Source organism: Ailuropoda melanoleuca, chromosome 13 (genome assembly GCF_002007445.2).
Source record: "Ailuropoda melanoleuca isolate Jingjing chromosome 13, ASM200744v2, whole genome shotgun sequence".
In the NCBI taxonomy this organism is placed as follows: Eukaryota; Metazoa; Chordata; class Mammalia; order Carnivora; family Ursidae; genus Ailuropoda; species Ailuropoda melanoleuca.
In genome coordinates, this window is record NC_048230.1 from 91,879,765 (window position 1) to 91,951,702 (window position 71,938).

General features: G+C 44.9%; 2 protein-coding genes and 1 long non-coding RNA gene across 5 annotated transcripts in view; all 3 read right to left on the reverse strand.

Annotated features, from left to right (window-relative positions):
* Positions 1-4,417: 4,417 nt before the first annotated feature.
* On the reverse strand, positions 4,418-8,420 carry THBD (thrombomodulin). Its single transcript, XM_011232627.3, has one exon. The coding sequence runs from the start codon at positions 8,275-8,277 to the stop codon at positions 6,262-6,264; it is 2,016 nt and encodes a 671-aa protein (XP_011230929.3). The 5' UTR covers positions 8,278-8,420; the 3' UTR covers positions 4,418-6,261.
* Positions 8,421-40,402: 31,982 nt separating this feature from the next.
* On the reverse strand, positions 40,403-46,924 carry CD93 (CD93 molecule). 3 transcript variants are annotated; one of them, XM_011232628.3, is made up of 3 exons: positions 46,732-46,924; positions 44,603-46,111; positions 40,403-44,356 (listed from the first exon to the last, which is right to left on the reverse strand). In XM_011232628.3, the coding sequence occupies exons 1-3, from the start codon at positions 46,800-46,802 to the stop codon at positions 44,332-44,334; spliced, it is 1,605 nt and encodes a 534-aa protein (XP_011230930.1). In that variant the 5' UTR covers positions 46,803-46,924; the 3' UTR covers positions 40,403-44,331. The 3 variants fall into 3 exon arrangements, with proteins under 3 accessions (XP_011230930.1, XP_034496589.1, XP_002925506.2); XM_034640698.1 differs by lacking the exon at positions 46,732-46,924 and having other exon boundaries at positions 40,403-42,168; positions 44,603-46,724; XM_002925460.4 differs by lacking the exon at positions 46,732-46,924 and having other exon boundaries at positions 44,603-46,724.
* Positions 46,925-69,472: 22,548 nt separating this feature from the next.
* LOC117795498 overlaps positions 69,473-71,938 on the reverse strand; it is a 60,516-nt gene continuing 58,050 nt past the window's right edge. The window contains exon 3 of the long non-coding RNA XR_004619548.1: positions 69,473-69,674. This is a non-coding gene — a long non-coding RNA (uncharacterized LOC117795498). The remainder of the gene's footprint in view (positions 69,675-71,938) is intronic.

The window sequence follows — 71,938 nt, forward strand, 5'->3', positions numbered from 1 at the left end:
TTTGTAACCTCAGTTTTCCTTATAGACACCAAATAATAATTAACCCCCATTTAACACGAGACCAACAGAAGCTCCCTGGGTTAGAACTTGGGGATGTTCTGTCGCCTGGCCCTGTTCACAACGGGAATGGCACCCAAGGCACCTTAGGAAGGAGTGTGACAGAGCAGGAGTTTGGTCCAAGGAGTGTGAGGAAGCAGCACCATCATTTCCCTTTGCAGTCACCTTCCCTCCTTCCTTCCTTCCTTAATGCGCCCTCAAGCTCCACCCCCAAAATTGTGGCATGGGATTCCTCATCTTGCTTTTTGTTTCTTTGTACACTCCTGGTGGGCTGCCAGGAATTTTGGCAGCATGAGTCCAGAACACAGGGCCATTGAGCAAGGTGCTGGGAGATCCAAGAGCCAGGTTTCACTGAAACCTGTTTGCCGAAGGTTAAGAGAGTTGGGCAGTCTGGTCAAATCTTAGAAAAGTTCTTCTTTGTGATTCAAACATGAAAACATAGGGTCCTTGGTGTGGAGAGACCCTGAAGGGGTGGGGGGAGGGTTAGCAGGCATCCTAGAGGAAAGAAGCCTCATCTGGTGTGTGCCCACAACTCCAGTGGCAGTGAAGGGGAGTGGCCTGAGCGACCTTCCTTGTGTGACAAAATGTCCTGTATGTTGATGATGGCGCTGGTTCCAGGAATGTGTGTATTCTTCAGGACTTACAGATTTGGTTATCAAAAAGGGAGAATTTTAATGTATGTCAATTATATTGTGATTTTTTTCCTTAAAAAAGAGTTCAAGTAAAATGTACTACCCACCATCTGGGCCTACCTGCTCTTCGTGGCGCTCGTGGTCCTAACGGCCAGAACTTTCCAGGCTGACAGATTTTAATTATTTCAGCCCCTAATCAGTGGTCAGACACCACTTAGATCCTGAGGAGCTTAGGTTCTCTTTCTCACCGCAGAGAAAGAGAAAGATAAGCAAACCTATGTGCATTTTTCTGATGGAGAGTTCCCCGAGTCCCCGCACTTCAGGGGACGATGCCACCTTTCCTCAGATGCAGGTGGCAGCTGGCCCTGTTTCTGAGTGGGGGGTCTCCCATGTGTGGCAGGGCCAGGAAACTCAGACACAGCAGAGTCTGTGATTCCCTGGGGACCCACCAGCCCCCTCACACTGCCCCGGTGAGACAGATGGTTGACGAAGTTTAGAGATTTGCCCAAAGTCGCCCTTGAAGTGTCTGGACAGCTGGGGCTGCTAATCATTTCAACTGATGATTCCTTTCTCTCTTGCAGGTTCCTCTTTGGTGTTGCTACACTTGAGGGCTCCATGGGGCAGTTGAGGGTAAGGGTGCGGGTAGTGCTACCTTTCCCACAGCCCCAGGGGCTGCCTGGGCTGGAACAAATTTTCTCTTTCTCTTTTGGGCCCTGAGAAAGCAAGCAGGGCACTTTGGGTTATATTCTCTCCCTCTCTGTGGCCTCCCCAGGAGCATAATGGAGGGGATCTCTGCATCCTTACACTTTGATGGGCTTTGTGAGCAGGGAGAAGAGAACTTGGAAGCAGAATCTTACAGCTCCCAAGGGGCTGCTTCTCACCCTATGCAAACATCTCTCTCCTTAAGGATCCCCTAGATCCCACCATGACACTTCCTCAAGGGTGGATAGCATCTCTTCCAAGTGACTGCACTTTGCCTGGAAAGAATACTTTCTACTTTCCGCACACCTCGAGTTTGTTTTTGAGACAATTGAGATCTCAACATAATCATTTGTTTTTATCCATCTATGCATCCACTTATTTATTGGCACACATGCTAACATTTATTGGGCACCTACTGTGTGCCCGAACCTATGCTAACTCACCTCATCTAATGCTCATGGAAACCCTGTGGTGTGGCACTTGCTAGCACCCCACTTTACATCCTTACAGGGGCTGCATGGTACCCATGATCATGTGACCACCTGGTGTCAGGCTGGGATTCAAATCCAGGCGTATATGACATCCATGCCCCTTCTTAGCCCTGTTGGATGTTCACAAGGGGAACTGTCCAGGTGTCTGCCTATGGGGAGATGTATATAAGCTTAGAAGTGGCTGTTATCTTCCCAAACAATTTTAGTATAGAAATTGAATACCAGTGTGCTCTTGTTAAAACTCTTTGAGTGGCATGCTTGCTTCTGGGATAGAATTCACCCTTGTTAACCTGACCTGGAGTCTCCTCTCCCTTCCACTCTTACCTCTCCATTCTACCTCTCCAGCTCCATCTTGGCCACCCTCCCCTTTGTTCATCATGCTTCATGCCCTCTGCCAAGACTCTTCCCTGCACAGGGCCTTTGCACATACTGTTCCTTCTCCCAGACTACTTTCTTCTCCACTCTGCATTTGACTAACACTTGTTCCTCCTTCATGTCTAGTGTTAAGGGTCAGCTCATCAAAGACACTTTTACTCCAGCAACCTAAATCCCACCGCCCTGTTGTGCTGAGCTTCTCCTCCCCAGCTCCTACTTCTGTTTCTAAGTTAAATATGGTTTGAAGGCAATTATTTGTTTTATATTTGTCTCCCACACATAAGCTTCTCAAGGTAGGGGATTATTACCATGCCTGTCACCAAACCAGGCACAGAATATGCGCTCAATAAATATTTGCCGAACTAGTCCAACGAAAGGGGTTAGATCTGAGGTGGGGACAGATGCCATTTAACTCATAAAATCAAATTCTGACTTATCCACAAGTATGACCTTGACCTTCTTCCCCAGCTATGCAAGCTGTGGAATGTCATCAGCAAACACGTACCACTTGCCAAGATTTGGAATTCTCCCTCAGACCTGGATATCCAATAATGTGAATAGAAAGTGAGACTGTACAAATTGATCCACAGCCCCTGTTTCATAAGGTTTACTCTGATTCTAAATGCTGGGTGATGGTTCTTATAGCTGACTGATTTGTTTATGTGATCCTGACATCTTTCTCAGAGTAGGGCTGTGGTTTCCCAGTTGTTTTGAGAGTTTCAAGTTCAGAGGAGGCCTATAAGCAGGGATGCTACTCTCTTACAGGACACGGAATGAGGAGGATGGGGGGAGGGGCTGGGCCCTCACCCCACCAGGGCCCTGGGGTCCAAGATGATGCAGTAAGGGTTTTGACTCTGAGTCTTAAAAGTGTGTTTTGGTCTTCTTATATTTCTTAAGAAAATCCCCTCCTTTGGATGAAGATACCCTAAAGCAATGAGCCCTAGTCAATTTGCTAGCTACCTGGAAGCAGACCCTTTTGAAAAATGAAGTCCTCTAGACCCCCAGCACAATCATGCGTACCTGCTTTGCCTACACAGAACAAGTTTTTCCTTCACATGGACCTACTACTGACTTTGGTTTTCTGCTAGTCTGCCGAACTCCTAAAGGCAACATTGCTCAACTTGTGATCCTGGGAGGGAACTCTGCATAGTAGCCACGCCCCCACATACCCCAAAGCTGTCAGCTTCATCCAGAGTGGATGTGGAAATCTCCAACTGCATCTTCGCAACAGTAACTATGCAGATTCAAGCTGAGAAATTCAGCATTATCCAGATGTAAAAAAAGGTTTGAATATTTGATCAAACTCAGTTGTCTTCCAACTTTTGCTTTATGAAAATATTCAGAGCACTGTATATAAAATTTAGCCAGTGCCATCCTCCAAGGAAAAGGGACCCAGGGAATGTGTGTCTTGCAGACAGTATTTCTAATCTCCAACAGAAATAAGCATGATTTAATACTGCATGAGACCTTGGTATGTGGAAATGATTGTTTGAATTTGAGCCACAGACTGAGACCCCTCTTGACTGTTGTGTTTGGATATCTCGGAGGGCAGATAATGCCAAACCACTCACAGGAAGGACACACAGCTGGGATTCTAGGAATGCCCCCAAGAAGAATTCTTTCTTTAACTCATCCCAACAAATAATCCTATAATGTGTTTCAAAACACATAGACACAAGTCCTATGTATGAAGTTGTTATGGTTACAGAAGTAAACAGAAATATTTGTGCACACAGACATAACATGAAGTCCTTCTACAGAGAAAACAATCTCCTCTGGAAGGATCTTTGAAAATCAGAGATGGTATCATGAGCGGATGGAGCTAGCAATGGGATGTGGAGCAGCCTTTCAAGGTGTCTCCCGGCATTTCATTGTTTGTGAGGCCTGTTTAATGACATAAAATGAGGGGCTTGGGTGGGGCACCTGGGTGGCACAGCAGTTAAGCATCTGCCTTCGGCTCAGGGTGTGATCCCGGCGTTATGGGATCGAGCCCCACATCAGGCTCCTCTGCTATGAGCCTGCTTCTTCCTCTCCCACTCCCCCTGCTTGTGTTCCCTCTCTCACTGGCTGTCTCTATCTCTGTCGAATAAATAAATAAAATCTTTAAAAAAAAATGAGGGGCTTGGGGAAGGGTAGGTGAACACACACAAAACCCAAGAGCACTCTGTTATTTGTTTATTTTGTACATGTGATGTCATAAGCAAGAGTTTTGCCTGTGTTCTAGTTTATCTCCAATAAATAAATAACTATGTACAAATGTGCTGAGTTTACAAAATAGAGGAAAACCTTTGTTTTACAAAAGATACACTTGTATGATACATTTTCCCATACAGTGAAACATGATTTATTCCTAGCTTAGTTGAACAAACAACCCTGTGTAGCGATGTCTAAAGGTGTGTACCTAGTCTTTTCTATCAGAAGGCAAAACTATAAATTGGAAATTCCTCAGTTTCTTCAGAATATAGGCCCGGACTTGGCCTGCTGCTTATTACTGATGCATATTTAATGTATTCCAGAAACTTGGAAGCTGTCTGAAACAGTTCTTCTCAAGCTACACTGGGCAGACCCCTGCAGATCTTATTAAAATATAGGTTCTTGTGCAGCTGGAGTTTCTGCATTTCTAACCAGCTGCCATGGGCAGCTCCCACTTCTTGTCCAGGGACCATGTTCTAAGTGACCAGGTTTAGAAGGCCCCTCTGAAGTGGGAGAAATTCCCAAGGGCCTGATCAAGGTGAGGCCCTAATTGGGCATCCTCCAGGCTTCATCACCAAGTTCCCAAGTCCCCCCAAACCCAGCAGAACTGGTTTTATTTTGGAGCACATATTACAAGAAGAGTAAGATTCGAAATGGTAACTGGCATGAATTGTGCAGCTTAGAACTTTCTTAAACTGTCTCCTGGGAGGAACTTCATTCCTGTCTCAATCTAGAGCAATCATGAGAACATTTTCAACATTGTCAAAAATAACCAGTAATAACAACAACAATAATTATAATAATGGGAAAAAGAAACTGGCATAAAGAAGCTTAACAACAATAAAGATCTTTCAGTTCAAATGAAAATGACAACAATAAAACCCAGGCTCATTGTTTAAAAAATAAAAATGAAAAAACTCCTTGGGTTGAATTTCTATGACCATCCAGCAACATTAGTTCAGTGAATGCCTCTCACATCTTAACTTTTGTTAAAATGATATTATTCTGGAAGCCTGAAATTTCAGTATAAACTAGCAAGCCTGCTTCAAGAGCAAATAAATTCCCAACCAACCTTGACTGTAGTGTTTTTGATTCTGTTTCACATAGGAGTTTTACCTAGGCAGACATGGAAGAACAGAAGGAGGGGGGCCAGGTAGGGAGACTCCAGGTAGGTTGGCTGAGTTCCAGAGAGGGAAAAATTGGGAGGAATAAAGAAGGAAACTGGAGCTTGGCTTCAGCAATGTGGGAGTGCTGGGAAAACCACCAAGATGGTTTAACTGTCACCTGAAGAGTGGAAATATATAAATATATCAGATAAGCGGGAGTGAGGAAGAGAGGGAGGGGGGATACAAAGTGGGTACTAGAGACATACAGGTAGGGGGAAAAAAGGAAAAGCAAAGGAGAAAAAAGCCATCCTAAATACTTAAAAAATAAATATCTTGATCATTATCCACACTTTGATTACACTCACTAGTCCACGGGATCTCTGACTCAAAGGCTGCCAGCCAAGGAGGCTCACCCCTCTTGTGCCCCTTGGTGAGGGCACGGGACACTGTGTGTCTTCGCTATAAATTGCCATCTCTGCCTAGTTGTCTGATGATGTCATGGAAGTGGCTGGGGCGCATAATCCTTCCAACCCCAACTCCCCAGCCAAGTGTGGAGTCAGCAAAAGAAGGGGGCCGGGATCTTCTCCAGTTCTGATGCCAGCTAAAGTGCTTTGGAATAGGTGGACAGGGAGTAAGGCTGGGGGAGGGGGGAGGCACAGGAGGGGGTAAGACCCAGCCAACTGCAGGGCCCAGGGAGGAGGCCTCTCAGAGTTTCTGAGGCATCTGCTCGGTTCGCATGTGCTGCAGCACCACCTCCTTGGTTGGAGCACCACACTTGTACTCCAGCTCCGCCCTCGAGGCGCCTTGCTTCTTGCGCAGGTGGCACAGGAGCGCCAAAAGCGCCACCACCAGAGACAGGCTGGCGATGGAGATGCCGATGAGCACTCCCGAATGCAACGGCCCTACAGGTGAGGGGCTGGAGGTGGCGCCCGGAGTCGGGCTGACTGGGGGCTCCCCAGAGCCAAGGTCGCCATCACCATCAACGTCACTGTTCACCTTGATGGGGTCACAGTCAGTGGCAAACTGGCCAGCAAAAGGCGAGTCAGGCCCGCAGATGCACTCGTAGGTGCCTGGGAGGTTGCGGCAGGCCTCGGGGGGGCAGTCTCCATTTTCGCACTCGTCGATGTCCGTGCACATGAAGCCATCGTCCAGGATGTAGCCTTCGGGGCACTGGCAGGAAGTCGGGCTGTTGGGGTCGCAGTCAGCTGGGCATGCAGTCTGGTTGCAGAACATCTGGCACCTGTGTGGGTCGTGAGGGCTGGGCGCGAAGCCCTCGGCGCAGATGCAGTGGTAGTCAGTTTGGCCCACGGGCTGGCACTGGTACTCGCACTTATTCCCAAAGCACGGGTCCACTGGCTCCACGCATTCGTTGTCCACCAGCTCGAAGCCGGGGTTGCAGTGGCATTCAAAAGCGCCCCGCGTATTAACACATTTCTGCGGGCATGGATTGGGCACCTGGATACAGTCGTCCACGTCCTCGCACCGGTGCTGGTCGGCAGCCAGCCGGTAGCCCGTCTCGCACATGCACGAGTAGGAGCCGGGCACATAACTGCTGGGAATGCAATAATGCTCGCAGAGTTTGTGGCACAAGTGATCCGCTAGTGCGGCGCAAGAGCGCCCGTCAGCCTGCAGGTAGGCGTCAGGTGGGCAGAGGCAATGCGAAGTCTCGGCGCTCCCGTTGCAAGTGTGCTGGCAGCCACCGTTCTCCACGCTGCAGTCCCAGGCGCCAGGCGCATCCCGGCCCCAGCGCGCCTCGGCCTCTCCTGGCGGCGCCGCGCACTCCAGCTCCACTCCGAAGGGCGCTACAGTGGCGGAGCTACCCACCGGCAGCGCCTGGAAGTCCGCGCCGCGGGCCCCGAACGGGGTGCTATAGGTGATCGTCACACCACCGGCCGCCACGGCGCCAGAGTCCACAAGCAGGGGCCTGCAAGAGGCTGCGAAGTGGAACTCGCAGAGGAAACCGTCGGCCTCTGCAGTGCACTGCTGCTCCTCCCAGGCCGGCTCACCGGGTGCTAGGGCCCCAGCTTCCGAGACTGCGACGCACAGGGGACCGCAGAGAGGCGCCTGGTCGACGTGGAACCGCGCCCACCTGCTGTAGCTGGTGCGGTTGTCGCCAGTAACCCACTGGAAGCCGCGCAAGGGCCCGAGTTGCCCCGGGTCGCTGCAGCCGGGCTGGAGCTGCAGGCCGATCCAGAGGCGCGGGCTGTCGCCGCTGTCACCGCTCAGTAGCAGGGAGATGACATCAGCCGCCACTGAGGAGCGCACGGTCATCAGGTGGCCCCCCAACCCCTCGCAGGCCTGGCTGGCTGCGAGGAAGGTCGCGGGGCCCCGGAAGAGCTCGAAGCAGTCGTGCTCGACGCACTGGCTGCCGCGTGGCTGAGGCTCTGGGGGCGCGGGGAGCCCCAGACCGGCGGGGGCCAGCACGCCAAGAAGCAGGACCCGCAGCATGGTGTCCCGGCACACCGCGTGCAGGCACTGGGGAGAGCGCAAGCGCCGCGATGGGGCCCAAGCCCGGCGGTGGCTGAGAGGCGCAGGGCGCCTCTGGAGACAGCCGTTTGCGTTTGTCCCAGCCCAGACGTGTCCAGCCGCGGCGCGCAGCCCTGGCGAAGCAGCCTCTGACATGCCGGCGGGCCCGGGCCCGGGTTTATAAGTGCACGGCCCTCCCTCCTGGACGTTCGGGAAAAGGAAGGAAGTGCCTGGTGGGAAGGGCTGATGCTGCATTCTCGGATTACTGGGTTCTCCGGACGCCTTGTGCCCGCCCTCGCGCCTGGGATCACCTCGCGGGTATGAGTAAACTCGGCCAGGGCGCTGGGAGGTCCCCAGGCGGGACCGCCAGGCGCAGGCGCCGCGGGAAGACAGCACCTCTGTCAGAAAGACACAGTGTCCGCCCCCGCCACTAGGGCCCTCAGGCTCGCAGTCGTAAAAGGGGCTTAATCCGCAGACCCTCCTAATCTCTCGGTCCTCTTTCTTTTTCTTATAAATGTATTGTTACCACCGATTTCAAGGGAATTCTGGCTTGCCGAACTCTGGGAAGTGGAGACGAGAGAGGAGGGCTTTGAATGAGGGGTGAGGAGGTAGTGCCCAGGATCTGCTGGGCTCTAGGGGGAGGTGCCCACCAAGAAGAAGATTTAGGGAGGGGCTGCCAAGGGCGTGGACTTCCTCAAAGAAGCAGTAGAGAGGAGAGAACTGGACCCCGGGCGCCTAGAGCAAGAGACTCGGGTGCTCTCGGCCCCAGAGGACAGAGGGTGTGGCTGGCGCAAGGATGGGGGAAGGGGGAAGGGGGAAGAACTGTCCTAACACTGGCGCCCTCCGCGCACAAGGACCCACGGGTCCCTGAGCGTGAGCTGCCTGGCCAGACGTCATCTTGTAGCGTGGGAAAGTCGCGAGAACACTGTCAGGGCTCCAAGGTATTGTCACCCTTCAGAAGCAGTGGCAGGCGAATTCCTGCCGAGCCCTGTTGGGGCGGGCGTATTGGGGAGCGCGCTAGCCTGTTTGGTCTGTTTTTGTCCAGTTTCACAGAGGAACAGTCCATCTTACACGGGGCGCACGGGAGCCCTCGTGGGCCCCAAAAGAATCTGGCTTGGGACTGTTAAGGATTTTTGCATTTGGCTGAGACATCAGAGAGATATTAAAGGTGCATATAAATGCCCCTCGCGTTGCAGAAGGGCGGTCCTGCGGACGGACAGGGTGGGGAGAGCTGCGAGGAGGATATGGGAATCTGTCACTTTCGCGACCTTTTCCGCTTATTCACTTACCAAGAATGTGGCGGGGGGGGTGGTCCAAAACATAAGGGAGGGACAAACTTCGTTTTTTAAAAAATCCTGTGCCACCTCTCCGCTACGGTCACTCACAACCAAACACCAGAGGGCGGCGCTGTTGAACTCTAACAAAGCCCCAGAAATTGGAGATCTCTAAATCTGAGCTGAAAAGTGTAAGGGGTGTGAGGAACGCAGGGGCCTCGCCCTGCGGCAAGAAACTTCGTTCCAGGGAAGCCCCAGGCGGATTCCACCGCTTAGCTGGATGTCTTGCCTCTTTAGCCAGCAGAGCCCACACCTTGTAAGACAGCAGGGCGGTGTGGCGTCTTCACAAGTGAAAGATAAGCACCTGCCCACCCACCCCTCTACCAGATTGTACTGACCGATAGTGACCGAGGGGGTGGGGTGTGGGCGCTCCGTGAGTGAAAGGGATAAGGTACAGTGGTCCTTTCCTGCACTCCCAGATGTTCCATCCCAGCGTGGAGCGCGAGAGCTCAGACAAGCAGCCTCCTGAAAGCTAGGTGGGGGAGCGCAGAGTGGAGACTGAGGTCTGAAGCACCCTGGAACGGGTGCCTCTGCACCTCTCGGAAGAGGAAGGAAAGACCAGCAGATTTGGAGAGGCGGTTGTCTGCTGGTGGAAGCAGGCCGATGCTGGTCTGCCATACTGCTGGCTGCCTGCACTAAGCCCAGAGGCTTGACTCACATGCACAGCCGGCCCATAGAGGCCAGAGCTGGAGTAGGGCGGCCTCGGGTGCAGCCGGCCCTGGGGGTGGGGCCTTCACATCTAGGCGGACCCCTTTGGCCTTTCCCAACCCACAGATTGCCCCTGAAAGATCTCAGAATGTGAGAGCAATTGCCCGTATGCATGAGGCAAGACACGGGACAGGACCTGTTATACCCTTTACTCAAATTTGACTAAAATTTTCAAGCCTACCAGCTCTCAAAGGAGTTGAGGAATATTCGGGAATCAAGTCTTGCCACACACCAGCCTGGTTCACTTCTTGAATGGGTTCTAGACGATTCACCATGGCCATCTTTAGCAGGGCATACTATTGGGGTTTCCTTAAGCCATGACTGTGAGGCTCTTTTCATGTTTTAAACTACCTTCCTCTCTGGACCTCCTGTTTAGGGGGATTGGTCACTGCCTCTGTCTCCATGGGGATGACACTAGCAGCTCCCTCTCCATGGCTGGCCCCTGGTCCTGCTACCCTCACTGAGGGCTCACCAGCCCAGGCCCATTTTGCTGTTTCATTGGAACATCTCCCTTGAAGAACACCCATCATGTCCTAAATACTGAAGCCAAAAACTTATTTTTGGTTTTTATTCTTCTCGATGTCTCTATGTTGTTTGCACTCTTGATCTCTGGCTATTTAAAGTCTCTTCCTCCCACAACTTCTGAGACACCTGCCCTCCTCCTCTCCTCTACCTGACACAGGGGTGGCCCCTTTGCCATTCTTACCCCATGAGGGTGGCCAGTCCTCACAGTTCTGCCCATGGTCTTCGCCTCTTTACAACCCACCCTTTATCAAATTCACTTGTTCCTACAGATGTTGAAGGTCACAGCAAGAGGAGCCCCTGCTGACTGTCAGAGAAATGCCTCACTGTGTCTCACCTCCATCCCATGGCTCCTGTCTTTTTGTCTACCAGGAAAGTTCTCATCTTTCCGTCTTCTCCATCTACTGAAGTCTGACCCTTCCTTTAGGGCACAGATGACACGCTGCCCCCTCACTAGTGTTTCTAAGTAACCAAACCAGAACTGATCTCTTTGTGAAGTTCATAGGACTTTCTATTAGCAATTTAGCACTTACCACACCTTCTCAGCTTTATGAATCATTGTGTACTTCTCTTTCCTAGACTTGCAATCTAGTTTCCTGGGGGTGGAGCATAACTCTTAGACATGTTTGCATCCCCATCCAGCCTACCGCGTGTTTTGTTTACAGGCAGTGCTCAGGAGTTGTTTGAGCACCTTTTGGAGGTGTTCCTTCATGCCCAGGCTCCAGAATGGCTTTCTCATGGTAACCTGCAAACACAAGGATGGGGGACCTCAGAGCCTTGGCGTTAGGAGTGGGGGATCTGCAGCCACCTTAGCTGGATTTGAGCCCCCAGCTCCATCATTTATAAGTTGTGTCACATTTGGCAAGTAGCTCATTCTTTCTGTGCCTCAGTTTCCTCAGCCGTGTAATGAGGAATCTTAGTAGTCACTGCTACAAAGTGTTATTATGAGGATTGTGTGAGTTATGCATATAAAGCATTTAGAATGGCTGCACCATGGTAAATTCTCAACAAATTTTAGCTAGAAAAGGATATATTCGGGTTTCTAAAATTTGAATTCAGCCACTGATTGTGTTCAACCCCCAGCATGGTTCCTGACCATAGCAGAGACTCACTAAATGACTGTTGGGTGAAATTCAGTTCAGCTGAGCATTTTTACCAATAACAACAATAAGCAATCATGAAAAAAAAAATCAAGGACAAAAAGTTCATGGGCCAGGAGGAATAGGGAAGGAATTGAAGATATCCCAGAAAGCAAGCCTGCCCCCCTGCGCACCTGGAGGGCTCTCATAAAGCCTCAGGCTAACTCCCTGTATGCTCTGGAGGCATCCATTGTTAATTCCTCTTTTTCCAGATGTGGAAACTGAAGGTTAGGGGGAATAAGTGACTTCCCAAGGCTACACAGCTAGTCAGCGGTGAAACTAGGATTCTGCAGCTCACTTTAGGATGAAAGAATTAGAATGTGCAGTACATCAGAGCCCTAATTTGGCCATTTACCAGTTGCTAGAGTTTGGTTAAGTTGCTTAAATCTCTGGTTTTCTCCCCGCAAATTGGAGATGTGATATTTGATTTATAGGGTTGTTGTGGAAATTAGAAAATTTACACACAGGGACTGTTAACCTTTCTTGTAACATAGCAGCTATTCAACAAATACAGTTGTTACTACTGGTGAATGTTGTGAAGACAGAAATGAAGAGGAGTCCAGATGCATAAGGGAACCCCAGGGAAATGTGCTACCCCTTCGTCAAAGATCTTTTTTCAAGTGTGGGAGGCAGCTTTTTTCTTAAAAGACTTGAAAAGAGCTTTCTAGTTCCAACATGAGCTCTTGCTGAAAAGCCATCTATCAGAACTCACGATTCTAGGTGCCAAGGACACGGGGAATGCAAAGAAAAACGATTGACTACTAAGTTTTGTTGGCATAGGAAGTTCCAGGCCCCTTGGATGGAAGCACATGGGAATGAGGGGCTGGAAGCTGCATACACTGTTCAATATGATAGGCACTAATCTGTGATTATTTAAACTTAAACTCATTAAAATTAAAGTTAAAAATTCATTTCCTCAGTCTCATTAGTCACGTGTTGAGCTATTAGTCACATGCCAAGTGCACAATAGTCTAATGTCTACCAGATTGGACAGTACGAAGAAAGAACATTTGACCATTAGCAAAATTTCTATTAGATGGTGCTGGTCTACACAGATAGTCCAATAATGTCACCTCAAGGAAGCCATTGGTGGAGGCACGTGAGTGTCCTCTTCTTAGATTCAAAGGATATTGTTTCACAACAATTATTTTTGAGGCAGGTTGTCAAAACCACAGTCAGAATCTATAAGGGAAACATTAAGAGGAGTGTTAAACTTATATGACCATTATTGTACTTGACTAATAAATACATCAATATTATTTTAACCTTGATTTTAATTATAATCATTTAGATATTAGGAAGAAAGAAATTACAATGGTAAAAACATTATAAGCCATAACAATACTAAAATGCAGACATGAACTTAAGTGTCTGTGGCTATGCAGCGATATACAAATCTAAGTGTGGAAACTAAATGCCTGATAAGCAAATGTTATTTTTTATGTCAGTATGGCAGAGCGAATATTCTACTAAATGTTGGCTCTCACCCAGGCTTTCTTCCAGAAGCAAGGTAAAAATCAACAATCCTTTATTGGTTCATCATTTTGTAAAAGGTAATGTGTTGCATCTACAAAAAACCCATAGCTAATATCATACTTACTGGTGAAAGACTGAAAGCCTTCACTCAAGATCAGAGGTAAAACAAGTATATCTCCTCTTGCTGCTGTTATCAAGTGTTCTGGAGATTCTCTCCAGAACGGTTAAGTATGGAAATGAAATGGAAGGCATCCAGATTAGAAAGAAAAAGAATAAAATTATCTCTATCCATTAATGAAATTATCTTGTCTGAACATGGAAAATCCTAAGGAAAATATTTTAAAACTATAAGAACTAATAAATGAGTTTAGCAATTGCAGGATACAACCTCAATATACAAAATCAATTATATTCCCAAGTAGTAACAATGGACAAACTGAAAATGAAGTCAAGAAAGCAATTCTATTTACAATAGTATCAAAAAGAATAAAATACTGAGGAGTAAATTTAACAAAAGAAGTGCAAAATGTATACAGTTGACCCTTGCACAATGAAAGGGTTGGGGTGCTACCCCCTGACCCATGCAGTCAAAAATTTGCATGTAGTTTTTAACTGCCCCCAAACCTTAACTGTTAATAGCTTAGTTTCAACTGTAAACTTTACCAATAACATAAATAGTCATTAACACATATTTTGTATGCTACTTGTATTATATACTGTATTCTTACAATAAAGTAAGCTGGAGAAAAAAGTTATTAAGAAAATCATAAGGAAGGGGGCGCCTGGGTAGCGCAGTCGTTAAGCGTCTAGACGCCTTCGGCTCAGGGCATGATCCCGGTGTTCCGGGATCGAGTCCCACATCGGGCTACTCCACTGGGAGCCTGCTTCTTCCTCTCCCACTACCCTGCTGTGTTCCCTCTCTCGCTGGCTGTCTCTCTGTCACATAAATAAATAAAATCTTTAAAAAAAAAAAAAAGAAAATCGTAAGGAAGATACATTTACAATCCTGTGCTACATTTATCCCACACACGCAATCCTCATATAGGTGAACCCGTGTAGTTCAAACCTGTATTCAAGGGTCAGCTGTACTCTGGAAACTACAAAGCAATGTTGAAAAAAAAAAATGTTAAGACCTAAATAAATGAAAAGCCATCCTATATTTATGGATCTGAAGAATTAACATGGTTAAGACAAATATCAACGTTCCCAAAATTGATCATAATTCACTGCAATCCCTATCAAAACCTCTGCCAATTTCTTTGCAGAGATTTTCATGCTGATCTTAAAATTCACATGGAAATTCAAGGGATTCTGAATAACTCAAACAATCTTGGAAAAGAGAAACGAAACAGGAGGACTCACACTTCTCGATTTCAAAATTTACTACAAATCTACAGCAATCAGAAAAGTATGGTACTGGGAAATGGATGGATAAAATGGAGAGTCCAAAAAGAACCCTCACGTTTATGGTCAGTTAATTCCCACAGGTACCAATGCAGTTAAATGGGGGAAAGAATATTCTCTTCAACAAATGCTGATGGGATAACCAGATGTCCACATGAGATAGGGTCAGACTCCTACTTCACCTCCTACACAAAAATTAACTCAAAGTCAAAACAAGATCTAAATGTAAGAGCTAAAACTAGAAAAGTCTTAGTAGAAAACATAGGTGTGAATCTTCATGGCCTTAGATTAGTCAATGATTTCTTAGTTATGACACCAAAGGCACAAGCAACAAAAGAAAACCGATAAATTGCATATTATCAATATTACAAATGTTTGTGCTTCAAAGTGAAAAGACACACACAGAATGGGAGAATGAGAAAAATATTTGCAAATTATGTATATGAAAAGGACTCATCTCTAGAATATATAAAGAACTACTATCAGTCAATAAAGAAAAACTAATCCAATAAAATATAGGCAAAGGATCTGAATAATTATTAATGGCCGATGAGCACATGAAAACATGTGCAATACCATTAGGCGTCAGGGAAATCCAAATCAGAACCAGAGTGAGATGCTATTTCACTGGCACTAGAACAGCTAGAATCAAAAAGGCAGGATATAATGAGTGCTGACAAGGATGTGGAACAATTGGGACTCTCCTACACTGTTGGTGGAGACAGATGGCAGTGCAGCCTCTTTGGAAAGCAGCTTGGTAGTTCCACAAAATGTTAAACATACAGTTACCATATGATCCCGTGATTCTACTCCGAGGTATATACCCAGGAAAAATTAGAACATGTCCACACAAAAACCTAGACACAAATGTCCATAAGAGCTTTATCCATAATAGCTAAACAGGAGAAAGAACTCAGATATCCATCAGCTGGTGAATGGATAAATGCCAGATAAAATGTGGTATATCCATACCATGGAAAGTTATTCAACAATAAAAAGATATGATGTATTGATTCATGCCACCACATGGGTAAATCTTGAAAACATTATGCTAAATGAAAGGAGCTAGTCACAAAAGGCCACATATTGTGTGATTCCATTTCCAGGAAAGGTGCAGAACAAATCTAAAGAGACCAAAAGTAGATGACTGGTTGCCTACAGACTGAGAGTGGGTGGGCGGGTGGGGAACTGGTGTATGCTAATGGGTATGGGCTTCTTTCTCTGGGTGATGAAAGTGTTCTAAATTTGATTTGGTGATGGTTGCACAACTCTGTAAATATACTAAAAGCCTTTGTTCACTTTAAATAAGTGAATGGTGTGGCATGTGGATTATACCTTCAATCAAGGTATTAAGGAAATGAGAAATTATGTCCACCCAATTCATCAAGCATGCGAGTCACCAAATGCACCTCTGAGCCTTTTCCCACCACTGAAGATTTTATAATTTGAGACGACAAATGGTACCAATAACTGCCTAGACCTTTAAACAGAGCTGTGCATCTGTCATCTTGATGCATCTTCCCGTAAGCCAAAGGCAGCTCACAGACTGGTGACCTGCTTAGGGTTTGGTTGTCCAGTGTGGCCCACACTGGGATTAGAGAGGACTTCATGTCTTGTGGGTCCATGGGCAGTCACATCAGTTTCTCACTCTGTGTCCTGATGTGCCCCCTCCTCTCAAGAAGTATTTTCTGAGAAGAGAGGAAAATAGCAAGACACACCAGAGGCTAACCCTGCTGGACAGTATCCCCTTCGGCAACATTGATCTGGCTGGCTGTGGTGATCTCTGCTTGGGCCACAGACAGTGAGGAAGAGGTGAGAAGGCATTTGTGCCATGGACTGTCCTGCAGTTGAGCAGAGAAGCCTGTGGACCCCTTCTCAAGATAACATTTTGGATAAACGCATGTGATAAAATACACAGAATTACAAAGGACATCAATCATATTGAAGAATATAAAATTATAAGAATATCAAAAAGAAGCAAATATGTGATATCAAATATAAATGCTTCCTTATGGGTATTTAAATCACAACACCTAGCGGTGCATCACTTAAATACCATAATCTCAAAGTAGGGATCGATGCAAACCAGCCATTGAGAGATCTGTAACAGCCACAGTGTGGTGTGAAGTATCTGTGATTTCAGGGCTGATATTCCTCTTTCAATAATGCTAGGATATGCTAAGTTCCAGGTAGATATCAGTGAAAATAAGGGTGTAATTTTTTTTTCCATTAAGTTCATGGAACCCCTGAATTACGAACTACTGAGTTAAAAGAATACAGAACTATCTCGGTTAGTCAGATAGAAGCCTCTAGAAGTATGCTTTGCCAAGGTGTATTTATGCTATTTTAGACTCTCCATTTTTTATGTAATATTTATTCATAGTATATTTTGTTCTTATTGAAAGCACAATACATATTTGAAAGGAATGCTCTGTCCTTGAAGACACTCCTCACGAGAGAGCCAAGAAATCCAAAAACGTTATTTGAAAAACGTCAAATATGCTTTGACGTCTGGCAAATATTTCCTGTGGGATAAATTCTTGGCTCAACTGCATGCAGCATGAGAGGCTTAAAAGTGAAGCGTGTGTAGAGAACATACCTTACTTAGCTAGGAAAATTAGAAAAGAAGACTTACACATTTTTGTTAATACTATGTAACAAAAGTGTATTTTAATATATACTTTAAATGTATCAGATATAAGAAATCCAGCAACAAAACACTAACTGCACATAAACTTTTTTGAGAATTAGAAACCTGAATATTTCATTAGCATATGAAGGAGAGTTAACGAATTTTAACTGATACATCCATTGGATGGAAAGCTGCGGAAATAGATGATTTATCTGATTTAGAAAAAAACCCTACATATCATATAATATATAGCTTATCTATGTATATGTTAATAAAATAATCTGTGTTGAAGCATAACAAGTGATTTTCACTTTCCTCCATATTTTCGACAGCAAACATGTTTTTCATAACTAACGGGTTCCAATTCTTTATAAAGAAGGTAAAATTATTTTTTGGCAATTGAGAGCTAGTGACTTTGAAAGTAATTTGGTTAATAATATACCACTTATTTTTTGAAGCTTCATGCAAAATAGAATGTATTTTGAGTCACTCTTATCTCACTGGTTTTGAAGCATTTAATGTGGGTGCCTTCATCAGCATCACAGGAGATCCACCCTTGTGGACTTAGGAAGAACTTGGGTTTCTGCACCCCAGAGCTCAGTGCACATGTTTCCCCAAACACACATTTCACAAGTGAACAGATTTTTTATCACAGGGATTCAATCAGACAATGTAATAGAGCCCTGTCCCAACTCAACGGCAATATAATTACTAATTTACTATTTAGTTGCTACACCTTGTAGCTTCTTGGTTTGAGTTATGGAAGGTGAGGCGGTCAGAGCTCCAGTTAAGTCCCAGGTATGGGAGGAATTCTGTAGATGCAGGAGGAGGGCAAACTTTCTCTGTAAAGACCAGGTAGTAAATGCTTCAGGCTTTGCTGGCCCTTTGGTCTCTGCTGTAACTACTCAACGTTGCTGTTGTAGCATGAGTGAGCATGGGGGTGTCCAACACAATCAGCTATCTACTGCTATGTAACAAATCTTCCCCAAATTTAGTGATGTGAACAATCAATGTTTGAACCACCCTTCCCCCATTATCTAGTCAGGCTGTTATTGAATAACATAGACCTGAGTTCTTTCAGTAACTCACAGATGCTGGTGCAGGTAGATGGCTTGTTTCCATCAACATCTGGTCAATCAGGGTTGCAGACTGCAGCTGCAGATCTTTGGTGGCTGCAGTCCTGCAGGATGGTTTGACAACTTCTGGTGATTTGACTGGGAACATCTTGAACTTGAGAATACGGGCCCTCTGGGGAGTGAAGGAGTCACAGAGAGCAGCTGTAAGGAGGGAAATTTACTCTGGGGTCAGTGTTGCCAACATTTGAGACTGTCACTTAGAAATTCCACTTCTACCCACAGGCCTTTGGGTTTTTGAGACTTCATCAAGCTTTTAGGACAGAGGAACAGGAGTGGCTCCCCACTGAGGGAACTTCAGATCCCACTCACCTGCATTGAGAGCCAGCCCACCCATGGAGAGATAGGGAAGCATTCAGTCCACACCCAAATCCTTGGGAATACTTTCTGGGCTGAGAATCATTCTAAGCCAGATTCCAGAGAAGCGCTGGCAAAGACTCCTCTTTGGGGTCTCTTCTGCTTTGGAAGGGACTTTTGGGACATTTAGCAAGATCCGGCTTTCCAGAGTCCCTTAAAGAGTTCTCCAGGAAAGGAGAATCATGGGATGCCTACTCTTCTCACTCCACAGGCAATAGAGAAAAATGTTTTTCCTTGGAGCTGGTTGTAATTTTATGATCACTTCTGGTGACCAGCTGGCCACTGAAGAACCTCGGAGCCAACAGATGCAAGGGAGAATTCTGGAAGCATTATTCATGGTGCAAAGTTAAAACTCCAGCTAGTTCTATGGCAAGCAGATAAATAAACACAGCTGAACAATAAAGTAAATTCAGAACTTGAAATATGCCACCGAGATACTCCGTAACTCTATTTTCTCACAGCGTATGCACTTTCTGTTCCTTTCCTGTGGTCTTGAGCTTGGCCATCATTTTCATATTTTATCTTGCAATTTAAAAGTTGTTATTTTGTTAAGAATGAAGCAATCTCTGAATCTGGGGAGAATAATGATTGAAAAAAACACATTTGGCTTCCTAATTCTGAGAAAGGGGTTGCTGCCATTTTCATCCCTGTCCCAGCAGTTTTCCAAGAAGTTGAGAACATCATTCAAGTAAGTTAGTCCCCCAGGCTCAGTAGACTTGACAAAGATATTGACATCCTACCCCAGAAAATTGGGCACTTCTGCCTCTAGCAAAGTGGGAGGCAGCTAGGGTTGGAAACAGGGTGACCCTACTGTGATGAAGACTGAAGAAGAGTAGGGAATCTGCCAACCAAGGCGGCTGCAGCCTTGTCCCACAACATGCGATCCCCAGACCAGCATTCTCACCCACAAGCTTGTTAGAATACAGTATCTCTGACTCCATCCCATGCCTTCTGAATCAGAATCTGCCTTTGACAAGATCCTGGGGTTTTGGTATACACAAAGTCCCCCAGCATGGTTGTGCCCCAGGAGGAGCCACGGGGGCAACTAAATGGCCTCATTGAGATGAAAGGCTCCTTCCCTTACCTTCTGTTAGAGTTTCAGTGATCCTCCCTAGATGTGTGGAAAGGCACCCCCAAGACCATCAGCATCTGTTACGTCTTCTCTCTGTAAACACCATTCATCACCTTGCAACTTGTCAGAAAAGCAGATTCTGGGCACAGCCCAGGCCTCCTGAAACAGAAACTACAGGAGTTAAGCCGTCTGGATTTGAGCTTGGATTCCTGGGAATTATGATGCATATGCATGAGAACCACTGGCTCCTAGTATGTGAGACATGAATGAAGTGGCCTCTGAGGCTTTGATCATATCCTCACCACCCCCATCTCCTTTCCTGGGCTTTCCACTCTGGGTCCTGGCTCACTTGGCAACACTTCCATGTAAACTTCAAACACAGTTCTTGGCTCCAGGGGCACATTTATTTCAAGTCTTATTCTAATGAGGTAGTAGGGATAGACTTTTAAGCCAAGCAAGTGGGAATTTGTAGAATTTTGCCGGAGAGATGGAAGGTACAGCAGGTACCATGGTTATGATGCTGATAGTCATGCACTGGAATAAAAGCAGAAATATTGAAAGAATCCAAGATGCTAAAAACATTAAGAATTCATAGCCTCATCCATGGACTATCAACCTCTGGACTTCTTGTTGGGGAGATAAATCAGTCCTCCCCCAGTTCCAGCACTATAATTGGATTTCTGTTACATGCAGCCAGTCATGGGCCTAGCTGGTACAAATCTGTGTAAGTTCAAGTATAGTTTCCTGGACTGTCATTTATCTGATCTAATTTCTATAAACTTCAAGACCTGACCCCTATTTTTAGTCAAATATCATCATTTAATAGTATTTTCTATATGTTCATTAGATCATATTACTTAAGCCAGGGGTCAACAAGAGGGACAGATAATCAGTATTTTAGGTTTTGCAGGCCTTTTGTTCTCTGCCATTGTAAGGTGAATAAAAGAGCTGTGTCCCAATAAAACTTTATTTCTGGACTTCGAATTTTTTTTTAAATGTTCTCATATCATGAAATAACTTTCTTGTTTTTATTTTTTACTAACTACAAACACATGTAAAACCATTTTTAGCTTCTGGGCCTTACAAAAACAGGCAGTAGACCAGATTGGGTCTGCAGGTCATAGTTTGCCTACCCTTGCCTTAAACATACTAAAAAAGAAAACTTGCAGATGATGCAGACCTTGCTTATATGAGTTTTCCCTAATTTAAAGAAGATATGCAGACAAAAAAGTAAAAACCCAATAAGTAAAGTAACACTTTATTAAGGACAAATGATGGGGAGGGGCTCCCCAGCTCTAATTTTTACCCCATTATGGATGTACTTATCACTGTTCCACAAATCTGGTGGGTGAAAGAGAGGCTGCTGAGTAAGAAGGAAGAGGGAGAAAGGAGAAGCAGGAGTGTTTAAGAAGTTGGAGAAGGGAAGGACGAATTAAAATGACCAGAGGCTTTGAACTGCAAAGAGAGAGAAATACTGTTCCATTCTTCAAGTTCAAAGCCACAAAGCTTCCCCATGGGCCCCAGATAGAACCACATATATTGAGTTGGCCTTGCCGAGGCTGATCCCGATTGGGCACTTTGAATCCTCCATCATGTGGTTTCCAGTAAGTTGTGAGCTTAGGCTTTACATCCCTCAATATTCTGAACTCCCCACATCCAAGGCAGAAGCAAGCTCTTTCACCTTTGGCTACTTAACTAGCTCAGTGTGGTCTGCTGCACAGGTGCTCCTGTACCATGAACTGGTTCATACGAGGTTGGCAGATGGGAACCACGGTCACTGTCCTGCAGACGTGTACTAGTTCAGACACTACTTTTCAAGCACTTTTATTAATCATTCTTCAGTGAACACTCTGTCACTACTACATTCTAGAACAAAGCTACATTTAAAAAAAACTTGGAAAGATCTATAATTTGTAGTGAGTAGCTTAGTATATGAGAGAGTATGATAGTTTCCTATTCCTGCTGTAGCCACCTACCACAGATCAATGGTTTAAAACAACACACATTTATTATGTTAATGGTTCTGGAGGTGAGAAGTTCAAAATCAAGGTGTTAGTAGGGCTGTGTTCCTTCTGGAGAATCTAGGGGAGGACTTTCCAGGTTTTGGAGGTTGCCTACATTTCCTGCCCCACAGTCCACTCCATCTTTAAAGCCAATAGAATAGCACCTGCCAATTTCTTTCACTCTCTGACCTCTGCTTTGGTTGTCGTATCTTTCTCTGACTCTTCTGCCTTTCTCTTCCATTTTTAAGGAGCTTGTGATTACATTGGGACCACCAGATTGAGGCTGTAGATCCAAAGATAATAAAGGGTTGATAATAAAACCAAGGCAAAGGGGTGCCTGGGTGGGTCAGTCGTTAAGTGTTTGCCTTCAGCCCAGGACGTGATCCCAGGATCCTGGGATTGAGCCCCTCATTGGGCTCCCTGCTCCACTGGGATCCTGCTTCTTCCTTTCTCACTCCCCCTGCTTGTGTTCCCGCTCTCGCTGACTGTCTCTCTCTCTGTCAAATAAATAAACAAAATCTTAAAAACAAACAAACAAACAAAAAGGCAAAAGATAATTTTGCCCAAATGACACAATTGCCCTAACATTTCTGATCTAGGACACAGGTTAAATATGGCAAATATAGTATTGCATTGTTCACTTTCAATTCCCCTTACTGAGCAATTAATTGTACTTGTAAGACAGTCACCTTCCCTAGCCAAAAGGTTGAAAGATGGAAACCTCATCTTCCAAGAAGGCACACGTCTTAGACCCCATAAAAACCTGAAGCAAAAAATGTAAAAGGCTATGTCAGTTTCTCCTCCATTTTCAGAGTGGGCACAGAGTGGGCTGTTGAACTTGAGCAATGTTTATGGCAAAAATAAGTGATCAGAAGCAGGAAAGCCCTGCAAAGAATAACAGTCCTTCATTTATGGAGCAATTTTATTTGCTTTAGCAATCTAATGAACGGAAAGAAAATTTCTGTTAACAGGAATGTCACACAGCAGGGTGCCTGGTAATAAAAATGTCACCATCAACTGTGTTATTATAAGAAAATGTGTTTTCTATATTTTGCCACTTGCATTTTATACCCCTTTAAAAGAAGTTGCAGTATAACCTTATGCACAGGGTGGGTTTGCCTCTGAGATGTGCCAAGGTTCTCTTGAGACAACCTTGTGAAAGGCAGCTTCAAACTCGAAACAGCTCAGGTGCTCACCATTTAAACAGATAAACGAATTGTGTTATGCCCATTCAATGGAATTCTACTCAGCAATTAGGAGGAGTAAACACACAATAGCAGGGATGGCTTTCAGAAGAATTGCACTGAATGAAAACAGATTTACATAAAAGAGTAGGTTCTGATTCCATTTTCATAAAGTTTTTTTAAAACTAATCCATAATGGGGGAAAAATCAGAGTAGCAGTTGCCTCTAGTGAGAGCCTGAGGTTGGGGGAGTGGTCATAATTGACTGAGATGGGGGGAGAGGAAACTTTCTGGGGGTGATGGTCATGTTCCTTTCTTTGATAAGAGTGTGTGTTACAAAAGTGTCTGCATTTGTCCAAACTCATAGAATGGTACACCTAACATGTATACATTTAATTATATGTAAATTTTACCTCAAAAGAAAAACACAATCATAAACAATTATTGGACTCTAGTTAATGGCATGTGCTGACGTGTTTATGAAGAAGTATACTGATGTCTGCAACTTACTTTGAAATACACCCAAAATAAGATGTATTGGTGGGTGGATAGATGGGGTAGGCACGTGATAAAACAATTGGAGCACAATATTAGTGGTGAAATGTGGGTGGGTGAAAATTTTGCACAGACTTGAGAGAAACTCACCTTGCTCTTTCATAGGTGGATGCTGATCTTGACGTGCAATCAGCATCTGCTGTAGGGACTACTGGGTGGGTGTCCATTCACATGACACCTGCAACAGCAACCACAGCGGCTTTTCTGTGACTGAATCTTTGTCCAAGTCAGGGAATAGTTAAAGGACAGCCAAGGGAAGAGCCTTGCGAGGGCCAAGGTCCACCGCCCAGCAGGCTGATATCCAACACCATCGTGTCTGAGAAGTTACACCAGCTCTGAGGTTCCTTCTAATCAGCTCCCATGTGCTCTTCCAAGGCTGTTTCTCTCTTCTTCTTCCTGAGTCCTCCTTCCAGCTAAGCTGTGCGCTCCCTTTCTTTAGCATTCCTGAGTGCTGCCCAGAAGCTTTCCCCTCCCACCTTCTGCCTCTACATCCCAGCCCTTCCCACCCTGGGTGGCTGTGCCAACTGCTCCTCATTCCAACTCTCTTCCATCTCACATTTTATATGTCTGTGCCTTTCTCACCCCTTCTCAGCACCGTGCCTACACCACCCACCATTTCCCCCTCTTCATTTCTACCACCCCGTCCCTTCCCTTCATCATATCCATCACATGTATTTATTTTATTCCTCACTTAGTGTTTGCAGGCATATAAATATACATGCATGCATATACATGTATACACGTATGTGCATGCACACACACATCAGTGGTAATTACATATTTGTTTTGTTTCCTTCTCTTCCCTCTGTCTACTCCACAGAGTGGACATCATGTCCATGTCATTTACTTATGCTTAGATGTAGGGCACAATGACCAGCATGTTTTAGGCTCAGGATAAATAGCACTTGTCTTATTCAAGTACTTGAGCTCAAAAGCCTAGCTCAAGCTCCAAATTTAAAAAAAATAATAATAATAATTCTATTATTTTTGTTGTTCTTCTTGGCACATCTGCATCTCAAAGGATTTGTAAGTTCTCTGAATGCTACAACCAAGTTTTATATCCCTATTACACTGTTTTATGCACAGGAGGAAATCATAAACATCTATGGGGTGATTATTTTCGGTCTAGGAGAAGATATGTTTTCGTTTTTCTTTTTCTTTTGTTACTGAAGTTTAGCTGACACACAGGATTACATTAGTTCTAGGTGTGTAACATAATGATTTGACAATTCTGTATGTTATGCTATGTTAACCACCAGAGCAGCTACCACCTGTTACCATACGGCATTACAATACTGTTGACTATATTCCCTATGTTGTACCTTTCATCCTCATGACTTGTTCAGTCCATTCCTGGAAGCTTGTATCTCCCTCCCTCCTTCAACCATTTTGCCCCTCCTCTCTGGCACCCACATAGCTTTCTGTATTTATGAGTCTGTTTCTGCTTGTTTACTTCTTTGTTTTGTTTTTTAGATTTCCCATAAAAGTGAAATCACATGGTATTTGTCTTTCTCTGTCTGACTTATTTCATTTAGCATAATACCCTCTAGTTCTATCCATGATTTTGGAAATGGCAAGATCTTATTGTTTTTTATGGCTGAATAAAATTCCATTGTATGTATATATCACATCTTCTTTATCTATTCATCTATCAGTGGACACTTGAGTTGCTTCCGTATCTTGACTATTACAGATAATGCTGCAATAGACAGAGGGTGCATATATCTTTTCGAATTAGTGTTTTCATTCTCTTTGGGTAAATACCAAGTAGTGGAATTACTGGATCATATGGTAATTCTATTTTTGATTTTTAGAAGAATATCCATACTGTTTCCCACTGGCTGCACCAGTTTGCATTCCGACCAACAGTGCGTGAGGGTTTAGCTTGGGGCTGTTTTTAGGAGTCAATGCCTCATACCACAGCAAACTCTTCTTTGATTTTTTCAGAAATGAAATACTGCACAGTCTTAGTAGACTTCAGAATATAGTGCCTCCAGGAGCCACAAACATATAAGAAGTGTTTTAAAAGGTACTGAATCTAGAGCTCTGAGGACTTCAGCTTTATTGAATTCTTAGAATATTCCCAGGTCCTCTCACTGCCCTCCCCCAGCAATCCTTCATTTCGTTGCAGGCAGACGAGCACATTGAACAAGCAAACCCTGCAGGTAAGAGGCCTGGTGTCTTCATTGTGGACAGGTGCATGGATAGAGCCAGGCCTGGGCCTCAGCAAGGTCTGGCACAAACCCTCTTCAGCCCTGTCTTAGTGCTGACTCTTGGCCCTCTCTGTGCCATAGGTTCCCCCTCTCTGCCATGAAGATGAAAACCACCTCCAGTGATGTGTCTCAGAACCTGTTTAGAAGAAGATGTTTAATGGTTTTCTCAGCTACATCATATGGGTTTATAAATTGCTTACCCTTCCATCCTTTGGTATCCACTTACCAAGTCCTAGGACCCTTCCGGTGATGAGAAGGGTTGCTGAGGCCTTGGATGCTAACAGATACTGAGAGAGTCTCATGGGGATCCAGGAGGCAGAGAAAGATGGTGCTGGCAATGCCTTAGCTGAAAAATGGGATGTGAAGGAAGAGGTAGCATGGGAAGTCCCATTCAACCAGAGACAGATGGTCACATTGGCAGAGGGAGGCTAGTTAGCTTACTGAGCTCTCAACAACCACCTTGGTTACAAGATTTCACCTCACTTAGCAACTGGCACGAATTTAAAGATCCATTGATTGGTATGTATCAATCTGTAAGACTTGTTTTGCAGCCAATGTCCTGAGATGCACATGAGTACACACACACACACACACACACACACACACACACACACACCATGTACCCTCCCACCCTTACCTCCCTCCAGCCCCTTTCCACACAGCCTTGCATCTACTCCTCTGTCCTAAACTATCTCTTAACAGAGTCTACTCGGAGTAAAATAAAACTTTTAAAAGGTCGAACTTTCTCTGCTTTCCTTTTTTTTTTTTTTTTAATCTGGGGTGAATAAAGATAAACTTTTTGAATGATACAATGTACACTGTACCTAGTAAAATAAACAGAACCTTGTCTCCTTGTGCTATTCTTTCATCAACATTTAGGGAGTGATATGGTTTGTTTTTTTTTTTTTTTGCACTTCAATCTCTTATTTTTATCAGCAATTTTTTTATCTTCTATACAGTGACAAGAATGCATCAGGTGTCTATTTAAAAAATCAAACTTTTGACACAATAACATAATATTTAATTTTATTTCATCACAAAGAGAAAAGTTACATTTGCTACTTTCTTTAATTCCCTTGAAACCTTTAATTTCTCAATATTCTTTAATTGTAACATATAGTTATCAATTTTCCATATAACAAAATAATTATTTAAAATATATTATTATGAAAGTAATATGCCTAAGTTTTTTTATTTAAACTATTTAATTATTGTATAGAAAAGTACTTTTTAGGAATGTGAATGAAGTTACAGTGTAATGTCTAAAGAATTAATATATATTATGTGATCTTTGATGACTATCACAGTGATAGGATTTTAATAAGAGTAAGGTTCTGAGAAGTCAGACAGGCTTCAGTTTAAATCTTCTGATGCTCGTGGCATTGGATGAATTGCTTAAATGTCATTAAGTTTTAATTTCTCCACCTATAAATAAAGGGTAATTTGTAGTGCCTAGTGCATAATGAAATAAGGCATTTAGCACAGCGCTAGGCACAAAGGATGAGCCCAAGCAAAGCCATCATTACTACTCTTCACCCTGTTTTCATGATCACTATGATCTCTAAGTCTCCATTTCCCTTCCCTCTCCAAGTGAGAATAAAAGCCACATCCTAGATGACGCAGTTAGGGTTACTCTGAATCCCTGGATCTGGTCCATGGACACCCAGGACAGGCAGTGGAACCAGGAAGACATGTGGGAAGTGTCGAGAACTTGTTACGGAGAAAATGGATGTTGCCGTTTATCCTGTTGTCAGCAATTATACTGGTATTAACATTGCTGCCCAGACCTTGCTGGCCAGGGAATTGTTATGAAGATCTATAGCTCTAAAAACTTAGAGCTTACGAGGACATATGATCATCTTCAAGAATCTATACATCAAGGTCAATAAAAACTCGTGGGCTAATCTTCAGTTTTAATTTAAAATTATTGTGTCAAACCTAATTTATTTAAATGAGATATAGGAGCATGTGTTTGTCTTGTTGTGAGAGAAAAGAAGGTGAGTCTGAATATGTGAAAGTTTTGATCTAGAGAATGTTTTAAATGTTGCAGACACTCTGTGACCATCCCTCCTTCCCAGTCCATAAGCCCTACTTTTAAATCCTCCTTCCAGTGCTTGGGCTAGAGATGGTCATGTTGTCAAATTCTAGCCAACTGAATATACAAACACTGCATGGTGAGCGACCCGGAGGGTCCCTTCAAAAAGGACAAGCTTAGGATCTGATTCTGGTAAAAATAAATAAGTAAGTAAATAAATAAATAAATAAATAGTAGCAATAATTCTGGACAAAATATGAAAATCCACCATTTGAAGTCACTGGGAGTGACCAAAATCAGGCAGAAACTACAGGGACTTAACCCTTTAAAGGAGGAAATTATTTTGGATGAGATCTATGTTTATTCATATTTTCCCTGAACACACACCCAATTCACAGAGTGTGGGGTTACTAAGACACTTGCAGACAGTCCTAATATTACTGGCTAAAAGTGTCAAAGGATGGAGGTCAGGGTCTGCACAGCTGGAAATTAAGATGGAATTTACAGGAAGCCACAGAGAAGAGCTCCCAAATCATCTAAATGTAAGCAACACTTAAAGCCTTGACTAACCCCCTGAAATACATGCATGAGGGAGAATCCAAGAAATCCTTTGGAAATTAACAAATGATGGACGAGAGGGCTAAGCACGTGTCTGCCACCGACCACCACAGGGGAGACAGGGTTTAGAGTTTAAGTCCCTCCAAGTTAGGAAGGCTTGGTAAACACATGGCCTTTTCACTGAAATCCCTCCCCAAAGCCACACCTTGGAAGCAAAGATGATGTCCCAGGACAAAGGAATTTACTCTAAGGGGAAAACAACAAAAGATACATGTCCTAATAAAGCATAAAAACAAGTCTTCACGAATTCTATAAATCAACCAGGAATTTAGCAGCCTGGTAGAACAAAAGTCAAACTCACAGAACAGAGGGAATTATACAAACTAGAGTCTCCAAGGTGTGTTAAAGTCCACATACAATTTAAAATACTAGACATTGAAGGAAACAGGGAAAAAAAATGACCCATAATTTAAAAAAATAAAGCAGTCGATAGAAACACATATTCAAATGAATCAAGTGGTGTAATTAACAGATAAAGGCTTTAAAGAAACTGTTATAAGCACATTCAAAGAGCTAACGAAAAAGATAGTCCTATTGAATAAACAATCTCAGCAAAGAAATGGAGATTTTTAAAAAAAGGAAATTCTAATACTGAAAAGTACAATATCTAAAATGAAAACTTTACATTATGAACTTAAAAGCATATGGGGAATGGTAGGGAAATAGGTCAGTGAACTCATGAATTCAAATATAGTGCAGTAGAAATTAATCAGCCTGAAGAATAGGAAGACACATAGTTTCAGAAAGAATAAACAAAGCTTCAGTAGTCTTGGATACAGAGAAGAAAGAAAATGTACCAACAAGGTATTTGATGAAATATTTCCCAAATTTCCAAAATTTTTAAAGTTTTTTCAGGTCCAAGAATTTTAGTGAGCCCCCAGCTCTTAAGTACAGACAAAACCATTACTATGTTTCTTATAGTCAAATCGATGAAAAGCAACAATAGGGAGTATATCTTAAAAGTAGCTAGAGAAAAAACAAACTGATCTCTTATCAAAAACGAGGCAAACCAGAAGACAATGGACAATATCTTTAAAGTACTAAAACAAACAAAAAAGCCACTGTCAACACAAAATATTATGTCTAGATAAAATATTCTTCAAGACGAAGGAGAAATAAACACATTTTCAGATAAAAGAAAACTAAGACAATTCAGTGCCAGCAGACATGTGTAGTACTGGTGCTAAAGGAAACTCTCAGGTGACAGGAAATGACACCAGATGGAAATCTGGACCTCCAAAAAGAAAAAAAAAAGCTCACAAAATGGTAAATATGTGAATAAGTATAAAAGATGACATTTACTCAATTCCCTCAAAGACAATGATCATACGGTTTCACTTATTTATGGAACATAAGAAGTAGGAAGATTGGTAGGAGAACAAAGGGAAGAAGAAAGGTGGGGTAAACAGAAAGGGAAATGAACCACGAGAGACTATGGACTCTGGGAAACAAACTGAGGGCGTCAGAGGGGAGGGGGATGGGGGAATGGGATAGGCTGGTGATGGGTAGTAAGGAGGGCACGTATTGCATGGTGCTCTGGGTGTTACACGCAAGTAATGAATCATGGAACTTTACATCAAAAACTAGGGATGTACTGTATGGTGACATAATAAAAAATTATTATAAAAAAATAAAGCAAAGACTATGACACTGTATTATAGGATCTATGAATTCTGTAAACGTAAAATATGTGACAAAAATAGTGCAAAAGACAGGCTTAATGGAATTGTGCTGTTTCAAGTTCCTTGTTATTTTATACAAAGTGGTCCAGCCTTAACTCTAAACAAGCTGCTTAGATATAATTTCTAAAACAATAACTGAATAATATAAAGGGATATCAGTAAACACTCAATGAGAAGTTCACTCTTTTTGTTGTGCATTCTATGGGCTTTGAAACATGTGTAATGATGTGTATCCATCACTACAGTATCATACAGAGTAGTTTCACTGCCCTAAAATTCACTGTGCTCCACCGGTCCCCCTCTCCTTCCCCCTGCCCCTGACCCTTCACAACCACTAATCTTTCACTGCCTCTGTAGTTTTGTTTTTTTCTAGAACGTCACATAGATGAAATCACATGGTATGTAGATTTTTAAGATTGGCTTAGCAATATGCATTTAAAGTTCCTCCAGGTCTTTTCATGGCTTGATAGGATTCAACCCAGTAAATTCTGATCCCATCAGTGCAAGTTTCTAGAACAGGTAACACGAATCCATTGTGGTAGAAAGCAGAAGGGTGTTTGTCTCTGGAGTAAGAACGGACTGGAAGGGAGCTTGGGAAATGTGCCAGGTAGCAACATGCTCTGTGTCTTGATTGGAGAGTCACTTATGCAGTGTATACATTTATCAAGACTCATCAGATTGTACCATTGGGTTACCTTTCTCTGCATATAACTTCTTACTTCAATATTTTAAAAAGAAAATAAAAAGGACTGGCCTGGTGGGCCATGCCATAAGCATGAGGATGAAAGCCACAGGCTGGTGATGAAAGACCAAAAAAGGCCCCGAGAGCAGCTGCAGGAACCCCAGAGCCCCCACTTCTGAACTCTGGCAACGAAATAAGCATCATGTTAACCAGGCTTTATTATGTGCAGGCAAATTCACAGCTAAATATTACTAGTTCACCGCATATGCAAGTCGAACCAGAATCAAATGCCCAGAACAGATATCGATTCATTTGCATTTATGTAAGAGTTATTTATAATTCATATCTATTTTATACAAATACAAATACATATACAAATACATATTTTACACAAAAACATTGAGATAAGTGCCCCTGAAGATGAATTTTTAGAAGGCCACAGCTGAAAATCCCTCATAAACCTCATTTCCCCAGTAAATCTTTATTTATTTATTTATTTATTTATTTATTTATTTATTTATTTATTTTCAGTTTGTTTTCTTGTTTGTTCAGCTAACCCATGAGTTGATTCCAGACCTTGTGACTCCAAATTTTGAAATAACAAGGCCCAAATGAATCATCTTTTCCTATGCTCAAAAAGGATAAATGTCTCATGTTAAAGGCCTTCAACATGCAGCTGAAGTTAACAAATAACATTTAATTCAGCCACAAACCATTAAACATCAAATCCAGTCTCTGCGAGCATTAAGGAAGTCATTCTGGGCATCTGGTCTCCTCTCTGCAATGGAAAAAAAGCCTCTTAATGATAGGCCATGACTTTACTGCTGACACTGGTTTCACTTCCAACTTGGCATTTGCAGTAACCAAGAGCTTTTCTAAGGTTGTTTTTATTTATGAATTGTAATAACACAAAAGGTTGTTTCCATAGTAAAAAGCTGCTTCCCTAAAAGTGCATGGCTTAAAGCCAAAGGGCAGGTTAGACTTGGCCGTCTTGAAGAAAGAAATGTAGTTAGATGATTTGCAGGAGGGCAGGGGGTGGTAAAAGAAATAACCCAATAATGTGCATTTTAAGAGTCCATACTCTGTGTGGGGGAGAGGCAGGGAACAGACGGGGAGCCCCTTTCTTCATGGTGTTATTGGATGTTTTGATGGGGGTCAGCAAAATTAAGGGGATTAGTAATTCTTGTGCTGCCTTGGAGGGAGGTAGAGAGAGGATCGGTCACCCAAGGGGTACCTCCCCAAGCTGAGCAAGAAGATACAGGCAATGGAGAAATTTTGTACACTACAAGGCTACTTCAGAGTCATTCACTTTTTATTACCTCTAAAATAATGAAGTCCAATTCAGTCATGGTTCCCTGTTCTATAAAAATAAAGATCACAACTTACAAACCTTTATTTCATCTATAACATCACTAAGCAGGAGTTTAAAATCAACTTAATGGTGGTTTCCAGAGGGAAGGTGGGAGGAGGGATGGGTGAAATAGGTGACGGGGATTAAGAGTACACTTGTTGGGGCACCTGGGTGGCAAAGCGGTTGGGCGGCACAGCGGTTGGGCGTCTGCCTTCGGCTCAGGGCGTGATCCCGGAGTTATGGGATCGAGCCCCACATCAGGCTCCTCTGCTATGAGCCTGCTTCTTCCTCTCCCACTCCCCCTGCTTGTGTTCCTTTCTTGCTGGCTGTCTCTATCTCTGTCAAATAAATAAATGAAATCTTTAAAAAAAAATTAAAAAGAGTACACTTGTCATGATGAGCACTGAGTAATGTCTAGAATTGATGAATCACTATATTGTACACCTGAAATGAATATAACTATATATGAATATAACTATATATTATACAGTGTGTTAATATTGGAAGTAAAATTAAAAATATAAAATACAAAATAAAATCAATTCAATGAGCTATTATTTACATACAATAAAATGTACCCATTTTAAATGTATGGTTTGATGAGTTTTGACAAATACCAACACTCATATAACCACCACCAAATGAAGACAGAATATTTTTCTCCACGAGGGTCCTTCAAGGTCCTTTGCAGTCAATCCTCACCCCCACTCTCATATAACCACTGATCTACTTTCTCAGACAATAGAATAGTGTTACCGGGTCTAGAATTTCACAGAAATGGAATCATGCAAGGTGAGTACTCTTATGTGTCTGGTTTACTTTGCAAAACATAATACTTTAGAAATTCACCCATGTCATTGTGTATATCAAAATATGTCTTCTTCTTTTTTGATGAGGCTATTCCACTGTATGTGTAAACCTCAATCTTTACCCATTTACATGCTGATAAATATATGGATAGTTTTCAGGTCATCTTGCTCAAGACAGAATAGGGAGGACTACTCTGGGAATCAGTGAGGGTGCGGCTGTGGGATCTGTAGGTGGGGTGCTGGTGCACAGTTTCTCTGGGGATGGCAGGCAGCTTTTGAGCAGTTTCAGCCCCAGTACCTCTGTGTGGGGGGGAAGGGGCATCCATAAGCTTAGGTATGTTCATTTGGACATAAGATATTATTAAAACCACCCACCATTGTTTAATGCCCCACCTTTCCTATCTTGAACAGGTTGAGAGGACAACCAGTCTAATTTGTGGCTGGTTGGCACAGATTGAATCACACCTCCCATTCACTTTAGTAGAGTCAGGGAAACCCAGTAGTTAAGACTGATGTCACAAGATTCCACCCCTGCTTCACCAGCTGGCAGCTGTGTGACCATGCACAAGCTTGTCAACTGCCTTATCTCTAAAGTGAGAATAGTAATGGTGCCTGTTTCTCAATAAATACTACTTTCACGTTCAGTGAGTAGTAAAAGTTAAATGATTGGCTTCCCGTACATGGCTTTAACAACATGTCACATGAAATAACATATTCAGTTGGTCTTTAATTTTAAAAATACTTGCAACTTGGGGCACCTGGTGGCTCAGTCAATTAAGTGTCTGACTTTTGTTTGGCTCAGGTCATGATCTCAGGGTCGTGGTATTGAGCCCCATGTTGGGCTTCTTGCTCAGTGGGGAGTCTGCTCAAGATTCTCTCTCTCCCTTTCCCTCTGTCCCTCCTCCCACATACACTCTCTTTCTCTCTCTAAAAATAAATAAAATCTTAAGACAAATATATTTGTTATTCAACTATGTGTAAAGCACTGTGTGAGGCATGATACAGATGTAGTCCCTGCCCTCTAGCACCTTATCATCTCTTAGCAATACATAGGCATGTAGCCTCTGAGCCAGCACTCGAGAAACTAAGTGATGAGGATTATAGCAATCCAGAAAGAGAACTCCTTCCTCGCGGCCCAGCTTCCTCCTGAGGAAATCAGGCCATGAGCTGTGGAAGAAGGAAAGGGTGCCTCATCTGAGTGTAAGGACAGATGAGGATGCTATCAGTGCTCAACCAATGGCCCTTAGGCTCTTCACCATGCGCAGGGTCAAACCCTATCTGCCTGTGTCTGTGTCCCTGCACCTGATGGTTTCCCCAGCCCCTTGGCCCACACGTAGGGTCTTCTGGAAGTTCCAGGAATTACTCATCACCAACTCTGGGAGCAGCCCTTTACCTGTTATGGGTGGGAGTTATATTAATATCCTGGTTCCCTTGTCCTGCAGGTGGAATGACTCTGCAGTGTTTTGCAACATTTCCTAGAGTTTGAGACTCTATCACAATTTCTCATCCTTCCCAATAAAGTACTTGCTTTGGAATCCTTGTCTCCAGCTCTGCTTCTGGGAGCTAGAGTGGAAGGAGCTTAGAAGCCAGGCAGACATGATGGCCACACTCCAGGGGAGCCTTAGTGAAAGCCTGAGTATGGACAGCACCCTGAGCTGGACAGGGTCGGGTGAACAGACTGTGGAGGGGCAATTGATGGTCTCTTGCTGCTGGTGGGGGACAGAAAGTTTACAGACATCAAGGGTGCAAACGGGACCACCCGGGGGTGGCATTGGCTCACCTTGCCTATTGTATTGCTCCAATCCCTCTAGTCGGCCATGCATTCAACATTTATTGAGCACCACTGTATGCCAGGCCTGGTCTAGATGCCTGGGTCGTAGCAAAGACTGCTGCCCTGTGGAGCTTGCATTTATATAAATATAGACTACAAGTAATACATCATAATTGTGATAGGAAATTATACACTATGTTAGAAGGTATCCAGTGCTTTGGGGGGGAAAAACAAGGCAGAGCAAGGGTCCCTGGGAGGGAGGCTGGAGAAAAGGAGGAGTTCTATAACCCACTGTGAGAGGACAGAAAGGTGGAAAGCATGGAAGGAAAATTCAGGAGACACAGAAAACAATACCATTGCAAAATTGTTTCCAGAATAAGAGAATCAGCAGAATGGACAAGAGGGCATAGTAAGAGAAGAAAATTACCCAAAACCGAATAAAGCAGAGGTTCTGCAAATGAGGAGGGGGTAGATCCCTAGGCTGGTAGCAGCAGCTTCACCTGAAAACCCATTGGAAATGTAAATTCTTGGGTTGCATCACAAACCTGCTGACTCAGAAACTCTGGGCTGAGGCCCAGCTCTCAGGATTTTGGCATGCCAAGAGGGGATGCCAGGGAACCCCAACACACATGCTCAGTTCATGAAGTGCCAGAATAAAGCACCTTCCTGGGATGGGTTGTGCTCGCCTAGTGCAGGCAAGATGTGAAGAAGGACCACATCCGCACACCTGAAGCGAAACCTCAGAATACAAAAGAAAATGAGAAAATAATAAAAGCATTCAGGGGAAGAACAAAAGAGAAAACAAATTGCTTGTGAAAGGAAATAATCATTCCACCGCAGTCTTCACATTGAGAACAGTCTGCGGGAAAGCAAGGGCTCCACATCTCGAGTGTTCTGAGGGACAATAGTTTACAGGCAGTCCCCAACTTAATGATCATTCAGCTTAGGTTTTGGATTTTTTTGACAGCGTGAAAGCAATATGCATTCAGTAGAAACCACGCTCTGAATTTTGATCTCTTCCCAGGCTAGTGATGTGCGGGACAGTCCTCTCTTCTGACGCCGAGCAGAGGCAGCTCTCGGTCAGCCGTGGGATCACCAGGCTCAATAAATGCTTTTCACGTTTAGTACAGTATCCTATAAATCACGTGGGATAGGTAACACTGCATTATAAAATAAACTTTGAGTTAGATGATTTTGCCCAACTGTGGGCTAATGTAAATATTCCAAGCGTGTTTATGGTAGGCTAGGCTAAGCTATGATATTTGAGGGGTTAGGTGTATTAAATGCTTTTTTAACCACAATATTTTCAACTTACAATGGCTTTAGTGGGATGCAACACCACTGTAAGTCAAGGAAGATCTGTATATTCCACGAATCATCATCCAGGTATGCCACAGTTCAATAGGGAAAAGAAGTATTTCCAGTCATGCAAGGATGCTTTGTTGGCCCCCTCAGAAAAAGACAAAAACCAAACAACCAAAACACTTGGTATTTAGCTCCAGTCCCATGAAATCCAAGAGCACTGGAAATTAGGGGAGGGGAACAGAGAAAGGATCATGTAAAATTCATAGTATCTAAATAGGCATTGATCAAAAGAATGTGTAGAAATTGAATGCTAAAATTCAGATGCAATCAAGGTGAGTGGTGGTGTTGGGGGTTGGTGTAGTTTGAGAAGAAGAGAGAAGAAATCACAGATTGCTACAGTTCTTATCATTTTTTTTCAGGGAGAAGGACATAATTATGAATTAACATTAGATATTGATGGGAAGTGCATGTTTAAGTATGTGAGGCAAAAATTAAGATGAAGCGTTTGAAGAATACAAGCAGTTCTTACAGCGTTCCGTACTACTAAGGGGAAAAGTAGACAAAGAAATGTCAAGCAAGCCAATAATTGATAAGAAGAGAGAGAGAGAATAGAAGCACCAAGAAAACATTATGAATAGAATATACAAAATAAGGCACTGCAAATTTATTAGTGATCTCAGTAACTGTGGATAGGTTAGATTTCCCATTAAAAGACAGACTTTTGATTGGATAAAAGGGAAGGGGGGAAAGATAGTGAAATCCACCTTTGTTTTTTGCAAGAGAAAAACAAGGAGACACGAGGAAGCTGAAAATGTTTTAAATGTTTAAAAATGAAAAAGTGTTCATCAAATGCAACTGGTTAATCAGGTATATCAGTTGCAATAGTTTAGACAAAATATGATATGAACATGTTCAGACAGTTCTATTTCATGTTGGTAAAGGATCTGCCTTAAGTACAAAGCAAAACAGATGGAAATATGAGGAGGTCAGCAAAGCCACATCACTGTGAGAGATGATGACACGGACAAAGGCCATGGATGAGCCAGAACCCACATGCAACACACATGCTGTGACCAGAGAAGGTGGGCTAGGATACCCAGGGGTCAGCTGCTTGGGTGCAGATGATTGTTTTGACAAGAAAGTGAAACACTTGATTTGTGATATAACCTTTTGGGGAAAGGAAGACTCTGGGGAAAGAAAGTAAAAGGCACAATTATTTGCTTCTGCCTCACAAATTTCATTATTTTCATGTGCTATTTGAACGTAGAAGGATCTCTACAGCACAGAAGGCATTGACCCAGTTTAAGACATGCTAGGGGGGCACCTGGGTGGAGCAGTCGTTAAGCGTCTGCCTTCAGCTCAGGGCGTGATCCCGGCGTTATGGGATCGAGCCCCACATCAGGCTCCTCTGCTGTGAGCTTGCTTCTTCCTCTCCCACTCCCCCTGCTTGTGTTCCCTCTCTTGCTGGCTGTCTCTCTCTCTGTCAAATAAATAAATAAAATCTTTAATAAAAAAAGAGACATTATGCTATGAATTATGAGACAGGCATAAACCATAAAGTAGAAGAGATAAGCAGTGCTTTGCAGGAAGAGGTGGCAAGAGCACGATACAGAGGGTGCTGGTCCTCAGCCAAGCTCAGCAGAAATAGAGCTCTGCCTTCTGAAAGTGTGGTCCAGTAAGTTACAGATGGCAGTGAGGACAAAAGGCCTCTAAGCATCTCAGGCTAAAGCTGAGATGTGTGAATGGTGACCCGATGACCTTGGCCACATCCGAGTCATCCTTCACCCCCCTCTTCTCTCTCTCTCCCTCCCTTCTGTCCCTTTCCTGCCTTTTTCCTCTCTGTGTTTCTTCCATTTCTTCTTTCCTTTCTTCCATTTCTTCCTCTCTCTCTCCCTCCTTCCTTCCTGCTTTCCTTCCCTCCTTCCTTCTTCCTTTCTACCCTACAGTTGAATTCTATGGACCAGTTTTCAACCACAAGAGAAGATCAACACCCAAGTCAAAGATGACAGACCTCACATAAAAACCCAACAAAAGATTTCAGGGTGGGGCAGTGACTCACTGGCCGAGGTTTGGGCACCAGGAAGCTCAGGTGAGGACCTGCATGTGCAGCCCCATGAAGAGTGAGGCACCCCGGGGATGGTTGCCGGCCTCCTGGGTTATCCTGCTCTTTCATTTCTTCGCTGCACTTTCCTCACCTTTTCACCACTTACCTGTCCATCATTTCCTCCACAAAGGATGACCTGGAGGGGGAGGTCTAGGGAAGCTGTGAAGGGCTAATTGAGCCTTCGAGTTTGCGGATTTATTATCTGTGTCCTGTCTCCTCTTACTGAATATATTTAGGGGTCAGCTGAGAACTCGATATGTTCATTTGATTCGTGTTAAACTCCATGGCATGTGAGTCTTGTATTATTTATTTATTTATTTTTTACACTTTATTTATTTTTTTTCAATTTTATAATATTTTTTATTATATTATGTTAGTCACCAACAGTACATCCCTAGTTTTTGATGTAAAGTTCCGTGACTCAGAGTCCATAGGCTTCAGAGGGGAGGGGGGTAGGGGAATGGGATAGGCTGGTGATGGGTAGTAAGGAGGGCACGTATTGCATGGTGCACTGGGTGTTATATGCAACTAATGAATCATCGAGCTTTACATTAAAAAAAATAAATTAAATTAAATTAAAAAAAAAATAAAGTTCCATGATTCATTACTTGCGTACAACATCTACATGTCATCTGTTACAAATGGACTTTGTGTTGTGCAATAAATAGAACTCTGTATGAATTGAATTTCTTCTTAAATGATTCATATTTGAAAGATGTATCTAATATTTGTTATTTTAATGAGCAGATAGCAAAAGTCACCAAGAGGAGTTTAAATTTGGCATTTTTGTTCATGGGCTTTTCCTAAATTAGGAAACAGTGGCCTCAGGTTTTTCACTGTGAAAGAGAAGGATTTTAACATTGTATGGTGTGTGAGTGTGTGTGTGTGTGTGTGTGTGTGTGTGTGTGTTGGGGCCAGCCATGGTTGTTCAAATTAAGACAGAATTTCCAAATGTATTTTGTTAGTGACTGGACTGCTAAAAGGATCAGCTTTATTTAACCCTAAGCAATGAATGGTTATCACAAGTGTCTTGTCCCTTAGCATGACAGCAGAGCACTTTCTCCTACCCAGGCACTGTTCTCACCAGGCACACAGTCTGAGAGGCAGGCGGACTCAGATCCGACCACCTGCTGCCCCAGCTTCCAGGCACAGTGAGATTCATGCAGCCAAGCAGTGAGGGATCTGGTCTGCCTGTGCAATTAGCTAAACAAACAGAAAAGGCTTTGCTGACAAATTGGTGACAAATGTTCCTATGAAATTACAGGACGGAGTTGCCACATCACACAAGCTGGACATGTTTAATCCCGCACCAGGTGTCCCCCATGCAGTTAAAACGATGCAAGGAATTAAATGGGCAGAGAGGCATGAGGGAGTAGACTTGGATCAGAAGACAAAATCTGGAAGCATCGAGTCCAGCCTGCCTGGGTTCAGCAGCTGGGGCACAGGACATAGTGTGGCCCAGTCCTTCTAAATGTGCCTGACCCTTTGGACAGGGCCTTGCCCCAACCTACGTGCCTGGAGTTAGTGTCATGACCAGTAGGTAAAGATGCAGAAATGAGCCAGGCAAGGTACTTTTTTTAAGCAACCCTTTGAGAAGGGAAACAGATATGTTTAACGACCATGAATTCAAGTTCTGCCATGTATTTTGAGTTGTTATGAAGTGTATTAAAACCAGTTGACAACAAAGGCATTCCAGAGTTTATTAGGTTAGACATGTGACATAAAACACAAAGGACAACAAGCAGGCTACTCATTGAGGTGGACCTGAGATGCCCCTTGTTTTCTCAGAGTTCTAAGGCCGACACAGCGGCCAAGCCTGTCCTCCCCGCCCTGGGAACAGTTGTGCCCAGGACAGAAAGAAGCCTGATAGAGAAATCCCACAATGGCAGAATTAGTGGACCACATTTCAAATACAAGATTTAAAAATACTTACATTCTCATCTAGCGTTCATGCAGTGATGACTGACATTTACAATCACATCAAGTATTACAGAACAAGGCCTCGTGAAAGACCTAATTCAAGCTTCAGCCAAATATGCGTAAAGAACCCAGCCCAGAACAGTGGGCAAAATCTGCGGGAAGGAAATGCTTGCCCCCTTGCAGATAAGAGGAACAATGTAAGAAAGAATTTCCAGAGTTTCTTCCTAAAATAGATGGGCATGATCTCCAAGAACAGGTCAAAACACAATTCATTTTTTTCTTTTAAAGCACTTCAGCAAGTATTAGTTTCGGGAATCTGGAATGGCATATGGTATTTGATTACAGAATATATTGAGAATTTTGATTATCAGCTTGTGTGTGTGTGTGTGTGTGTGTGTGTGTGAACAAATGCCACAAACCACACAGACATGAGCAATAGGTTTTGCAGCCAGACAGGGACAGATGTTTTCAGGGATCATATCTCAGATTCCCATGCTAAATCTATTGTTCAAGGTGATGGAAATATGGAGGGGACATTACACCATTTTGCAGCTGCTAGAAAGCCATGCTTTCCTGTTTTCCTGATTCAGACAATGGAGAAGCTAAGGAGAAAAATAATAGGAAAAGGCTGTCCTATATTTGCTTTTAAAATCTGCATTATTTTGAATTAGTACTTTTTTTGGGTCAAATCTCCCCTCTGTTCTCTTAGTTTTCACAGGAATATTTATGAGAGAGAGGGTTGGATAAAATTAGTTAATGATCACATCCGTATTCTCCAAAGGTCGTTCTGTGGTAAAACTCCAGGTCCCATCAGGATGTGTTCAAACTGGGGCTCCTGATTGGAAGGTAAAAACAGCAACACGCACGTGTGTGTTTCATGGAGAGAGACTGATTTCCAACTTAGTTCTTCCTGTACCATGTACATAAACACGCTCACATACATGTTTAACTTTTTATTCCACCTTTTTGCCTAATCACAAGGAGGATGTCAGCCTGCATCCCTCAAGAACCCACTTGAGTCACCCACTTTATGCTGCTGGGAAAACACCACGCAGGTATGTAGCACCAGATGTCATGATTATGATAATCAGGCATGTGGGTGAACCATAGGGACACCAGCCTCGAGGTCACAATACTGAGCAGAGGTGGGTTCACCCTACTAAAGGCCCCACCGGGTCCACCACTTCCAAGGCATTTTCAGATAACTGCCCCACCTTTGCTTTATACACTCCTCAGATGCCGAGGTGGGGCTTGTCCTGCATCACGCGTGCAAGTGAATAAGAAAGAGCAGGGAGCATCCTTGAATTCAGGAAGGAGCATAGTGGGCTGCATGTTTTAGGAGACATCCTCCCCTTACATGATCTGCCGTGGGAGACAGGGAGAGGGGACGGGGTGGGTTTGTTCTGAATATAGTTTTTCCAGGAGCATCCTAGAATTATTGAATATGGGAAATTCTATTTGGACACAAGTCTCCATTGTCTTTGAGATTGTTGCCAAGTGAAGCTGTCACCCTTTCCCCGTTGCCCTGGCCATTCTGCTGCTTGGCAGCTCACGGACAGAACAGTGCCCGGTCTTCCCCTGCCCAGCTCAGGGACACAGCTGGAGGAGTCTGTACATGGCAGAGCCTACCTCTCCCATGCTCCACCTCTTCCATTTCTCAGACTATGTCATGGACGAGGCACATGGGGAGCTTCTGGATAAAAGTACTGTTGGCCAATGGGCGTTTAGTTAATGGCCACACGGACAGTGAGCATTTGTTTATCCACAGCTGTGGGCCCCCATCTCCCCAAACAGAGATTCCCATCCCCCAGACAAAATGACAGAGATATCAAATAGGAGAACAGCATCTGTTTGAAGCCAGTGGTTTTCATCAAATTCACTGCCTAAAGTCATCCAGTTCTGAGATCTTGGCCGCTGGTCGGAGCGGCTGGGAAACAAGGTAGGGCTCATCTACCCAGAAAGGGGCAGATTCTGCTGGAGGGGACATTGGGAAATTATTTACCAGACCATTTCTCCCCTTGCATGTTTCATGGTGGGGATCTGCGGTCTTCATGCTGTCAGGGATAGGGCTTCTTATCCACGGAGAGATTCGAACACAGAAGCCAGAATCGGGGCTGCACTGCAGAAGACATCAGACTCTAAAAATGAGAGGGCACATTTGGGACCTCAGCCAATACAAGGTCCCACAGATCCCCAGAGGGGCTTAGGGGAAGCCTAGAATAGGGATGCCTCCTTTCTTCTAGTTACAAGATGGAATTGTAAATGTCTGGAGGAAAAACTGTTGAATTTGCATTTATTTCATGTAAGTGCGGATATTGTCAGCAATGCATCCAGCCAACTCTAAAATCGTCCGAAGAGTGGCATGGTTGGTTCCCACACAACAGACAACCAAGGGTCCTGTGGCCAGTGGATACAACCTTTGTCTCCTTGGGTGTTAAGCATCAGTATTTAAACTGAAATCTAAATAATATTAGATGTCTTTAAAAAGCAAAAGTTCCAAATACCTTGCTAAGTCCTCCAAAACCTTTATCTTTCCTTACACCCACTCATTCCATCAGTTACCCATTTTCTTAAAACAAAACAAAACAAAAAGACCCGAAAATATAGCATTTGCGTTTCAAAATTAGCTGAAGGATATTTACTCAACTCTGAGGGCCATGCACCTGGCTGCTCTTCCTGCCCCAGGTGTCTGCCTCTGGGGCAGATGTGTTTCTAACACAAAACCAGAAACAATAGGACACGCTGGTTCTCAGAGGCAGATTTTGGAATCCCTAGAAGGAAACACACTCCCATTCTGTTCTACAAGGTGACACAACAAGCCTGCAGATGACCTGAGGTCTCCCGGTGCTAGTCAGGCAATTTTTAACAGCTCTGACCATTGATGAATCCCTGAGCTGCTTTCCAGTGACCCAGGCAGAACTGTGTGGGGAGACAGTACTCTCCACCACTACATAGGGAAGGAAAACCTTTGCAAGGGAGCATTTAAAAATAAATTAAAACTGCTTTGAGTGGTTTTTGTGGTTGCAAAAGATTTGAGCCATTCTCTTTTTCTCTCTCCCTCCCATCTCCCCCGCTTTTTTAAGAAATAGAGAAAAATGTGACAAACGTTCTTCAAACAGAATGGGGACAGTGTACTGACTGCCGGTCCCTGTGGTCCCTGACTTGCAAGCTACAGCCACAAGTCAGGATCATGTTCTCAGGAAGCAATACAGCTGTGAGCTATGTTAAAATTCCTTATGATGCCAACTTTTAAAACTCAGCATCTTATCCCGGTCACACAGCCTTAAGAATCAGAATGAGAGACTTCTCAGGACTTCGTCCATTTGCGGTCAGAACGTTTAAATTCAGAGCAGCATGCAGAGAAGGCAGGTGGCATGGGAGGTGTCTCGGGGCTACACTAGCCCAGAGACAAGACCTCCAGCTTTTTTCCTTGTGTGCGTTCACCTTATCAATAGTATGTGTTAACGCAAGTGCATTTAGATGGATTAATTCAAGTATTTGTGAAACAAACCCCGGGCTTCTCTCTCAAGCTCTTTGGAGTACTTGCTTTCAAAAACACTTTCGACTCACTTCACACTTCTCCCACACTTTCCAGACTTCACTTACAAATAAATCCAAGACCATTAAAGACACTAAGAACTAGGAAATGCAATTTCTAAACTTCCAGCGTCCTTGCTACCTAAGCAGATCAGCGTACTCTGGTCATTCTGCAGGATTCCAACTATAAAGCTCAGCAGGGCTTATGATGAGAAAATGCATGAACACAAATGTTAAGAAACGTTTCCAGTCCTGAATATGTTCCTTTTGACTAAAAGAAAAAAAAAAGTTTCTTATGTAATTAAACAACTGACTTAGTCTCTGTTCTACCAAGAGGAACAAATCATTCCAATCCTAATTAGCATTAGCAGGCCACCTTTTCTTCTTAGATGATTCCAGTGAGCAGAGAAGCAGTTCAAAAGGAGCCCTGTTAGCACCTGATTTGTAAGCCCCTAATCCAGAATCAGTGGGAGACTTGAAATTAGTCACATTTGCATTTGACAAGATAAGGGAGTGAGAATTGTTAATAATCACAAAATTCCCCAAATGACATCCCAACCCATTGCTTCCACTTCAGGAATACCACACACATGTAGAAAATACCTTTATATTCCAAATGGCCAGGCTTTTAAGAAGGTTTACAACTGTTTGCTAAGATTCCAGTCCAGTCTTTTGGAAGGATATGAGTCCCCCCTTCTGATGGGGTGCGTAAACTCTGAGGGAGGTGGTGGCCAATTGTCAGTGTCTCTGGGGCCGTCTCACCTTCAGCAGTCCGTCCCTGGCGTCGGACTATGGAAAACAACCACGACAGCATTGGAAGCTGCTGTGACCCGCCGAGCACATTGAGACCCTGGGAGAGACCCACGTTTTCTGCGCCCCAGGCAGGGCCACTGGCTAGTGAGCGCCTGTGGGCTGACAGCCTGCTCAATGCCTGCCCCTTGTACTCCACCTGCTTTGTGTGCCGGTCCTTGCCCTCCCGCCTCCCTGCCATGCCCACCCTCCCACCCCCTCTGGGTGACCTGTGGCCTCCTTTACCTGTACTGATTCTCCAAAGCCCTGCTCTCTGCTCGCTCTGGAGCCCAGGAGTAGCTGTCAGCCGCGTTCTGGGGCTTTTTCTCCTTCTCCTCTTCCCTCTTTGCTCTCCGCTTGCGATAGACCAGCAGCCCCAGAGCCAGAGCCAGTAAGAGTAAGATGGCCACCACGGTGCCCAGGATATAGAACAACAGCAGCTTTTGCCCATCGGTGCCCTCATCGCTTTGCTTGGCCACGGAATCCTCGTCAGTATTCTCCACTCTGCCAGTGGTGGCCATGGCGTGATGGGTGCTGGGCTCCATCCAAACACCAGGGGGCCCACTGGGAGCCAGCACGTCAGGTGCGGCCAGGGTGATGGGGGCATTGCGTGGGAAGGAGGGTCCCTTTGTGGTGGGTGCCTCCTTGGAGGTGCCCTCAGGGCCCCTGGTGGGCCTGGACACTGTGGCAGAATACACAAGCTTCCCCTCTCTATCTCCCGCACCCTCCCCCTGGGGAGGCCCAGAAGGTGGTGCCAGGGACGTGGGGCCAGGGGTGCACGAGACCCCGTCCAGGCCCAGCTCCCAGCCCGGCAGGCAGCCGCAGCGGAAGGACCCCTGTGTGTTGAGGCACAAGCTGTCACAAAGGCCATTCTCCATGTCCGCACACTCGTCCACGTCCTGGCACTGGGTGCTGTCCTCACCGGCCAGAACATAGCCCTTCTCACAGGAGCAGTAGAAGGAGCCGTCGGTGTTGGTGCACTCCTGGGAGCAGGGCGAGCGGCCAGGCGCACACTCGTCCACATCTTGACAGACCCCCTCCCCAGGGCCGCCGGGCTCATAGCCCACCCAGCACTCACAGCGGAAGCTCCCAGGGGTGTTGACACACTCCTGTGGGCAGGGGGATTCCTGGCACTCGTCCACGTCCAGACAGTCCCGCTGACTTGAGTCCAGCTGGTAGCCTTGGGGGCAGTGGCACGTGTAGCTCTTCCCATGGGGTCCCTGCTCACAGGTGGCTGGCCCTCCGCATGGGTTGGAGCTGCAAGGGTTCCGGGAGGCACAGGTCACCAGGTCATCGAGCAGCCGGAAGCCCGGACGGCAGCCGCAGCGGAAGGAGCCATTGCCCCCCTCAAAGCAGTCCTGCTGGCAGCCCCCGTTGTTGAAGCTGCAGCCATACTGGGCGCTGACACAGAGGGGGCCCAAGTTGCCCCAGTCGAACACATCAGGGGCCTTCTCCCTGCACATGAGGTAATGCTCCTGACCATCTTCCCTGGCCCCACAGGCCACAGTAGCCGCAGAGGCGAAGGGCACGGCCTCCAGGGAAGAGCTGGTGGCATTGAACGGGGTCGTGTAGTTCACCCAGCCTGGGCCCCCCAGAGCCAGAGGCTGGCACATGCCTTTGAAACTGAACTTGCACACGAAGCCCTCGATTTTGCTTCCCGGAGAGGTCGGGCTCCCGCAGGGGCTCTCAGACCACTTGGGCAGATGGCTGGCTTGGGACGGCTGGGACAGATACAGCAGCAGGGACACGCAGCGCCTGGAGATACAAGAGCTCCTGACCTCCTTGTTCCAGTTGGTGTAAAGCGTGTCCTCCCCGCCGCCCACCCAGCTGAAGCCTTTCAGCGGCAAGCTGGGGTCTAAGCACTTGCCCTTCTCGCGCTGGAGCCCGATCCAGAACTTGCCCACCCAACCTGCCATGGTCACCTCTGACTCCAGGAGTTGGGTGAGAGCTTGCTGGATGTGCCAGGCCTCCTCCTCACTCCTCACCGTGGCCAGGTTGCCCCCGTTCTTGCTGCAGTGAAGCTGGGCCTCGGCAGCGCTCAGCCTGCCCCAGTGGGCCGTGTAGCAGGCGTTCCCCGCGCACACCACGGCTTCCCTGTGAGCGCCGGCCCCCGCCTGGGGCTGGCCCAGCAGTAGCAGCAGCAGCAGCAGCGGCAGCAGCAGCGGCAGCCCAGCAGAGGTGGCCATCATGGCCCTGTGTTCCTCTTGGCAGGAGGCTGGTGGCCCTGCAGTGACAGCAGCAGGCGCAGCTGAGCTCCAAGGAGAAGTGAGGGCTGGGACGCAGACGCTCTGGCACAGGGAAGAGCACAAGGACTGAGGGCTTTTCACATCCCCCTAACCCAAGGCGCATCCTGTACTGTTGTTCTTATTTCTTACCGGATACTGGGGCTTCCTGCAGTGAATAGTTTTCTGACTCCTGTTGCCTTCATCAGGGTTTTATTGTTCATAGAAGAGGTCAGACGGCTGCGTTGGGTCTCTGGCTAATCGCTGGGGAAATGCAGTGTAGGGGGGCAGGCGGTTCCAGCTCAGAGACGCCCGCTGCTTTATTTGGGCTCCCTTGTCTTTCCCATCCACAAGAGGAACTTAAATGGCATGCTACAGAATGAGTGGAGACTTTTGGGGACTAGGAACTTGAAAAAGCTCACTTAGTAACCCATAATAAAATTCCACTTTGGTTTGCAAACAACCAGAAGAGGAAAAAAAAATTTCTCAGGCTTGAGACATGAGGCCACGGATGGTTATAATTTTCAGCCTTTTTTAGAAGCAAACTGGATTTTTCTTCTGCCTATCTCATGTTCCCTTTGGCTTTGGAAGTCTTTTTTTCTTTCATCCCCCCATCTTGAACTTTAAATAGATGGGCAGTTTTTAAATAGGAACTGGGCCGTGGGAATGACTGATTGTCTAACACAATGCCAAGCTCCTAAAGAACATTAATCCAAATGGGATGAAATTTGGTAGTTTTCTGGGTTTCACAGTGCAAATATTGTGTTGTGAGGTAGCAGTGTCACAAAAAGCATCAGAAAGAAAAGAGAAACATGTTTCTGGCCTCATGGCCCTGGACTTGCATTCTTGCCTCCCCCAGCTCAGGGTTAGCAGGAAGGGCTGGAGTTCTGAGAATCCTGACCACAGCAGGCCCCTGAAGCAAAGGGTGCTTTTCCTGAAGTCACAGATGTGTTACTCACTGGGGCTATCCTCCCCCAGAAGTAGACCCTGAGACAAAGATTTGGGACAAGTCATTTATTTGAGAGGGGAAGTCAGATGGGAATGGGGGGGAAACCAACAGAGGGTGCCTGAGCATGCAGGTGACACTGGGTCTACTAGAGCATGGTCCCCAGAACCCTTGGGGTGATATCATCAGTTTTCCAAGCCAAGGAGATGGGGCTGTGGAAGCTCTCTTCCAGCTACCCTCCTCATTGGAAGCAGCAAATTCTTGGCACTCTGGGCTGACAGAGAGAACCTAGTTCACCAGAAGGAACACTCAGGAGGAGAATGGCTGGGGGATGCCAAGGGGTTATGGGCATGGCACCCATGTCTGCTACATCGACCCTCCACAGAGAATTGAGTTAGGGTGTCATGGGGGTTATGAATTCACTGGCTTTCAACCTCCCCAAGGCATAAGGTGCCTCTCTCAAACTCTAGTTGGAGACCCTGCAGAAGTGTCCCTTATGTTCTTCTTATTTTAATAAGATATTTGAGATAGTCCAGAAATCCTTTCTCAGAACCCCTAGGATCTCCCTGTGCTTTTTGATGCCATCAGTCCACCCACTCACCTATCCATCCATCCATCCATCCACCTATCGATCTAACCACTCACTTATCCGTTCATCCATCCATCCATCCATCCATCCATCCATCCATCCATCCACCCACCCACTTATTTATCTGTCTACACATTTATCCATCCATCCAGCCAGCCAGCCAGCCAGCCAGTCAGTCAGCCAGACAGTCATTGTTATTTAAGCCTCTACCTTTCACAGGGCTAGTAGGCACTGGGATTAAAGGAGGGAACTCCTGCCTTCATGACCCTTGAAGTCTGTTAGAGTGGACAGATTTGAACATGTTGAACAGTTGTAGCTATGATTGGTACCACATGGAGAAGTTGAGGGTGTCAGCATATGTACTACCCTGGTTGGGATGTGGGCAGTAGGACTGCCTCCTCTGATTGAGAATGCCAATGAAGCTGAAATCTAAAGGAGGAATAGTTAAGAGGGGAAATGATATCCATATGAGGGAAGAGCACAGACAGAGGCCCTGTGGTGTGAGGGTTGTGACCTTTACAAGGATGTGAAGGATGGGCCATGAGACTGGAGCCTGAAAAATGGGAGGAAGGACCCAGGGGAAGAGGAGTTCTGTGAGCCCAAACAATGAAGATTTGGGGTTTTGTTCTGAAATCCATGGGGAAACACCCAGGGGCCAACTTACTGAGACCACATGTAAAGGATTGGAGAGTAGGCTAATGGACCCCTGTGGTATGGGGGAGCCAGTCAGCAGGCAACTGCAGGTTTGAAGGCAAGGTTGACAGTGACTTGAGCTGGGCTGGTCCCCTAGATTAGGGACAGCAGATTCAGGAAATGATACAGGTCTAGAACAGGCTGTTCTTGGCATTGGTGGAGTAGGAGCAGATGACAGCGGAGGTATCCAGAAGGACTTCATCGCTTTCTGCTTATACCACCAAGGGTTGCAGATCCTGGAAGCCTGTGTCCACTGGATGTGGAGAAATGGGGCCTGGACCAGAAAACAATTGGAAGGAGTCTGCCTCTTGGGGCTGAGGATCTCGCTGCCTCGTTAGGACTCTGAATTCTCTCCCTTGGGCAACTTGGGAAGTAGCCAGGTTCAAGGGGGCCTGGGAAGCCTGGAGTCCCTGGCTGCAGGCCACTGTAGCTAGGTGAATATTTAGCCTTAGTGAGAGGGTCAGTGTTGACTTCTGCTTGGGAGAAGAAGCTGCATTTCTAAAGCTTTATTTATAGGCAGGCAACTTCTTAACATCTTAGAAAATCAACCTGATGATGTTGGCCTTGGGTTGCAATAAAGACTGGCATACAGTCATAGCAGAGAATCTTTCTCCGATTTAGACTTCTGTCTGTGTAGCCCAGAACTAGATTCCTCAATTATCTGTTGCGATCATGCACATTTCACCTAGTGTACTGCTTGGTGCTTAAGGACATGGGTTGAAGGAGTGACTTACAGCTTATGAGTCAGTCTGATCCCCCAGATCTTTGTCAGGGTACTCTTTTGCTGGCAGTTCTTCATCTTTCACATGGGAACTTGCAAATCAACCGCTCTTCACTTAGCCAAGTGTTGACATCATAAAGAAGAAAATGAAGCAAGGACATGTGCTCAGTTTATTCATTCATTAACCCAGGGAATATTGTAAAGCACCGACTGTGAGAAAGACCATGTACAGTGAAAAAAGCTCCCTGCTCTTAAATTTGTGGATTCCACTTCATTATCTCCAGTAACCTGGTTATCTAAGCCTTGCTCTTGCTCCCCCTCATCTGTAAATAAGGACATGGGAACCAGGGCCTCTGGATGCCTTTCTTAATCTAGTGTCAAGAACAGTGAACTCATGTAATTACATATCCTTCTCTCTTCTGGAACTGGGGAGAAAACAGACCAGTGAGAAAGCAGGGATGGAGACCACTGCTGCCCTCACTGTGTGGCACAAGGAACCAAATCATCTATCTAACCACATGGGTGCAGTTGGCCTCATGCTGACCCAATGACTGTTAAGTACAGTGCGGTTGCTCTATTGATTATCTCCCCTCCCCTTGTGCTTCACAACTTCTGATGTGAACCTTCAATCACCGCCTGCTGAGCTTGGCTGGGTTAACTCTCCTGGGACCCGATGGCCTGAGGTCTCTAGCTCCAGGTGTCCTGCTGTGCTCTTTCACCTTTAAGGAGCTGGCGGGAATATTTGGGAGGTTGGGTTGAGGGCACGATGCCTTGTGAGCTCAGCGGAAGACGGGGAGCTTACTTTTACTGGGTGGGATTTAGGTAAGCTCACAAAGTATTGAGAATTGTTTGGATGCTGACTTGGAGGAAATTCTGAACCTCACGTACTGAATTCCTCCATGGATGACAAGTTATCACCTTTTACTTAGAATGTAGATTTTATCAAACCTCTTTGAAGATTGATAGTTAAAAAACAGGAATCAGCAGCAGGGAGACCAGAAAGCTTTCCTTGGCAAATTTTTTAGTGCAAGCCACATTAAATATTCTAGACCAATCATAATCTTATTAACATGGTGTAAGCCCTGAGCCATAACCCCAAACTGTCTACTTTTATTCCGCAGTCTCGATGAGTACTGAGCTTTCTTTTTAAGTTGTCTAAAAATTTACTTCATACAAAAGAACAAATACTGTTAAAATCTCTATACTACACAAAGCAATCTACACATTCAATTCAATCCCTATCAAAATTATACCAACATTTTTCACAGAGCTAGAACAAACAATTCTAAAATTTGTATGGAATCAGAAAAGACTCCAAATAACCAAAGTAATGTTGAAACAGAAAAGCAAAGTGGGAAGCATCACAATTTCAGACTTCAAGCTGTATTACAAAGCTGTAATCATCAAGACAGTATGGTTCTGGCACAAAAACAGACACATAGATCAATGGAACAGAATAGAGAACCTAGAAATGGACCTTCAATCAATTAATGGTCCACAGAGCAGGAAAGAATATCCAACGGAAAAAAAGACAATCTCTTCAATAAATGGTGCTGGGAAAACTGGACAGCCACACGCACAAGAATGAAACTGGACCACTTTCTTACACCACACACAAAAATAAATTCAAAGTGGGTGAAAGACCTAAATGTAAGACAAGAACCCATCAAAATCCTAGAGGAAAACACAGGCAACAATCTCTTGACCTCAGCCGTAGCAACTTCTTACTAGACACATCACCAGAGGCAAGGGAAACAAAGGAAAAAATGAACTATTGGGACTTCATCAGGATAAAAAACTTCTGCACAGTAAAGGAAACAATCAACAAAACTAAAAAGCAGTCTACAGAATGGGAGAAAATATTTGCAAATGACATATAAGATAAAGGGTTAGTATCCTTGGGGCGCCTGGGTGGCTCAGTCGTTAAGCGTCTGCCTTCGGCTCAGGGTGTGATCCCGGTGTTCTAGGATCGATCCCCACATCAGGCTCCTCCGCTGGTAGCTTGCTTCTTTCTCTCCCACTCCCCCTGCTTGTGTTCCCTCTCTCCCTGGCTGTCTCTCTCTGTCAAGTGAATAAATAAAATCTTTAAAAAAAAAAAAAGAAGGTTAGTATCCAAAATCTATATAGAACTTATCAATCTCAACACCCAAAACCCAAAAAATCCAATCAAAAAGTGGGCAGAAGAAATGAATAGACATTTTTTCAAAGAAGACATCCAAATGGCCAACAGACAAGTGAAAAGATGCTCCAGATTCCTTGGCATCAGGAAAATACAAATCAAAACCACAATGAGATACCACCTCACACAGTCAGAATGGCTAAAATTAACAAGTCAGGAAACAACAGATGTTGGTGAGGATGCGGAGAAAGGGGAACCCTTTTGCACTGTTGGTAGGAATGCAAACTGGTGCAGCCACTCTGGAAAACAGTATGTAGTTTCCTCAAGAAGCTTAACAAAGCTACCCTACAATACAGCAATCGCACTACTAGTTATTAATAGAAAGGACACAAAAATGCTGATTACAAGGGGCACATGCACCCCAATGTTTAGAGCAGGACTATCAACAATAGCCACCTATGGAAAGAGCCCAAATGTCCATCGACTGATGAATGGATGAAAAAGATGTGGTATATATATGCAATGGAGTATCCCTCAACGATCAAGAAGAATGAAATCTTGCCATTCGCAACAATGTGGATGAAGCTAGAGTGTATTATGCTAAGCAAAGTAAGTCAGTCAGAGAAAGATAAATACCCTATGATTTCACTCATACGTGGAATTTAAGAAACATAACAGAAGAACATAAGGGAAGGGAAGGAAAAACAAGATAAAACAGAGAGGGAGACAAACCATGAGACTCTTAACTGTAGGAAACAAACTGAGGGTTGCTGGAGGGGAGGTGGGTGGGGGGCTGGGTAAGTGGGTGATGGACATTAAGGAGGGCACTTGTTGAGGTGAGCCAGGGGGTGGCTTATAGATCTTCCAAATTTCTTTGCTTTGAAAAGATAGAACACATCCATCCTCTGTTCAAATCCCACTCTGTCACTTAGTAGCTGTGTGACCTTAGACAAGCTGCTGAGCCACTCTGTTCCTCATTGTGTAACTCAACGATCCATGACTGTTTCCTCAACTGCAGTTTGAGACAATCAACTTCAGGTCTCCAGGGGCTTTGTGGAGATTAAATGAGTTCATACCTCCAGCTCCCAGAACAGCGCCTGGCAGGAGGTGAGCTACCATCACACCGGGAGGCTGAGGAGCTGACACCACCCAGACTCTCTCTACAACTAGGGTTAGAGCCTTGGTTTGGGCATTTGCTGGCTCTGGGATTAGACCGATCTAACCTCCAGAGATGTTGGTTTCCTCGTCTGTGAAACGGGGAAAATAAGAGTCACGATGCCATCACGTTGTGAGCATTAAATTTAAGGAGACAATAGCTGTATGCACTTCCCTTGGGGGCTGAGGCAGAGCAGACCCTCAGAAGGCAAGAGTCCCTGTTACTGGAATTGCAAGGAAACAGAGAAAAGTCAGGCACCACACCTCCACACCCATCCCCACTGAAGAAAAGCTGAAGAGGACAAAAACACCCCATTGCATGTGGCAGACACTTGGAGCTTTTCTTTTTCAAAGACTCCCCTGCCTTCAAGTCTTGTTTGGCTCCTTGGCTGATTAAACATTCTTCTTTAGAGCATTATTGATTTTTCCACATTTTGTAAATAGTCTCCTAACATAATTTATCGTGCACAATATTTATAGAAAACTTGCCTGGGCTGCATGTTGTTTTTAAGGTTAACTGGTGTTTACCTCTTGGCAACTGGCTTTGAGGAGCAAAGGCTGCTTGTCAGCATTTGGAAAGAGATAAATCACAAAGAGTAATAGTGCTTTTCGGCAGGGTCTTTTTACACTTTTCATCTCTAGCAACAGCTCTGTGCATGAAATAGAAGGTTGTAAATCACGCTTCCGTGGCTGAGCTGAGCGATTTGCAGGGTCCATTTGGCATTTACAGCTTTCTCGGTGGTTCCAATAAGCTGTCATAACAATTTGGCCCTATTTAGACAATATAATTTCATAGAAATACAAATGATCTATTTGGCCTTACTTGCCACGTTTTGATTCTCCATGAAATGAGAACAGTAACACAATGGTTGTTTGAAAGGAGGTCATGTAGGTTGAACAGATAGAATTTTATTGCCTTTGGGAAGCTGAGTGGGGAATCTTGGGGGCTTCCTAGAAGGATAGACTAGTTCTACAGAAGCAGATGACTCAAGCATCCATTGAGAACCTGCCAGGTACCAGGTAGGTCCAGGCCCATGCCTAGGACCTGGCAGGCGGGTGCCAGACCGTCCTCTGCAGCTGGGAGCATGGGCTGCACAGGAACCGTACGCCCTGCCCCGGGAGCACACAGAAAAGCCAGGCCCTATCTTCCTAGGTCAGAGCTGCTGCCTGGCTGCAGTTGGCATCCTCAAACTCAAGCGATTTAGTACATACGGGAATAATAATTCCCACCTTATGATTGGCTGTGATTGCTAGCAAATGTGACACTTCCAAACCATGTGACTTTGCAATTATCTGTCCTCTCTGGGCCTCAGTTTCTTAATGATGAAGCATGTGGATTAAATGAGATGACTTCAGGCAGTCAGTGCTTCACCAACAGTTACCATCATCAGCCACATGGATAGAGTCTCACATTCCCTGCGTAACAGTTTTAGGATTATTTCTGCTCTAGTTGGTTCTGGAAGCAGCCTCCGCACACACGCCAGTGGTAGCGTCATGCTCCATAGCACCGCACTGGACCCAGGGACGCCTGACAGCCTGCTGCAAGGGCCCGGGGAGGAAGCGCAGGAGAAGAGCCGCCGTGGAGGGCACGGCCAGAGGTGTCCCTAACCCGGGAACCTGGGCAGATGTGTGTAGGGCAGCAGGGCAGCGGGTGTGTTTTCAAAGGCAGCCCTGTGACCTGAGATCACATCATGTGTCTTGTGAGCGGTGGGATGGCAGCATCCAAAGTTTTCCACTCTGTGTGGTCCAGGGTGTGCTTTATGCCAATCCATCATCACTCCTGCCCCTGGGGACACAAGCTGCTGTGGACGCCTGGGACCTGCCACGTCCATATGTGTGCTGGGGGCTGCTTCTCTGCAAGGGCACTTTTGCTTCAAGGGCCCGGGCCCCTGTGGCTGGGGTGGAGAGAGAGGAGGCGGCAGGGGCAGGGCGCTCCAGTGTAACTGCCCCTTCGCACCCCTGGCTTCTGGAGCAGAGCCGTGCCTGTCTCCTGGAGGTGAGCTAGGAGCCAGCCTGCTGACTGTGCAGCATTCAGATCCTGCAGTCAACTGCTGGGTGTTCTACTCCATAGCCAGGGTTTATGCAGCTCCCTGAGTGTCCTGGGGGCTCCCTAGAATCTGGTCTTTCTGATTGACCCAGACTATTCCGTGGAAACGTGGACTCCTTCCCATCCTCCTTAAGTATGAGGTGAGAGGTCAGAGCCCCGTTCTAGATAAAGGTACCCTGTGAATTCTCTGCTGCCTGGTCCAAGCTCCCTGACTTCAGGGGACCGACACAACTCTCCTGTGCCCTTTATTTTTCATCTAAAAAGGCCACGGTGACACTCTGACCTTTTCCCACACAGTGGGGAGAGGTGAGGACAGGAGAGGGCAGACCATGAAGGAGGCCAGCAAGATGTGCCTGGCGGTCAGCCCACATTCGTCACCTCTGTCATAGCATTTACTGGGCAAACAAATGAAGAAGACTCCTGTTTTCACATCTCATAAAAAACAGCTGAGTGAATTTAGTTCTACTAAGTCATTTTAAAAATAAACCAGGTTGCTTTTTAATATCCCTTTTAAAAAGCATAACAAATAACTGACCTTTTTACAAGCTGCTTTGTTTCCCTCAGTGTCTTCTTGGGAAGGGGATGGGTGTAAGGAGAGGAAAGCAGGGAAAACAGGACAGGGTAGGGACACAGCTGTCCCATGGCCTCAGTGGCCAGGGGGTGCCTCCAGGTAACACAAGCAGGTGCTGGCCATTGAGGTCAGTGACATGATGAGGCTGTGGGTGTGGGTGGGCACCCCGGGCATGATGACAGAGAAAAGTCCTTATTAATCAGGCATTCCATCCTCGGCTACATTGTCCCGGACAAGAAGGCCTAGTTGATACCCCGATACCAGCACCAAATCCTATTAAAACTGGCAGGGGTCAAAGCAGAGATGGCCCATGGTGTGCAGAGAATTCTGCCATCGTGCCTGCCCATAACATAGTTAGCTGCCCATGCTTGCGCTCATTTGTCTAATTTTATTTCACCGGTGGTGAAGTTTCATCACCCTGCTGCTTTTCCCATAAATGTTCTGGATTGTGTCTAGTTTCCAGCTGAAACTATGAATCACATGGTCCACACCCTACCTTTCTCCAACACGGCAAGGGAAACATTCCTGTTGGCAGGATCCATCCCAGCCTATTTCCTACGAGCATCCTGGTTTGTCTCATCTCCTTTTCCCAGTTCTTTCTAGAAGATAAAAGTCGGAAAGTGGCCGGATCCCCAGGCCCAGGAGAATAAAACAGTGCTGTAATATTCGGTGTCTCTCAAGCTGGAGGTGCCACTCCCAACTGGTGACAATCAGTCATGGCAAAGCCTCCTAACAACTTCTAGACGTGAGCCTCTTCACCAGAATGAGAACTGTCGGTCCCAGGCTAGGTCCAGCTCTTGGACATTTTTTATTACAGTCACAGTGTTCTTAAAATTTTGAATTAATTATCAATATTTAAGAAGTGTAAGATTTGTATAAAGATTGGGATTTCTGGCTGCACCTGACAAATCAGAGTGTGCAGCAATGCAGGCCTCATGCCAACATGGCAATCAGTGGTCACACCAGGCTCACACGGGCTGCTGTGCTGTCTCTAGTAGCCTGGGGCCTCAGCGCCACTAAATAGCATCCCCATAGCACACCTGTCTTGCACCTAAAGCTGGGATCATTCTTCAGCTGGAAGTTACCTGGGTTCTACCTGGAATATCATGTGTCTTTCTCTCTCTCTCAAGTAGGGTGTAGGAAGTCCTTCTACTCACAACATCTTATGACTCCTTGATGCCTAACAGACACTCTCTCTTACTTTTCCAGAGAGGAACTCAGTTGCATATCTTTTGGCTGTAAGCTTCAGGAGATTCTAGGAGATTCCTTTGTCTAGTGGGTAAACCTGGACAGATCTGAGCTGACGATGACATGCCCATCCCCCTGGCCAACACCAGAACCTGGGCCGACACATGACATGGGCTGCCCATGCAGTGTGAGGGAGAGTGCTAGGCGCTTGCCCTCAAACAGAGATGGGAAAATGGTCACCCTGTCCTTTTGAATGATTGTCCAAGTGCTGGTTTATGGGGCTGCTGGGGTCAGGGCAAGCTGGCATGCCTGGGAAAGCAGAAAACAAGAGATGACAAGGCACCTGGAACCTTAAATTCAGCAAAGAATTGCTGCATTAGCCAACCCTGAAATCACCCCACCTGAGACTTCTTAAATGGAATGATCAGCATTTTTGATCGTTTGAACAAGTTATACTTTGGCTATCACTTGCAGCCAAAAGCATTCATTCCAGATTTTTGAGTCCTAAAGACTTTAGCCTGTGGGACAAGAGCTAACCTGGAAGCCTTTCAAGTTCTTCCTGGGTCTGCAGAGCTTCGGTCTGTTTGCCAAAGCACATCCCCACACAACAGTTCTAGGAGTCGCACTATTTCCCCAACCATATTGGACGAGAGAAAAGTCGTCTTGTTGGGCTATTTCTCATGAAAAGTAAGCCCTCCCCTGCCAGGGCCTGACAGTGAGGGAGGTGGCTGCTTATACCAGCAGATAATCCAGATGGTGGCTTGGAACACCCGGCAAAGACACATTTGGAAAGACCAGCTGTGGTCTGGTTGTCCATGCTCCAACCACCTGCCCGCACCTTGGGGTCAAGTGACAGCAGGGAGCAGTGGATGGCACAGAGGGGGCCGTGACACACATGCCTGAGCTGGCCACAGACCTGGCGCCTGCACCTGCCATCACCTTCCTGTTTGGCTGGGGAATTAAGTGGGTGGCAGAGAGGAAAGTGAGACACCAGGCTGCTGCAGTTTCCAACATGATGGGAAGCAGGATCGGAGCCTGTATGGGATGAAACACGATGATGTCACATCACACAAAGCTGGGACAGTTCTTCCTGATTTCCTAAAAAAGTTAAATACAGAATGCCTGGAGGCTACTGGCACCTCACCTGAGGGGGGATTCAGCAAATGTGTGCTGTTTCTTTTAGATCTTGTGTTGAAAAGGCAGAAGTGACTTTGGTGTGTTAGTGATTCATCTCAGAGCCCACCAGACGAATGATACTTTTAAATGGTGACCACTTTGCTGGAGTTCAGTTGTCACATTGCAAAACCAGTTGGATCCATAGAATTCAATGGAACAAATGTATTTCCATTCAACTCAACATTTCAAGCTAGAAGTGGTAGGGTTGCAGAATGACACTAATTTGCTTTATTAAGAAACTGCATCATTCAAAAGATCATTATAGGGTCATAAAGGATGTGGGTCACCTGCTCTGATGGAGGTTTACTGTTGATTTTTTCTCCCTGTAATGCAGTAAACTGATTTGTAAAGACACAGAGCGATAGTAGACATCTTAGCTCCATGGAACACCCTGCTCTGCCTGGGAAGGTTGAGTCAGCGGCAGTCAAGGCTGGCTTCACCAGGTCTTTGCACCTGCCTGGGACTTGCTGTGAAAATGTGCCTGCAGGACAGTGCATCCCTGCCCTAGCCAATGCCATTCTCATCTCCTGCCACCACCATGTTCCTCACAGTGGTGCCTGTCACCTCTGCCTTCCCACCTTTCTCACTTCTCTCTTTTCTGCCTCTTTGATGTCCTGAAGCTTCTCTCACAACGGTCGGAACTCTATGGGTGACCACAAACCCATGTCAGTCCACAGTTACTAGACCTTCTGATTTTCCTTCTGGAATCCTCTTGACAAGGACACCAGGTAGTCCACATCCTCTAAGATTCTTCCCGTGGTGGCCATCCTCCTGGGTCCCTGTCCCTCCATGTTTCATTCTCCCCTGCATGACCTCACCACCCCCACAGACTCCCATTATTGACCCAGCTATTTACTTCTCACCTGGACTGCTCCAAGTCACCGAGAGCAAAGTCATGTTCACTTTCCGCTTGTCCTCATGAAGCACAGTTACACAGGACATTCAGGGAGCGTCCTTACCACCCACCTCCCCTGGCCTCTTACAGATGTCATTGAGCCCAAATTGGCCTTCGTCTCCCTCCCCCATCACTTCCTGTGCTGCATATCCACCACTACTCGTAGGGACCTCTGCACTGGGCTCCTGGTGGGGCGCCTGCTTTGGCTCCTGCCTCTCACTCTTGTGGTGGAAGGTGAAATCACTTTAAAATGTGAACTTGGTCCTTTCTTCCCCTGCCACACACATATGCCACAATGAAATGCTGCTGAGGCTTCCCACTGCCCTTGGGAGAAAAACCAAAATCCTCACATGGTCTGGTTAGGTCTGGTACTTTTCTCCTTTCTATTCCCATCTCTGCATTCTCCAGCTGCAGCCCTATGGGCTGCAGGGCCCTCCCACAGCGCATTTGCAAGCTATATACACTGGCTTGCTTACAAACACACACTCATACATGCACACATCTGTACACGCTTCCACGCATGCCCCTCACACTCCTATAACATACCTATAAACACGCCTATACACACACATGTGCATACACCTGCACACTCATATACACACTTACAGATTCCTATACACACCCACACACATGCATGCACACCTGCACAGCCACACATCTACAACATGCTTACGCACACTCCTGTACACATACCCACACACATCTACACACATACATGCTTGCACACCTACACACACCCTCCTATACCATACCTACACATACATACATGAGCAACTGCACATACATTCCTATACACGCATTCACCCCTATATACACATCCCCACACACCTATACACACTTACACATGTTCACATACACATTCTCCTATACATGCGCTTACAAACACACCTACGTACATATCTATACACACACAAATATGCACTCCTATACACACATTTATACACACACTTATGCACACACATACACACATGCCTACTCACAATACACACATGCCTATAGACACACTGGCACATACACACTCCTATACACACACATACACATACTCTGATACACATATAGACATGTCCACACACACACATAAACTAGGTAACTAGTTAACCCTTTTCACTTCTTTAGGTGTTGGTGAAGCTGTGCCCATCTTCCCAGAGTAGATCCAAACTCCCTGTTATTTGCTCTCAGAGCAAGCCTCCCCACATTGCACCTCTTCTTCCTGGAACCTCATACATTTGTAACTTCACTTAGGCATGGGGGACACGGTGTCTCCCTCCAGTAACTGTAAACCCATCAGAGCTGGAAACTTGTCTTTCTTGTCATCACTGGTCCCTGGTGCCTGCTACAAGGAGACATGGTCAGTAACTATTTGTTGAATGAACTGACAAATCCCCAGGGTCAGTGTGGAAAGAAGGAAGATCAAGCAGGGGATGGCTTGTTCAGCTGGGAAATCCAATGGACGTTTAGGATGCACATTGCCAGCTTGTCTGACGTATTTACATTTCAGAAAGAGGAATGTTCAAACTTAAAAACAATGGAGGAGGGTTTGCTGGGCTGGTCCCTGGCCCCTTCTGCTTGTAGTCCCTCCATTTGTGAAAGGGAATGAAAGAGAATTCATGCCTGCCTTACACTGGCCTTCTCCATTAATCACCAGTCCCCTTCTGTTTGTGTCAAGCCCGCTTTCTCCATCTCCACCATCCTGTGGGCATGGCTACGTGAATCCTGGAGGACACACCAAGGATCCCATTGTGCTTTCCTTCTTTTGTTAACAACAGGGTTCTTAGATTTCTCAAGTAGGGTTGACATTGAGATATTATTTTCAAGGCCCACCACTTAAGTGTTCCTTCTTGACTTTCCTTCTCTTGTGTGTCTTTTTGTAAAACCTTAAAGCCCACTGTCTGAAATACACTATGAAATATTTTTTAAGGAATAACATTAACACAAAGGTGATGATTAGAACAAATGCAGAAGAGGGAACAGCAAGAGGAAAACAATCCGGTCATGCTCAGTTTTCATCATCCTTTAAGGCATCCCCATTTGGAGCAAAGTCTCTCTGATGTGACGTGTTCAGCTTGAATAGCCTTACCTTCAAAAGCAGGAAGGGCAGGGCAGAGACAAAGTGCGTCCCTAAGGCTATCAATGAATCTGCACCAGGAGGAAGACCAGGGACTGGAAACCACTTCTCCTGACTCCTGTGGTGACACTGGGCATGATGCTCATTTTCAGTCATTCATGATTATCACCATGGGAGTGTGACAAACTGCAGTGCCAAGCCCCAGGCTAGGCCAAGTAAATCAGCCTCACTGGGCCAATTGGCCTGGGCTGGGGGGTCCCCCCTCTCTCTCTCCCTCTCTTTCTTCCACATGCACACACACTCTCTCTCTCTCTCTCTCTCTCTCTCTCTCTCACCCAGACCCACCCACACAACATTGAGAAACACAAGGCTGGAAGAGTTCAAGTATTCAACACACACTCACTGAACAAAACTGTGGTCTCCCCTTCAGAGAAGAACATAACTGTAGCTCCAGTGGAAACGTCTTTACTACCAGCTAACATCTACCTGGATACATGTGTGCACTGTCATGCACAGGGCCCTTAGGCTGAGCCACAGGACATCTGAGCAGAGCACACATCTATGATAACTGGAAGTTCAAAGGACTTTCTTACACTTTGTCTCATTAATCCTCTTACTCACCTGCAAGGGAGGTCCTCCCAAGATCACATGTTGAGATGAGTAATGGCAGTCCTCTCTGAGCTGGAATGCTGCACCCAAGATCAACTTGGAGAAGCCGGAAATCAGAAACAATGGAGGATCCCAGATTGATGAAGGAGTAAAAGTGATGATGCAGCTAGGGGTGATGATGCACCTAAGAGTGACCAAGAAGCCAGGAGTGATGATGGTACCAGAAGTGATGATGGCACCAGGTGTGATGATGCACTCAGGAATGATAATAAGACCAGGAGTGATGTTGGGACCAGGAGTGGTGGTGGAACCAAGAGTGATGGAGGAACTGAGAATGACAGAGCACCCAAGAATGATGATGGGAGCAGGAGTGATGGTGAGACCAGGGGTGATGATGGGACCAGGAGTGATAATGGGATCCGGGGACCAGGAGTGATGGTACAACCAGAAATGAAGGAAGAGCTGTAAGTGATGGTGAGGCCAGGAGTTATGGTGGGTCCGGGAGTTATGGAGAAGGCAAAATTCTAACATAAACCTGAGAGTGGCAGGAGGGTGGCACTCAGGTAACCATCCATCAGGGCGGTTTATTATCCATTTCGACCTGATGATCCACGGGTCTATGGAGACTATCGGGAAAGAGCATCCACAGCCAGAGCCCTTCTGCCTGTCTGAGACTCTGCTGTATTAATTCCATGTTCACACAATAACCAGTACACACATGTTTATAGCAGATTTATTCATAAGAGTCCCAAACCAGTAAGAACCCAAATGTCCTTCGACTAGTGCATGGTTAAATAAACTATGGTCCATCAATACCATGAATACAACTCAGTAATAACAAGGTAAGAACTACTGGCACACATGTCAACCTCCAGATAATAATGCTGAAGGAGAAAAGCCAGTCCCCAAGGTCACATGCTGTATAGTTCCATGTATACAGTAATTTTGGAATGATGAAATTTTAGCAACAAGAGACAAAAGTTTGGTTGCCAGGGTTGAGGTGGGGGTGGGAGGCAAATGGATGTGGTTAGAAAAGGACAAGATGTCCTTGTGATGGAAATGCTCTATGCCTTGACTTCATTGCCGTCAGTTTCCCAGTTGTGATATTGTATTATAGTTCTCCAAGATGTTACCATTGGGAAGGCTGAGTGAAAGGAACATGGGATCTCTCTGTGCTATTTCTTACAAATTGTATGTCAATATACAAGGATCTCAAAATAAAAACTTTTAAAAATTTTTAAAAGGAGCTGGTTTTGGGTACACATTTATTCACATACACATAAAACCTAGGTGGAAGTTGCTCCATCACTTCTTGGCTGCAGGGAAGCCAAACCCATTCACACAGGCCCGCCAACATCCACTGCTATCTCTGAACCAAGGCCAAGAGTTAGTACCCTTGTGCCCCAAAGCTTCATGGTAGCACCAAAGCTACAGGCCCTGGGAAGGAAGGGGACCAGCTCCATGTACGGGAAGTGCAGGAAGCCATCAAACGTGTCTGAAGGCCACAGAAGGGCCAGTGAGCAATGTCACCTCCATTATTCGATGAGGATGCCCCAACTGTCAACACAACAGCTACACCTCTGCAGCCATTATCTCCATAAGGTTCTGGTAAAATGTTAACACAATACAAACAAATAACTCAGCTATCATCATAATATCAAGGGTCACCTATGTTTCTTATAAAGGGCCAGATAATGAAAATTTTTAGCTTTGCAGGCCATGTGGACTCTTACAACTGCTTGGCTCTGCCTTTGTAGCTCAAAAGCAATTTACAATATGTAAGCAAATGGGCATGGCTGTGTTCCAATAAAACTTCATTTATAAAAACAGGCAGGATTTGGTCCACAGACCATGGTTTGCTGACACCCACCATACCGACCTCTTACATCTATATGACATTTTTGCAATTCACACAGCATATCCACCACCAGTGGGGCGCGGGTAACTCTTAACTAGGTCAGAAGTGGACCTCTCTCACAGGAGGGGAAGTCTGGGGCAGTAGATGGCCAGACAAGGGTCGGGGGGCCAGGGAAGGGAAATTGAAGGCCAGCTTGGACATCCCACACTGTCAGGAATCCTTAGACTAGGGTGGGGAAAAGCTAGGAATGAAGTGTGTTGTTTTATCCATCAGCAAACAACTGATGGTAAAGGAGTAACTGTCTCATTTTCTCCATCATGCCAGCTCATGAGATTTTCCTCATCATGCCAGAGGGTATAGTCATTCATGCTGATTCCGTTCCAGGCTGAAACTGGGATTGTGGATCAGGAAAGGAAGACACTACTGGGGCAAAAAACCCAGTACTTCTTCCAGTCCAACCCTTGCCAGCTGTGGGAGCTCCAAGCACTCATGTCTCCCTTGCGATTTCTGGAAAATGGCGGGCTGATTGAAAGTAACTTCCCTGAATCACAGGGTCCTTCATGTCATGAAAAGTGAGCTTTCATCTCTACACAGCACAATTCTTTGTATACATTAGAAGATTCAGTGAAGATCATACACAGAATCCTGACCTGCTGCAAACTGCACTTGTTGATTTCGTTCCTGATTTTCTCCCAAACTCATGGCTATATCTGGGTAGAAGGCCCCTGGAGAAACAAAGTGTAGGACTTACAATCCATCTTGGGTATTAAGTTCCTTATCTGAAGCAGACAAAACCTTGGGAAATGACTCAAATGCCAGGAAGGAAGTTTAAAAAAAAAAAAGCTCATTTAAAGCAAGAACAAAAAATGAAAGGCGAGCTAAAATAACAAGGAAAGCCTATGACATCAGCACCGTTTTTCCTATCCACAGTGCCAACCCCCACTCAGAGGAGTGCTGGGTGAATTTTGCAGTTGTGGGTGGGGGATAGAATGGGTGAGGTGCTTCCTTCATGCACTACACCTCTTCTCCTTGAAGCATAATTTACCTGTAGGAAAGAGCATGTATCATAACTCAGCAGCCTGATGGGTTTTCAGCAGCTGGACTCACTTATCAAACCCATTCCCAGGTCAAGAAAAAGAACATCCCTATGCCCTGAGATCCCGGGCACCCCTTCAAACACTGTCATCCTCAAGGGTGATCTCTCTTGACCCTGACAGCGTAACCAGTTGGACAATTTCATCTATGGAGTCACGTTGGGGTATGCTCCTTTTCTTCTGGCTTCTTTTGCCCAATGTTTTTGGTGAGATTCCACCGCACTGCATGTGGTTGTAGAAGGCATGTCTTCATTTCCTTGTTAAGTGTCCCCCTGGGTGAATATTCCACAATTTTTCAATCTGTTCTGCTATTGACAAAATTTGGGTGGCTTCTGGATTTTGTTGTACATGCTTAACCTAGGCGAAGGTCCACCACTCTGAATCCTCCATCTGAATTAATTGAAAGGCATCACCATAGCTGCATGCTGTTCGGCACTCATCTTTCTATTGGGCCCTCCTTAGAAAGTTACCAACTCCCTGGATGCTCTGAGCTGCAGGGGCCTTTCCTCCCAGCAGAAGGCAGAGGACAGGTAAGTGGCACACCTTTTGGCTCCTTCCTCATTTTGCATGGGACCAGCCCTGTATCTGCTTATGTCTGAGCCATGATGTCTTTAAAACTCCCCAGAAGCCCTCCTCTTAGCCCTGACTTCAATATAACTAGAATCAGGGAGAAGATAGAAAGGAGACATGTCAAGAAAAGTCTTGGGGGGCGCCTGGGTGGCACAGCGGTTAAGCGTCTGCCTTCGGCTCAGGGCGTGATCCCGGCGTTATGGGATCGAGCCCCACATCAGGCTCTTCTGCTGGGAGCCTGCTTCTTCCTCTCCCACGCCCCCTGCTTGTGTTCCCTCTCTAGCTGGCTGTCTCTGTCTCTGTCAAATAAATAAATAAAATCTTTCAAAAAAAAAAAAAAGAAAAGAAAAGTCTTGGGACCTAGGATCTGAGCTAGGTTTTAAAGGATAATGTGGTTTTGACCAAGAAAAAGGCTATGTTTAGACACCTGTTTTCTTCAGGACAAGAAACAGTATCTACAGATTTGGAAGCAAGGCCCCATCTTTGGAGTAAAAGTGGGGGTAGAACCAGATAGACTAACTTACATTCTTTTCACTCAGGTGCTTGACCAGGGTACTGTGCGCTCCAGGTTTCTGGTGAAGAACAGAGCGAGGTCCCAGGCAGACACCGGACTTCAGTCCTGAGAATGGGGCTGGCACTCTGATGTGCCAGGCTCACCCCCTGCTCAGGGCACAGCTAACAGTCTGCCCTGTGTGCCCACCATGAGTCCTTCACCTGTTAGGGGGCTGCTCCTGCCATTTTCTCTCCTTCCTGGAAGCTGCTCACCCACCCTGGGACCTTACTAGCAGGAAGGTTAACACACATGGCTGGATTTCCAGAAGCTGCCCCCAAGGCCAGGTCTGTGGAGAGGAACCAGTGACTCGGTTTCCTGTGAGCTTGCTCTGACGTGGCTGAGAGGACAGAGATCTGGAGGGGCTTCCAGAGGCGCTTGCCAGCATGGCTCCAGTTGGATGGGAGGGCCTGCTTTGGCCTCACCATCTCACACTGGGCTCCTTCAGGGACCACCTTCCTTTGATGGCGTGGGTCATGTTGTCAACTTGGGGCAACTGCCAGTGGCCACATGTTTCCCACAGACTCTCTGAAAAATTACCAAGTTTTAAAAATTGGATGTGAATGTTTGTATGTGATTTGAAATTCCAGTCGTATTTACAAGAATACAATGAAATTAGTTCCCTTCCTTTTCCAGAGCTCCAGGCTTCCTCCCAGAGGCTCCCAGTGGGGAGAATTCCCAGTACATCCTTCCATAGTTTTCTCTTCAAATATAAACATATCCATATATGTGCAGTCCTGTCGTGTGCACACTTTGTCACTTACAAATATGTCTTGGAGATTGTCCCTTATCAGCTCCTAAGGCTCTGGCACTTTTTCTCAAGTCTGTGTTCAATAATCTAGTCATAGCTCATGCCATTAACCAGACCCTGCGAACTGCTTTCTTTGTGGGGGGGTGTAGATGGAGGGAGTTTATTTTCCTATTAAGATTTTGGTGAGTTTTTTCCCTGAAATGTAATACATAGCTCTAAAGTTAACCCTTTGTGAGTTGTGTGTGTGTTTGCACGTGTGTGCATTTTTTTTTCTCAGTTTGCCATTTGCCTTTTGACATCATTTATGGTATTTTTTTTTAATTTCCAGAGAACTCTATTTTTATCTAATTAAATTTTTTACCTATGTCCTTCCTGACTTCTGAATTTGTATTTTGTGTGGACAGAGCTTTTCCTATCCCACACCTACAAAAGAATGTTTGCCTGTTCTAGTGGCTTCACGATTTGACTTTACACTTAACATTTTTTGTTATATCTGGAGTATATTTTGATCGACGGGGAAAGTTAAGAGATTTCATTTAATGTTATTCCAGATGGTTATCTACTTGCCTAATTTCATTTACTGACCAAATCTTCCTGCTGTATTTATTTGAAATGCCATTTTATTATAAATGAAGTTCTGATATTATTCAGGTGTCCTCTGCACTCGGTGCTCTTCAGTGGCTCCTGTGTCTACTCATACATCAAACCACCACGTCATTTATGCCTCTGCAGTCTATGACACTTACATCTGAATTTTATGCTCCTGAATCTCCTCTCGATACTTTTATTTCCCTCACTCTTCCTTTTGTAGGAACTCCCTACAGATAAAAACCAGCTTATCTAGCTGAAACTAAATTATCTATTTTTATTTAGACAACCATAAACATATGGATCAATTGGAGAAGAGGTTCGAGTTGATCATGTGAGGATTTTCAATTCCAGAAGAGAGAATATCTTCCCATGTAGCCTTAGCCTTAATTTTTTTTCTCTTTGGTGTTTTAAGTTTTTGTCAAGAGGAATATTTTTTCTTCTTTGGTGTTTTTTAAATCTTTTTTTATTATTATAAATGGAATATTTTTTTCCATTTTATTGTCTGGTTTCTGTTTTTATAAAGTCATTGATTTTCGCAAATTAAACTTGTAGCCAAGCACTTGACTGAACTGTCCGTTATTTAGAATAATTTTTTCAGTTCTCTTTATTCTTTCATATAGAATACATTCTGTCTTCAAACATAATAATTCACCCCTCTCATATTTTTGAACTCAATATTTCTCCTATAATTAATTGTACTAAATAACACCTCAAGAATATGTTCTATGATGTGGCATTAGTTGACATCTTTGTTTGAGGCTTTTATGGGAATGTTACTAGCATTTCACCACAAAACATACATTTTTTTATAATAATATTTTTTTATTATATTATGTTAGTCACCATACAGTACATCCCTGGTTTTTTATGTAAAGTTCGATGATTCATTAGTTGCATATAACACCCAGTGCACCATGCAATACGTGCCCTCCTTAATACCCATCACCAGCCTATCCCATTCCCCCACCCCCTCCCCTCTGAAGCCCTCAGTTTGTTTCTCAGAGTCCACAGTCTCTCATGCTTCATTCCCTCTTCTGTTTACCCCCCCTTTCTTCTTCCCTTTCTTCTCCTACCAATCTTCCTACTTCTTATGTTCCATAGATGAGAGAAACCGTATAATTGTCTTTCTCTGCTTGACTTATTTCACTTAGTATTATCTCCTCCAGTGCCATCCATGTTGCAGCAAATGTTGAGTTCTTAATCCAGTCATCTGTTGAAGGGCATCTCGGCTCCTTCCATGATTTAGCTATTGTGTACAATGCTGCTATGAACATTGGGGTGCATATGGCCCTTCTCTTCACTACGTCTGTATCTTTGGGGTAAACACCCAGTAGTGCAATGGCCGGATCATAGGGTAGCTCAATTTTTAACTTTTTAAGGGACCTCCACACTGTTTTCCAGAGTGGCTGTACCAACTTGCATTCCCACCAACAATGTAGGAGAGATCCCCTCCAGAGTGGCTGTACCAACTTGCATTCCCACCAACAATGTAGGAGAGATCCCCTTTCTCCACATCCTCTCCAACAATTGCTTCTTGCCTTGTCAATTTTTGCCATTCTAAGATACCACCTTATGCCAGTTAGAATGGCAAAAATTGAAACATGCATTTTATCACAGTTTTATCATGTTGTGAAAGAAAATATCTATTTCTATTCAGTTGATTTTTTAAAAAAGATTTTATTTATTTATTTGACAGACAGAGAAAGCACAAGCAAGAGGAGTGGCAGGCAGAGGGAGAGGGAGAAGCAGGCTCCCTGCAGAGCAGGGGGAGCTCAAGGTGGGACTCAATCCCAGGACCCCTGGGAACATGACCTGAGCTAAAGGCCATCGCCTAACCAACTGAGCCACCCAGGTGCCCTTAATTGATTTTTAAAATCAGAAATTTGTTGAATTTCATCAAATGTCTTGCTAACCTCTATGGGAATGATTGTATGTCTTTTCTCTTTTGACTTGGTAGGAGATGCTGGTGGGGCCCACTCCTGAGCCTCCCAGTTGAGATCTGTGTTCAAACTGAGTGTGCTTATCTGCCAGCTGCTGGGAGTGCAGGTTGTTAATGGTTCACAGTTGCCACCTCTCTGAGAATTGCCCTCAGACCCCAGGGCCCTTTTCCCACAGATCCCTTGGAGGTGGAGACAGATCCCTTGGAGGTGGAGACAGCCCCCACTCTGGCGGGGCTGGAGCAGTACAGAAAGCCAGTACCCTGGCCAATATTCTATTTCTTCTGAAGTCACAAGTATTTTTTCCTAGATAAGAAAAACTACAGATACTGAATGTTTCCAGGGTAACATCCATTCTGTTTTACTTACATGGATTTAAACAAAATATCTTTCAAAATTACTTTTTTCTTCATCTGGTTTTAGTGTCAGTTCTTCTTCTCATTTCCACTTTTTTGTTTTGTGCTTCCCTTATTTCCTTGTTATAAAAATAGTTTTGTTGGGTTTTGGTTTTTTTTTTTTTTTGGTATGTAAAACTGCAGATAATAATTTAAAATGAAGAATAAAGTAAAATATTTTTTCAAAATTAAGTAAAAATCATGCCAAATTGCATTACTCTGAGATGACACTATTAATAACTTAGTGGCCTCCCCTTCATAATCTGTTTAGGTATCTATACATACAGACATGTGCGGTCAGCATAATTTGGATAATACTCATGTTATTTTAATCGTAGTCATCATTCTTTATTTAAAAAAAAAGTGGTGTTTTTGTTTGCTTACCTCTTCCCTTTGGCACACACACACAGTCTTTCATTGAATTTAATAGCCGGTGATTTAGTCTCCAACCTTGTGCTTTGGAGTTCTTTGTACTTTAGTTTCTTCGATGATGAAGTTTTTAGCTATTCATTTTTCTTATTGTGTTTGGTTGGCTTTGAAGAGGGGATCTGGACACAGTTTCCATTATTCTGGTATCTTTAAAGGAAAGACCATTGTATTAGCTCCCTATGGCTACTGTAACAAATTAGCACCAACTTAGTGGCTCAAGGTAACACAGATATTTTATCTAATAGTGTTGGAGTTCAGAAGTCTGAAACTTCTCAAACTCAACACCCAAAAAACAAATAATCAAGTAAAAAAATGGGCAGAAGACATGAAAAGACACTTCTCCAAAGAAGACATATGCATGGTTAACAGACATGACAAAATGTTCAACATCATTAGCCATCAAGGAAATTCAAATCAAAACCACAGTAAGATACCACCTTACACCAGTTAGAATGGCAAAAATTGACAAGGCAGGAAACAAGAAATGTTGGAGAGGATGTAGAGAAAGAGGAACCCTCTGACACTGTTGGTGAGAATGCAAGTTGGTACAGCACTCTGGAAAACAGTATGGAGGTTCCTCAAAAAGTTAAAAATAGAGCTACCCTAAGACCCAGCAATCACATTACTAGGTATTTACTCCAAAGATACAGATATAGTGGAAAGAAAGGCCACATGCACCCTAATGTTCATAGAAGCAATGTCCACAACAGCCAAACTGTGGAAGGAGTTGAGATGTCCTTCAACAGATGAATGGATAAAGAAGATGTGGTCCATATGTACAATGGGCTATTACTCAGCCATCAGAAAGGATGAATACCCACCATTTGCATCGACATGGGTTGAACTGGACGGGATTATGCTAAGTGAAACGACTCAAGCAGAGAAAGACAATAATCATATGGTTTCACTTAAATGTGGAACGTAAGGAATAACAGGGAGGACATTAGGAGAAGGAAGGGAAAAATGAAGAGGGGGAAATCAGAGGGGGTGACGAACCATGAGAGACTATGGACCACGGGAAACAAACTGAGGGTTTCAGAGGGAAGGGGGTGGGGGGCGGAGGTAACAGGGTGATGGTTATTAAGGAGGGCATGTATTGCAATGATCACTGGGTGTTATACACAAACAATGAATCATGGAACACTACATCAAAAACTAATGATGTACTGTATGGTGACTAACATAACATAATAAAATTAAATTAAAGAAATCCTTTTATAAATGTGCCCATGCAGGTCAAATCCATGTTGTTCAAAGGTCAACTCACATTCACGACTAAGGATCAGAGAGGTTCAGGGCCAGGTAATGATAGAGTCTGAGGTTGTAACTCATGTGCCCTGTGTTCCCTCAGCACGCAGGAAATACCCCAGGGACTTAACTCAGGAGGACATTGAAGTAAAGTGCTCCTCTCTCCCTTCATCAAGACTGTCAGCTGGTCTCTAAACATAACAGAAGGGCAGGGAAGTTGTTCCACTTATAGACCAACAGGCTAGCTGAGAGTTAAAGGTGTTTTCCCTTACCAGAAGGGGAAGTTTCTTCTCAGATGGCTGCATCTCTGTTACAATACAATGGAGTAGCCGATGCTGCCAGTGCCTCTCCTTGTACCCCCAACTTCCCTCACCGCACACCATCCTGATGACCAACTGCATGCACTGGTCCTTCTGTGCTCAGGGCAGGTCAGAAGTGCCAAGGCATCAGCCAGTGATAACCTCAGCTCACTTGGCCCTCCAGCAGGAAAGCTCTGAGGTGTGTGCACCAGCCCACTCCCAGGTTTCCCAGCAGGACAAGGCTCCAACTCTCACAGGGATCACCTACTGGTAGCCCTTTCTGCTGCTTCTATTCCCCAGCAAATGAAGACATGCAGGACCTTTCAGACACCTGCACACAAGGCCGCATGCCTGGGGAAAGAGAAGTCTAGGAGACTTGTCTGCCTCAGCAGCCCTCTTCTCCTGGCAGGCGATGGTTCCCCAGGGACAGACTCTTTCCAGAGCATTACCCTCTGCCCTGATGGAGACTTTACCACTTACTTTTTTTTAAAGCTACTGATGTTTGTAGCTTCAATGCCAGACATTGTGCTAAAAGTGTCTCATTATATTCTTTAGTCTGAATAATGAAAAGGGGGGATTATTCCCACCGTTTACAGATGTGAGAAAGAAACTCAAAGAACCTAAGCTTCAGAAAGTGTAGAAAAGCTCCAGATTATGCAGGAATGGTGGCCCTCACATCTTGGAGGCACACTGCCTCAATGAAAGGTTCTGTTCTTATTCACAAGGTTGACTTCCTCAGCCAAGTTGAGTGATGACCAGCAGGGTAGGAGCCTGTTCCCTGTCTCATTTCTGAGAAGTAAGGGTCATAAGGCTCACCCTTACACCGTTATGTCCAGGTCCCCACAAATTAGGGGGCTGCGTTTT

Bases quoted from the DNA above. Each gene is read 5' to 3' on its own strand.
- CD93 (XM_002925460.4), bottom strand. From the start codon at position 46,545: ATGATGGCCACCTCTGCTGGGCTGCCGCTGCTGCTGCCGCTGCTGCTG. The intron at 44,357-44,602 runs GTAAAGGAGGCC...TGTTTTCCATAG, and splicing joins GCTTTGGAGAATCAGTACAG to TCCGACGCCAGGGACGGACT.
- THBD (XM_011232627.3), bottom strand. From the start codon at position 8,277: ATGCAGCATCAGCCCTTCCCACCAGGCACTTCCTTCCTTTTCCCGAAC.